This window comes from Choloepus didactylus, chromosome 8 (genome assembly GCF_015220235.1).
Source record: "Choloepus didactylus isolate mChoDid1 chromosome 8, mChoDid1.pri, whole genome shotgun sequence".
In the NCBI taxonomy this organism is placed as follows: Eukaryota; Metazoa; Chordata; class Mammalia; order Pilosa; family Megalonychidae; genus Choloepus; species Choloepus didactylus.
This window is the reverse complement of record NC_051314.1, coordinates 74,206,399-74,278,487: the sequence shown is the minus strand read 5'-3', so window position 1 is coordinate 74,278,487 and position 72,089 is coordinate 74,206,399. Positions and strand designations below refer to the sequence as shown.

The 72,089-nt window shown below is 38.9% G+C and overlaps 1 protein-coding gene, 1 long non-coding RNA gene and 1 pseudogene across 3 annotated transcripts; 1 reads left to right on the top strand and 2 right to left on the bottom strand.

The window, feature by feature from the left end:
- Positions 1 to 15,339: 15,339 nt before the first annotated feature.
- Positions 15,340 to 21,036, bottom strand: LOC119543256. The gene is made up of 3 exons (XR_005218550.1): positions 20,770 to 21,036; positions 20,088 to 20,224; positions 15,340 to 15,537 (listed from the first exon to the last, which is right to left on the bottom strand). It is a non-coding gene; the product is annotated as an uncharacterized LOC119543256 (long non-coding RNA).
- Positions 21,037 to 22,526: 1,490 nt separating this feature from the next.
- ATP23 (ATP23 metallopeptidase and ATP synthase assembly factor homolog) lies at positions 22,527 to 48,069 on the top strand. 2 transcript variants are annotated; one of them, XM_037846412.1, is made up of 6 exons: positions 22,527 to 22,844; positions 24,905 to 24,950; positions 25,641 to 25,722; positions 29,505 to 29,642; positions 42,476 to 42,559; positions 47,623 to 48,069. In XM_037846412.1, exons 1-6 carry the CDS (start codon positions 22,658 to 22,660, stop codon positions 47,824 to 47,826), a joined length of 741 nt encoding a protein of 246 aa, XP_037702340.1. In that variant the 5' UTR covers positions 22,527 to 22,657; the 3' UTR covers positions 47,827 to 48,069. The 2 variants fall into 2 exon arrangements, with proteins under 2 accessions (XP_037702340.1, XP_037702341.1); XM_037846413.1 differs by lacking the exons at positions 22,527 to 22,844; positions 25,641 to 25,722.
- Positions 48,070 to 57,940: 9,871 nt separating this feature from the next.
- LOC119543139 lies at positions 57,941 to 58,407 on the bottom strand (annotated as a pseudogene).
- Positions 58,408 to 72,089: the final 13,682 nt, after the last annotated feature.

The following is a 72,089-nucleotide window of genomic DNA, read 5'->3' as shown; positions in this document are numbered from 1 at the left end:
ATAGGATCAGATTTATGTTTTAAAAATTATTTTGGTAGTGAGAGGGAGGAAGAAAATAATTAGGAGACTACTATAATAATTCAGTGAGCCATAATGAGCGCCCAAAGCAGTGGAAATAGGAACGTTGAGGTAGGAATGGATTTGGGGGCTCTTTAGAATACAGAATTGGTAGAGGAAATGAGAGGTAAGAGTCTTGCATGATTGCCACTCAGGGTTTTGGTCTGCGGTCTGGGTGGATCAGGTTTTGAGAGGAAGATGAAGAATATAGTGGTGTCTCTGGGACTTCCAGTCGGTTGGCAAACAGGCATCTGGATAGGTGGGTCTGGGTTGAGGACCATGAGATGGAATAAAAGAGAGAGTATGGAGGAGTGTGCAGCAGGAGGAAAGAGTTGAGGAAGAACTCTGGTGAGCAAAGGATTAGTAGGGAAGGGGCAGGACAAGCAGAAGGGAAACTAGCAAAGGGAGATGTCATGGAGAATGAGGAAAGAGGCCTGAAAATTTGGGCTAGCATCAGCCAAGGTGCAAGCCTGGGTGGATGAACAAGTGTTTTTGTTTTTAATGATTCTTGTGTTTTCCTGTGCGCATGTATTTATTTATTCAATGCTTGTTTTAGTATTTAGTGAAAGATTTTCCTTCCAAGAGCTAACCCCATGGAATTCCTTTTCCGAAAGCTGTGGTTGGCTGCAGTCACGGAAGTAGCCTGCGGAAGAGGCTGCTTTCAGGCCTCTCCTACTTCCAGGCCTTTCCTTTCCAATCCCTCTCACCACTAAGTCACAGGGTTCTGATCACACATCCCCCCTTTCTACCACAATCGTTCCTTCTCCTGTTCCTCATCTCCAACCCCCTCCCCTCAATAATACTATCTACGTAGTAAATTCTCTAGCCTGGCATTCAAGGCCCCTAAGATCTGATCCCAACTGTTCTTTCCAGCTTTATCTCTCAGAATTCCTCTGCTCACACCAAGCCAGGCCCTTAGACACATTCCCCCTTCAGGAATGCCCTTTCTCTACAGTCATAAAAATTCTTTTCATCCTATAAAGGTCAGGTTCAAACTGTCCTTCCTTCATTCAACCTTCCCCAACTCTTTGTGCCCAAACTAATTTTTTTTTTTTGGTTTTCTGAACTTCTACAGCCCATCACATTCTCTATCCCTTTGTAATAATTTTGAATTTGTTTCCTTTAAACTTGTTAAAGTAGAAGGGTCTTGTCTTGTTTTCCTTGTTTCCACCCAAGAGTCTAACAGAATGTCCTGTATCTTTATGGGTGCTCATGAAAAATAAGGATTAATTGATTATGGAGAAACTCTTAGAAAGTAGCTTAAATGGGGAAAGCAGCAGTCTATATGCTTTTTTTCCCCCCAAGCTAGAAAGAGAGGGCCAGAGCAGAAGTGCTGTATAAATAGGTGCTGGGAGGAATTTGGGAGGGAATAGCAGTCCTCTGAGCTAGAGTTTGGGATGATCCTGCAGAAAAAGACAAAGAGGTAGACCTTGGGACTAACAGTTGAGGCACACAGGATTGGGCTTGAAGATAGTTAAGCTGAGGGTCAAACCAAAAGCAACACTCTGTTAAGAGCTTGCTAATGTATAAGTCATGACAAGCAAGTTTAAGGACTCATCTATCAGTCAGGCTTCTATCAGAGAAACAGAATCAGCAGGAGTTATTTCAGGGAATTGGCTCATGTGATCATGGGGGCTGGCAAGTCTGAAGTTTGTAGGGCAGGCTGGCAGGCTGGAAACACTTGGCAGGACCTGATGCTGCAGTCCGAGGCAGAATTTCTCCTGCTGGGGTTTTTGGCTGATGGATGAGACCCCCTAACATTTTCAAGGATGGTCTCCCTTACTTAAGTCACCTGATTGCAGATGTTAGCCACATCTATGAAATACCTTTACAATAGCACCTAGATTAGTGTTTAATTGAGTAACCAGGTATTATGGCCTGGCCAAGTTAACATCATCACAAAGTCTAAAACTATTCATGGAATTTATCTGGTTTGAGTGTAGTTTGTGCTCCTTTGTACACCACAAGTAGTTGAAAGTTCTAGGTAATGTGAATTCTTTGCCTGTGTGCTAAACTGGGTGATAAATACCTTACACCTATTATTTCTGATCCTCAAAAGCAACCTTTCAAGGTACGTATTATTATTGCCAACTTTTAAAGGCGAGAAATCTGAAACTCAATGAGCTTAGATATCTCACTCTGGGCCACAGAGCTAGTAAGTGATAGAAACAGTATTTAAACTCACTCCTCACCCTCACAGTTTCCACAGTGGAGGGGGGTCGGGGTGGAGGGAGGTCGGGGTGGAGTGGGGGCTGGGAGTGAGGAAGGACTGGGGTGAGAGCTGGAGATGGGATGGACAACAAGCAGGGACAGATCCAGGCGTCGTGAGACTGAAGCTTTTACAATTTGGGTGTATTTATGTGCTCCTTTATAAAAACATGTAAAATTAGGTACAAAAGTGAATATTTATTTGGGATGAGTAAATACATCAAAACAACTTAGTGAAACTTTGGCGATTCAGCATCCTTTCTTCTGATAATTCTTTAGGCAATTTTCTAGAATTACTTATGAGAGAACTGCTTTCTGATTGCAACCTGGCTTCCCTTCCCTGCCCCTCCATGACTCCCAGTAACTCCCAACACTCCTGTGGGCCTTGCAAGTGAGGGCCCCTGAAGCTGAAGCTTGGTTAGATTCACTGTGACTCCACCTTTATGTATAAGGGGTGAGCGATGGAGTGTGGGTTGAGGGAGGGAGTAGAGGTCATTGACAGGATATAAGGACTGGCAGGAGAATGTGTATTGTGTACATCATTTGGTGATTTGAGGCTGGGAGAGAGAGAGAGAGGAGACAGGGAGGGAGGGGGAGAGAGAGAAAGAGAGAGAGAGAGAGAGAGAGAGAGAGGGAGAGAGAGAGAGAGGGAGAGAGAGAGAGAGAGGTCATGTTTTGTTTTTCAGACCTTGTCAAAAAATGTGCCCATATCTAAAGAACCATTTGAAAATGTCATGTCTGCCTTTGTACCATAGTGAGCTCTAGGAGATGAGCAGGAGTTACACTTAGAGGCCTGCCGTTTGTCTACAGTGTCAGGGAGATGGTTTAATGAAGGGGACACTTGGAACCTTTGAGTTTTGAAAATGAAACACTTTGTCAGCAACAAAACAGAGTTTTATTTTTAACCTTCTTTATTGCAACCATGCACAGGAGAATTAGTTGTGTGTTTGTGTGTGTGACAGAGCGAGAAAGGAGAGTGAGAAGGAGAGAGAGAGAGAGCAAGAGGGCAAGCGCAAGAAAGAACATTTGTAAGCATGCCAGGATTCAATCTCTGAATGACTTTTTTTCTGAGGAACTTTTTAGATGGGCTGCTAAGTCTTGTTTTAAACAAAAAGTACAAAGATCATCCATACTGATGAAGAACAATAGTTTCCAACACCTTTTTATGTTTGATTATTTCTCTAAAAAACAAGGATGCTATGAGAAAATATCTAGGGGATATTTCCTTTATAAAGGAGAAAGTTAAAGAAAGTCTAGGCCAGGAAATCCGGGCTTTTTCCTTTGTAACACAACCTCCTTCCTTGGTCGTCTGTAAATTTAATGGACAGGCAGACCCATGATGTTCTCTTGGAGAGCTGTGTGCTGAGGTGGGATCTAGAGGCCTGGCACAAAAAATGAGTTTCCTAGAAGGGAGAGGGATGAATTATAGTCCTCAAGAAAAAACCAAGTAAATGGGATTGAATACTGCTGAAAGAAGAGAAAGAAAGAGGATGTAGGTGAGTAGAAGTATTTAATAAGCATGGGTCATAACTTAATTGCAATCCACAGAAGTCCAGAGACACATTTTCTATGAGATTTTATAAATTTTGTAAACCTTTTTTGCTCTGAGATTGTTAAGAAGGAGTTGCTGTTTATCAATCTTTAACAACATAAAGTGAATTATTTTATTAGATCCTTCTTCAGCAACTGAGAAATTCATTTATTTTTTAAGAGGAGGGAAGGTAGAGAGGTGGAGATCACAGCCTGGCCTGAGCAGCGGGAGGAGTGGGGTACTACTGGGGCCTGAGCACTTTGAGTCTTGAGGTGCGGCTTGGGTGGCACCGCAGTGACTGGGCAGTAATTAAAAGAACACTGAGAAAGCTGTTGAGAACACCTCTGCCTCACACACTTTTTGATGAGGGATGCCCTGCGTAGGGGCTAGCCACCAGCCTCACCTTCTCTCTGCTTGGAATGGAGCAAGTAGCATGGTCATGGGTGGAAAAATGTGGTAGGCAGAATAATGTCCCCCCTCCCCCAAGATGTCCACCCCTAGTCCTTAGAATCTGTGAATATGCTAAGTTATGTAGCGAAAGAGAAAGGGGTGTCCGGCGCTGCCCCGCTCGGTCCCCGGTTCCCGGCCGGCGAGGGGAAACAGGGAAGGAGAGAGAGAGATGCAGACTGCGCGAACTAACCTGGTCATGAATCACGACTCGAACCACACGGCAGTTGTGAAAGCAAGCCCTTTACTACAGCTAGATGAACATTCTGTGTTACTGGTTCCCACACGGGGCACGGCGCCTCGTGGGAGAGCAGCCTCGATGTGGCCGTCAGGCACGGCTCCTTGTGGGCTGTCTCACCCTACCCCGTCCGGGTAAGACCTTTTATACACAATTAACAACCAATAAGCTTCTAGGCTAGTATCGCGTATACAGGATTTCGATTGGTAGGAGCGGGTGGCGGATACATGCGTCACTATGCGGAAACAGGATGCAGGCGCCATCTTGGCTCACTCGATGGGCGGGGGTAACTCTAGAGCAGGCTGCAGCGCATACGCTAGGCCCGATTCGGGAGGCGGCTTTCCACAAAGGGGCTTTGCAGATGGAATTAAGTTTAGAATCTTAAAATAGGAAGATTATCCTGGATTATCTGGATTGGCCTAATATAATCATATGGATCTTCAAAAGAGGAAGAGAAAGGCAGAAGAATGAGTCAGAGAGTTGAGGCAGGAGAGATTCAAAGCATGAGGAGGACTGTACCCAAGCTTGCTGGTATTGAAGTTGGAGGTGGGGGCTACAAGCCAAGCTATGATGGCAGCTTCCAGAAGCTGAGAACTGTCTTCAGGTGACAGCCAACAATGAAATGGGGACCATATTCTCCAAGGAATTGAATTCTGACAATAACCTGAATGAGGAAGGAAACAGACCTACTCCTAGAGTCTTCAAAGAGGGATGCTGCCCTGCCAATACCTTGATTTTGGCCTGGTAAGACCTGCACTGAACTTCTAAGCTGTAGAACTGTAGCATAACACATTTGTATTATTTTAAGCCACTAAGGTTGTGGCACTTTATTACTGCAACAATAGAAAATTAATATGAAAGGTGGGACAGTACTTAATTCCAAAGGTCAATGGTCCTTTACTTTTTGAGACTTGTAGACCCCTTTGAGAACCTGATGAAAAAGCTATGGTTTTTTTACCTAGAATAATTCTTATAGATGCTTTGAATACAATTTCAAGAAGCATATCGCATGGACCCAAGTTAAAACCCTTTGTGGATGATAAAAAGGCAAAAAGAAATGTTCAGAGGAGACAGGCAGGGTAAAAGGAGGCCACGCTTCCTAGTGATAGTGCTGATATCTCCCACCGAAGGCTGTCCAGTACCTGGGAGAGCACTCAGCCGGGTTGCATTTAGTTTATTCAGTTTTAATGAAATGAATTTCCAGACACTGAAGCTGAAAGGTCACCATCCCATTCTGATCTTTTACTGACAATCTCCTTGGACTGAGGCCACGCAGTTGGGTATCACAGTCAATCTTCATCAGACAGCCACTGATATCTAGTGATTTGAGGATCACTCTAAAAACTTAAAATGTAAAAATCACTAAGAGTGGGTAATGATTTTATTCCCGAGAGTATGCACAGGAAAAAAATCACATAGATATGATTCCTTTAGTGTATTAAATCTACAAAACATTAGTGACAGTTTTGGAGATTACTAATGTTTATATGAACTTCCTATTTGTTTAGAGCACCACTGTCCAATAGAAATATAATACGAGCCACCTAGGTAATTCTAGTAGCCAAATGCAAAAGAAGTAAAAAGACATAAATGAAATTAATTTTAAAGATGGATTATTCAATCTAATATATCCAAGATATTACCATTTCAACATTTAATCAATACAAAAATATTAATGAGATCTTTTCCATTCTTTTTTTCAAACTAAGTCTTCAAAATCCAGTGTGTAGTTTACACTCATAGCTCATCTCAATTCTCAGTAGCCACATTTCAAGTGCTCAGCAGTCACCTGTGGCCAACAGTGACTGTGTGAGACAGCATGAGCTTAGAGAGCAACAAGGCATCAAAGTGAAAATTCTGGAGCTATAAACATTATTAAAAAACTATAACTATAAAACTGGAACTAAAAAAAACACAAACAACTATAATTATATATATGTATATATATTTGTGGATATGTGTGTATGCATATGTGTATATATGTATATGTACAAAAATAGCCCCAGAGGCCAAAGTACCCACTATGTAGATAAATAATTGTCATGTACTGTTCCCTTTGGCCATATACACAGTGATACTATAGAGTAATATGTGAAGAAAGCAAAAAATGCAAATCTAGATTATTTTCCAGCAGATATCAATTTATCAGATTGACCTGAAGAGATCCTATATCCTTCTCTGCACATAATAGTTTTTTAAAATGCATATGTAGATTTTATTTTTGTCATTAAATAGAAGTATTTTAATATTGGAAAAGGTCTTAAAAATCAATTTTTTTTTTCAAGTGAGGAGGTACAGATTAAAAGATGGAGAGAAAATAAAGTAGAAAGTTACTTTTTTGGCCTTTCTTCCATGGGGTTTTTATATAGGAGGTTGAACTTCTTTCTCTCTTACTTCCATTGCCACTTACCATGACCAGTTACTATTTATTGAGGTACTAACGTGTCAAACACTGAAATCATCATCACTGATCCTATAACAACTCTACAAGGTAGGTCTTATCGTTACTAAACAGAGGAGGAAACTGAGGCTTCGAAAGTTTCTATGATATGCCCAAGGTCGTACAGCTCATTAATGCAGAGCTAACAGTCAACCCTACCCTTTTCAGTCCAGTGCTGTTTCCACTGTGCCATATGGCCTCCATCAGGGTCGGGGAAGGAGAGGACTGAGATGGGCTTGAAGTGGACAACTGGTTGAAGTGGCCAAGGGAAGGAGAGGTGAAGAATAAGAGAAAACAAGTGGAAGAAAGTAGAGGCATGGCATAAGCAGGGAAAGGTGGTCAGATGCAGTGTTGGACATATATGAATTTACCCTTTGACCCAGCAATCTCACTTGTAGGAATTTATCCTGAAGAAAAACTTCCAAAATACAAAACTGTATATGCACAAGATTATATAGTGCAGTATTATTTGTAACTGCAAAATGTTGGAAATAATCTATATGTGCATATGTAGGATGCTGATTGAATAAATTATACTATACACACATAACATGGAGTGATTTTCAGGATTTACTGCTTAATGAAAAAAACTAAGTACAAAAGAGAATGATTTGGGTGAGAAATAAGGGGAAATAATACACATATATCTGCTTATTTTCACAAAAAGTAACATTGGAAGGATAAATCAAGAATTAATGAAATTTGTTATCTACAGGGAGAAAGTGGGAACAGAATGGAAGGGATATGGGAGAGAGTGACACTTCTCTAGGTTTACTTTTTTGTATAGTTTTGACTTTGGAACCATGTTAATGTTTTATATATTTATAAAATAAAAGTAAATCAACAAGGTTGAGGAAGAAACCCTAAAACCGAATACAAACATAAACAAAGAAACTAAACTGTACATCAAATGGATAATCACAAAGGAGAAAATAAAGAATTTATCCAGTGGCTGAACATGGTACCTTAACTATATATGTTCAGTCTTAAGACAAAAAGAACTGCAAAACAATCTTGAACTCTACATAACAGTTTTATTGTTAGTAGTGATATGGGTGTAGCAATTCTGAAGCTATTTTGTGTATAATATGGTGTTGAGCAAATGAGTAACTATCATTGATATTGTTGGGAGAAAGAGTTCTCATTGTTGGAGAAGGGAGATACAAATATGAAATGGGGGGAATCCAAGGAAGAACTGATTTTTAAAACTGCTTTGTGTTTAAGAGAACGGCATTGTTCTTAGTAGATATTAGTAGAGGCTGAGGTCAAAAAAGTTACTGCAACTAAGTCTCAACTGGGTCAACAAAAATAAAATTAAAACCTATAAATTTCTGCATGTACTATATAATATCTGCCTAAAAATATAGGGTACACTATAGGAATTTCTATGGAGTTTTTAGGCCCATTTCTACATTTCCCCATCAAGTGGAGTTTCTTTAGCACCTTCTTTTAATTTGGTTCATTTTAGGGGTAACTAGAAAGGTAAATATAGTATAATTTTTTTTACGCTTTTAGGCTAAAGGTGACGAGGTCCATCCCTTTCATTAAGGAAGTGAGATATTTTCCAAGGTCCTAACTTTCCCAAATTGCTGCAGGCTTGGTTATGGGGAATAGAGAGTCACTCGAGTTAGTTCAAACCAAAGGTGATTATTGCAAAAACGGGGATGAAATTTCGTGGCATGCCACAAATAGGAGACATACTGGGATTAAGCTGCCCTGAGACTGGAGGTGGAGAGTGGTTTGGGATTGAAGCAGAAATGTGTGTGCGTTAGCTCTTGCTCCATGCTCTGGCATGGATGTGACTGAGGTACACCTGGCACTTTTCTGTTTCCAACTGGTCAGCCTAGGGATTGGCTACCCTTGAGTCAGGAATCTGCCTTTATCCACTGTGACACTCTTGGCTAAAGTAATAGAAAACCCAGTTCAAAGTAGTTTAAACATTTATCATCTTATATAATGATAGTCTGAAGATAGGGCATGTCCTCCTCAGTGACCTCATTAAGGACTCGGGCTCCTTTTCTTTTTCTGCTCTGCTATGCTCAGCATGTTGGCTTTTTCTTCTTAGATTGGCTTCTTTCATGATTCCACAATTGGCTGCCACAGCTTCAGACAGAAAGGACAGGGGACAGAAAATGCTCTCTTCAGGACCTTCCAGGCTAAAGCTGACAGTTTAGTATCAGTGGTCTTGCAAAACAGACAATTTATTTCAGACAAAATATTCTGACTGCCTGAAAACAATGTTGCTTTTATTTTAATAAGTGTAGCACAATTATAGATAACCTAAATATTTTAAAGGACCTAGTTAAGATGTTTCATGGTATCAGTCAGGCTCAAATGTTTCAATGGACAAACCTGTTTCTTGACCTACGTGTTGGTTTAATGGAATATGAAGACGAACTAGTACACTTTAAATTTACGTCTTTAATTGTGATGATCAGTCTATGTGTTTTTATTTCTATGCTATACATAATTATTTCATAATTATAAATTATGTTTCATAATTTTGTTCAAATTTCTTGTTACCATAAAGACAGATGGTTGCTCTTGAAATAGCTAACCAGAGAGAGAGAGAGAGAGAGAGATGAACTTTCTCTAGTGGACCAAGACTAAAAACAAAAATAGACACCCTGACTCAGAAAAAGGGCCATACCCGTGATCCACTCAACTAAGTAAGTAACCTCATGCTAACGGTCTTAAATATAATTAAACAGCCACGCAACACACCTCACTGCAATAAAAAAGAAAAAAACGTGAAAAATAAACAACAAAACCCCCCACAAAATTGCTTCCTGAGCCCACTGTCACTGCCCGACAAAAAAGGAAATCAATGATGGTGACCAGAGTGTTTTGGTCAAATTCCCAATGAGATCATTGGAAAAATGATCCAAAGGGGGAAACTGTTATTAAAATAAAACAGCCACCTGCATTGCGAGCTGCCAGAAGCGTTCCTTTGAGCCATGGCAGGGACAGATGAAAACTGACCAAGGACGGGACTTTTTCAGAGAGTGGAGCAGTCCCAATAAAGTTGCAATTTTTGCAACATTTAGTGATTAGCTGGTCTCAATCCAGTAGAGATAGCCTGTTAAAAATGGACAAGTATGCGATACTAATCAATGTATATCTGCTCCCCACTCTATAAGACACCTCCCATGTAAATTAAAACTTAATGTCAGTCAGTCAAAACATTTCCTCACTTGCTTCTGCATCTGCTCCCCCTTTTTACCTCCTCAGGGGAGCTTCCTTCTACTTTCAGGATGGGATGCTGCCCGATTCATAACTTGCTCAGTAAAGCTGTGAGGTCCTAAAAAACAAAACAAATCAAAACCAAAAAACTCAGGAGCTAATCTAAAGAGACTTCTACTGACTAAAGACAGGACAACCTGAGTATCAAGAGAATGATAATTGAAATGGATTAATCGCACCAAATATTTTTAAGTTCATGAGTTTGTAATGATTCTCAAAACAAAACAAAGACCTCATTGGTCACCTTTTTTTGTTTGTTTCACTTTCTTTCAGCATTTTACTTTAAGATAATGTAAAACTTACAGCAAAGTGGCAAACATAGTACAATAACTTCTCATATCCTCCCTTCCAGAATCTCCAAAGGTTAGTATTTCACACACTTCCTATCATTCATTCTTTCTATGCATGAACATGCACACTCAAGTACCCATATACACACAAAGATACAAATTTGAGAATAAGTTGCAGAGATGATGTCTTTTACCTCAGTACTAAAAACAAGGGCTTTCTTTTATATAACAACAGTAAGATATCTGAAATCAGGAAATTATTATTGAAACAATACTATTATCTAATCTAGAGACCACATTTACATTTTTTCAATTGTCCTGTGCCATGTCCTTTTACTGAGTCACATGTACATTTATTTCATTTTTTTTTATGATATCAGCTGTAGGTTTACTGAAAATTATTGGTCACCTTTGATGAATATGAGTGAATCAATTCATTATTTTGAAAATTGGTAAAGGGAAAGAATTAAGCAATTTTCCTGCCTCTCCTCTATGAACTGTATTTCAGGGAAACCAAATAGTTGATGAAGGGACGTTTCACTTATAGAAGTTGTCTTAGTTTCCCAGGGCTGCTATGACACATACCACACACTAGTTGGTTTAGCAACAGGAATTTACTGTCTCCGGGTTTTGAAGGCTGGAAGTCCAACATCAAGGTGTCAGGAAGCCAAGCTTTCTCCAGGAGTCGGTAGCATTCTGGAGTTGGCAACCTTCCATTACATGGCGATCTCTCTCTTTCCTCTCTAGCTTCTTCTGACTTCTTCCTATGTCTTTCTCTGACTGATTGTGTCCAAATTTCTCTCTTTATAAAGATTTCAGTCATGTGGATTAAGATCCATCCTGATTCAATTTGGCCACATCTTAATAACAATAACATCCTGAAAAGGTCCTATTTGCAAATGGGTTTATGCTTGCAGGAACGTGGATTAAGACTTGAACATGTCTTTTGTGGGGGTCATGATTTAATCCTCAACAGGGCATTTCAGAAAATAAGTCACTGGGCAGAAATATCATCATTTAAACCCTAATAAATTAACGTGTCTAAGTAATGATATCAGTGGCTGTTAACTGCAAAAAAAGAGACAACAGAACACAAAAAGACTGTCAACACTAACTGTTGGTGAGGATGTGGAGCAACTGGGCTTCTCATTCATTGCTTCTGGGAATGTAAAATAGTACAACCACTTTGAAGAGCTGCTTGACAGTGCTTAATTTTCATTCACTTTCACTCCTACATATTCACTCCTAAACCTTTGTTCAGTGTACTTACCATCTCCCAAAATTGTTCAGATGTGCTACCATCTCCCAAAATTGTGTTCCAAACCACACACTCCTGTCTTCTATCACCCTGTAGTGCTCCCTTTAGTATTTCCTGTAGGGCAGGTGTCTTGTTCACAAAGTCTCTCATTGTCTGTTTGTCAGAAAATATTTTGAGCTCTCCCTCATATTTGAAGGACAGCTTTGCTGGATACAGGATTCTTGGTTGGCGGTTTTTTCTCTTTCAGTATCTTAAATATATCACACCACTTCCTTCTTGCCTCCATGGTTTCTGCTGAGAGATCCGCACATAGTCTTATTAAGCTTCCTTTGTATGTAATGGATCGCTTTTCTCTTGCTGCTTTCAGGATTCTTTCTTTGTCTTTGACATTTGATAATCTGATTATTAAGTGTCTTGGCGTAGGCCTATTCATATCTCTTCTGTTTGGAGTACGCTGCGCTTCTTGGATCTGTAATTTTATGTCTTTCATAAGAGATGGGAAATTTTCATTAATTATTTCCTCTATTATTGCTTCTGCCCCCTTTCCCTTCTCTTCTCCTTCTGGGACACCAATGATACGTACATTATTGTACTTTGTTTCATCCTTGAGTTCCCGGAGACGTTGCTCATATTTTTTCATTCTTTTCTCCATCTGCTCCTTTGCGTGTAGGCTTTCAGGTGTTTTGTTCTCCAGTTCCTGAGTGTTTTCTTCTGCCTCTTGAGATCTGCTGTTGTATGTTTCCATTGTGTCTTTCATCTCTTGTGTTGTGCCTTTCATTTCCATAGATTCTACTAGTAGGTTTTTTGAACTTTTGATTTCTGCCGTATACATGTCCAGTGCTTCCTTTACAGCCTCTATCTCTTTTGCAATATCTTCTCTAAACTTTTTGAATTGATTTAGCATTAGTTGTTTAAATTCCTGTATCTCAGTTGAAGTGTACCTTTGTTCCTTTGACTGGGCCATAACTTTGTTTTTCTTAGTGTAGGTTTTAATTTTCTGTTGTCTAGGCATGGTTTCCTTGGTTATCCAAATCAGGTTTTCCCAGACCAGAACAGGCTCAGGTCCCAGAGGGAAGAAATATTCAGTATCTGGTTTCCCTGTGGGTGTGTCTTAGAAAATTGCTCCACCCTTTGATGCCTCGGGTCACTGTGCTTTTCTGCCCAGCAGGTGACGCCTGTTAGCCTATAATTCTTGACTGGTGTGAGAAGGTATGGCCGTGTTCCCCCAGCTCTGGGGTTTGGTTCTGAATGGAAAGGGCCCCATCCCTTTCCTCCTAGAGAAGACAGACCCCTCAGGTGGAGGTCATTAGCATTTCAATGGTCTCGCTCTCTGCTTGTGGTGTCTCCACCCTTCCCAGAGTCACAACCCTGGAAACTGAAAATGACTGGGGCTTTCTCCACTGAGCCAAAAAAGAAACAGATAGTCCCCTTAAGACCCAGTCCAAGGCAACCCTCCGGCTCTCTCAGGTCAGTCGTCACCCAAAGCCTCTGTCTGTTTTTTGGGGCTGCGTACCTGTAGTGAGCAGTTCACACTCGCTACTTAAAACCCCAGTTGGAGCTCAGCTGAGCTGTATTCGCTTGCTGGGAGAGAGCTTCTCTGTGGCACCACGCGGCTCTGCAGCTCGGGCTATGGGGGAGGGGGTCTCCCGACCTGGTTCCGCAGGTTTTACTCACAGATTTTATGCTGTGTTCTCGGGCATTCCTCCCAATTCAGGTTGGTGTATGATGGATGGATGGTCTCGTTTGTCCCCCCGCAGTTATTCTGGATTATTTACTAGTTGTTTCTGGTTTTTTGTAGTTGTTCCAGGGGGACTACTTAGCTTCCACTCCTCTATGCCGCCATCTTGCCCGAGTCCCAGACCTAATCTTAAATTTAAATTCCTAAAGTTTAGGACAAACAACCCAGTTTCTTCCCCAAATAAATAGCAAGCAAAAAAAAAGAGGAGGGAGAACTTTCAGATAAAAAAAGATATGAATCAATTATAATTGACTTCAATATAACTGTGAAACAATTTATAAGACAATAAGGAAAATTTGAACGGCTGACCAGATATAACTAATTTTATTAAGGAATTGTTAAGAAATTTTTAGGTATGATAATGGCATTGAGATTTTTTTAAAAAAGGTCCTTATCTTTTAGAGATAAATATTAAACTATTTTATAGATAAAATGTCTGGGATTTGCTTTAGAATCCTGGGGTGGGAAAGGCAATGGGTAGGAGTATACATGAAACAAGATTGGGCATGAGTTGAAGCAGAGTGGGGGTACACTGGAGTTCATTTTATTCTCTCACTTTTGTGTAAGCCTGAAATTCACTTGAAATTCCATCAGAGATATCCACTATTAACATTTTGATAATACTAATTCTATGCATAATTACTCATAATTTACATAAGAGGATTACATTGAGCATGACATTTTGTAGCAAGCTTTTTTCACTCAAGAGCACATTTAGTCACTGCTGGGAATTGAATTATGAACCCTACAAAAGGCAAGTTCAGGTTCCCAACCCCTGGTCCTCTGGGTGTGAACTCATTTGTATATAGGACCTTTGAAAATGTTATTAAAATGTGCCTACATTGAGTGAGGGTAGGCCTTAATTCAATATGGCCAAAGTCTTTATAAGTAGCTTTCTTAATGTTTTGATATCTGATAGTATAATTCCCCTTTATGAATCTTCCCCCTATTTTCTTGGTATTTTTGTGTTTACCTTCTGTATCAGTTTGAATGTATTATGTCCCCCCAAACACCATTATCTTTGATGCAATCTGTGTGGGTAGACATATCAGCATTGATTAGATTGTAATTCTTTGACTGTTTCCATGGAGATGCAACCCACCCAATTGTCAGTGATAACTCTGGATAATGTCCATGGAAGTGTGGCCCTGCCCATTCAGTGTGGGCCTTGATTAGTTTACTAGAGCACTATATAAGCTCAGACAGAAGGAGCCAGCTTGCTACAGCCAAGAGGGACACCTTAAAGAACGCACAGGAGCTGAGAGAGGAGCTGCAGCTTACAGAGATGTTTTGGAGACGGCTTTTGAAAGTAGACTTTTGCTCCGGAGAAGCTAAGAAAGGATAAATGCCCCAAAAACAACTAAGAGTGACATTTTTGAGGAGCTGCAGCCTGGAGAGGAATGTCCTGAGAGGAAGTCATTTTGAAACCAGAACTCTGGAGCAGATGCCAGCCACATGCCTTCACAGCTAACAGAGGGTTTCCGGATGCCATTTGACATCCTTCAGTGAAGGTACTCTCTTACCTTGGACAGTTTATGGACTTAAGACTGTAACTTTGTAACCAAATAACCCCCCTTCACGAAAGCTAATCCATTTCTGGTATTCTGCTTAACAGCAGCATTAGCAAACTGGAACACCTTCTCAACAAATTTTAGAGTAATTTTGCTAAATTCCAAAACAAGTAATCAAACAACAAAATCTCTCAAAATACTACTGGAATTGGGATTGTAATAAATTCAGGAATTAATTTAGTGAGAACTGTAGATTACATTATAAATAGAGCAACAAATTCAAAAGAAGGCAAAGAAGAAAAAGGTTGATTTAATGACATATACCTATGTTAGGACATTTTGACTAGTAAATTACAAAAATCCAGATCAAACCCAAGCTTAAACATGAGGAGAGTTTATTGGCTCATTTCAGTGAAAAGTACAATGGTAAAGCTAGCCTTTGGCATGTCTGGATTCCTGGGTTCAAACAACGTCATCAGGTCTTTGTCTCTGTCTTCCAGTTTGGCGTCTTTAGCTTCAATTTTAGACAAACCACCATGTGGCAGCAAAGGTGGCCACTGTCTGCTCCACAGGCACCTGTAACATCAGAGAGAAAGAGGCTTTTTCCTTAAGTGCTGCAAAAGTACCACTGACAGCTCTCATTGGCAGGTATGGATCAAGTGTAGGAGTGGGAGCAGGGTGGGTGGGGGTTGGGGAATTAGTCCCCCTGGAATCAGAGGGGCTACAGCTGGGGAGGAGTGGCTTCCTGAGAGGAAACAAGGAGTAACCACAACTGTGGGAGTTGTGTACTATAATACCTTTCTACTTATAAAAAGGGGATGACAAAGAATCCGTATAAATATAACTAAGTTGAAGTTCTAATTACTTTTACAGCATATCAAAAGTTATACTGGTCTATAAAGGTGAAAAGAAACTAGGTTACTGAGTAGGAATATATGTTGGGAGAGATCATTTGTTATAATTATGTAGATCCTTGACAAATTAATGTACTTTAAAATAATGACTCTTCTCTCATTTCTTGATTCCACTACTGTTTAGATCCTCCAAAATCCTGCTTCATAAATTTATTTTTTGCAAATTAATCCTTTTCTATTTTTTCCCTGCTTCTAAGGAACTCCATTCCATACCACTAAACAACTCAACAAGCTTCTCAATTTTACTACTTTTTAAAGCTCCTCATATTCATTGCTCAACTATAAAGAGTTGTCATGATTTCCTTAACCACCAAACCAACGGCCTTTATGCAATCCTCCTCCTGCTTGATGGCTTGCTGTCTCTGCAGTATTTGACAATGCAGACTGACCTTTCCTTCTTGAGACCCTGACTTAGTTCCTATGAAACTGAGGCTACTCTTAGTTTTATTTTTTTCTCTTAGCTTTCTGATGACTCCTTCCCTGCTTACTTTGCCAGCTCAAGGCTCTTACTTCCCTACTTTCAAAGGAAGGGTATGTACCTGTGTTTAACTGCTTCTGATTAGTTCCTCTCCCAATATCTGCATGATCCAATACTAATATATACTATCAAGGTCAACTTCCAGCTCAACTTCCCCTTCTGAAAAAAAATCTTTTTCTCTTCTGAACCCCCACTCTCCCTTTTAAAATGGTATTTACTACTTTCAAACTTGTACTAGTTAGTTATTTACAAGTCTTGCCTTACTTTCTGGCCTATTAACTTTCTGAGGACAGGTTTTCTAATTTAACCCTGCATGTGTCAATATTGTGAGGCACAGTGTATTGTATTTATTCATTTCTTTATTCAACATACATTAAACATCTATTATATTCTGTTCTAGGCCCTGGGTAAGTGGTTAAAAAATGTGGTTTCTGCTCTCATAGGGTTTAGAGTCTTGTGAAATACAATCATCCAAAGTGTGTAATCAGTTGTTCACAGTACCATCATATAGTTGTGCATTCATCACCCCAATCTATTTTTTGAACATTTTTCTTGTACCAGAAAAAGTGAAGAATAAAAAATAAAAGTAAAGAAGAACACCCAAATAACCCCCCCAACCCTATATTTTATTTAGTTTTTTGTCCCCATTTTTCTACTCATCCATCCATACACTGGATAAAGGGAGTGTGATCCATAAGGCTTTCACAATCACACTGTCACCTTTTGTAAGCTACATTGCTATACAATCGTCTTCAAGAGTCAAGGCTACTGGGTTGCAGTTTGATAGCTTCAGGTATTTACTTCTAGCTACTCCAATGCATTAAAACCTAAAAAGGGTTATCTATAGAGAGCATGAGAATGCCCACCAGAGTGACCTCTTGACTCCATCTGGAATCTCTCAGCCACTGAAACTTTATTTTGTTTCATTTCGCATCCCCCTTTTGGGCAAGAAGATGTTCTCAATCCCACGATGTCAGGTCCAGATTGATCCCCGGGAGTCATATCCCGCGTTGCCAGGGAGATTTACACTCCTGGGAGTTAGATCCCAGGTAGGGAGGAGGGCAGTGAGTTCACCTGCCAAGTTGGCTTAGCTAGAGAGAGAGAGGGCCACATCTGAGCAACAAAGAGGTATTCAGGGGGAGACCCTTAGGCACAATTAGAAGCAGGTTTAGCCTCTCCCTGCAGTAGTGAGCTTCATAAGGGCAAGTCCTGAGATAGAGGGCTCATTACATCAAACCACCAGTCCTCAATGTCTGTGAGAACATCAGCAACAACCCAGCTGAGGAAGCCCAACACCTCTGCATTTCCCCCCCAGCTCCTCATGGGGTTCCTGCATATATATTTTTATTCTCCACCCAAATTACTTTGGGATGTGTTGCTATTTCACACTAAACTATGTAAAGTTACCAGGTCTCACTTCCTATTAAAAGTTCTATGTAATTATTCTACCACTCATTTTTAATTAACAAATATAAGAGTATAATCTTTCTGAGGTGTTCCTATATTCTACACCAATAGAATAAGTACAATAGTAACAGCTGAATCTCCTGTTACTCCCTTGTAAGAAATTTCTTTCAGGCCTCTATCCCAAAACTGTGCTTCTCTTAAGCAACTTAGAAAAAGTTATGGACCATGTGAAACTTATAACTGTATGTCCCATTTGCTTTAGTTACTAGGAACCTCACAGCCCAATTTGTGGCACCTCTCTGGCAATTACACAGGAAATTTAGGCATGTATTCTTTTGGATATTAACATATCCCTGGCTTTATTTTGTTTTCTAATTAATCGTTGTCTTGGTTTTCTCATCTAATCATTTTCTCCTAGTATATACCTTTTTCTAAGCACCCTCAATCTTTGGTGGAAAAGGTGGGTTATTGATAAATAATAGGTATCCATAAAAAACATTTCAAAAAATAGTCCTTAAAGGTTGTTAATTTTCCTTATTTCCTTTGATCTCCCACCTCACAGAGAGCCTATCATATACTTCAAGGCCATCATTATAAGCTTAACTGCTTCTTTAAAAGAACATATCATTTGTCCTTAAAAATATAGTTATTTTGTGGAATACAGATAAGCAAAAGCAGAAGAGCTAAACAAACAAAAACACCCTGTGATAAGAACCACTCTACATATTGCTTCCATAACTCCCATTGCTCTCTTAATGTATTTAAATATATTTTCTTCTTATTAAATAATCTTCTACAACATAATTTTTAATGGTTCATAGCATTCCACTGATTGTGTACCAGGGCAGTCAATCAGATTCCATCTCCACATTACCTTCCTGGAAAGCCTGACCATGCTTTCCACTAAGAGCTTGTTCAAAGGGTTTTTTCTGAGTGGCCAGTCCCACACAGCTAATGGAGCCAGGAGTAGGGAATTTAATCAAGCTGAGTAAATCAGATTCCATCCCCTGGACTTTTGGAATAGGGCTCAGAGACACTAGTACTTGCTTTGGGAAGCCATGAAGTGTTGATGATAACTTCTGTGGGCAGAGTATCAAAGAAAGCCAAGCTTTTTTTTTTTTCCCCCACATCTTTCCTTTAGGGCACAAAGAAACAGGAATATACTAGCAGAAAACATAGACAGTATAAAACTAAAAATGCCACTGGCTTCTTTAATTATTTAAGTGCACAAAATTAAACAGGCAGGAGGTCTGTTTTAAACAAATTAAAAAACTGTTTTTTTTTTAAGTCTCCCCAAGTTGAATATATACACACCCACAAAAACGGTGTGTGAAGCAGTTTGTCATACACAAGAAGTTGTATTCTGAATTCCTAAGGGGAATAGCTGTTGAAACAGGAATACAATAAAGCCAGCAACAGGTTTAACAATTTTAAAAACTTAAACCTTTTCTCTTTTGCTAAGAGAAAAAGGTAACAAAACCAGCAAAGAAGCAGAGACACAGCCTATGTGGCTCCAGGGAGAGAAGAGTAGCTGCCCTATTTTTGGATGCTTTGATTCCCATTTCCAGATCCTTAATGAGCTAGGTTTTAATGAACTTCCTGCTCCTGATTCTGACATAACCCTGTAAGTGATCCAACTAAAATTTACTTAGAGATGAGTGAATTTCTCTTATTTACAACCATGTTATCCATGTCTAAGAAGCATGGTTGGAATATATTTCAAACTATCCTTTGCTAGTAGGTGATGCTGAAATGAATTCCATCCAACTCTAATACATGTGCAGTTTTTATCGTTTCTTTTTGAGAACTTCCTAAAAGTGTACTTGTTTAGTCAAGGTATGTTATACATTGTAAGGATTTTGATACATAGTTCTAAAATGCCTTCCAGAAATATACCAATTTTCTCTCCCACATTCAATGCCTATTTCACTGAATCCTTGCCCAACATGTATATTATTTTCTTAGTAATATGTAGTTTTAACTCATTACTAATGAGGCTGAAGATATTGATTTATTGACCATTTATATAAAGATATTTTGTTACTCTTTTGTCAATTTGTAAGAGTTCTTTAAATAATATCTATACCCACACCTTGACATCTTCTAATCTAAGTTAATTTATGTACCTGATCTATGGCTCCTATCTCTTCCTATTTTTTTAGGGATATCACTCAATCAGTTATACTCTTTCTTGGTTGTGTTTTAACCTCTTCCTGACTACTGTTTCTTTTTTCTTGTAAATGAGGAATTCTCTCCTTAACAAAAAACAAAAAAAACCCCACAGTTTTGTCTTTCATTTTTTCACATTTTTTCACTTTCACTCTGACCTTTCTGAATCTCTTTTCCTTTACAGCCAAACTTCTTGAAAGAATTGTCTTCACATGCTGTGTCCACTTCATTTCTCTCACTCTTCAACTCACTGCAAACAGGTTTTCATTTAAGGTCTCCAATGCCTTCTTTGTTGCTGAAGATTTTAATGACAGAATTACATATATACATTTAATATTATATGTAAAATATATAAAATATATTTAAGTGAAAAAGCAAAACGGTTTGCCTTAAATCAACTCAACATATCAAAGAAATTATGCAAAGAAAAAAAGTGATAGGAAATACATGAAAATTTTAAATTGCTTCTGGGTAGCTGGATGACTGGTGAGTTTTATTTTCTTCTTTTTTCTTTTTAAAATTGTTTTAGTTTCCTTGATTTCAGCTTCTGGCTGCTCCCTCTGTGGCTTTTTCTCTCTCATATCCTCATTCATTCTGCTTATAAAGGACTCCAGCAATAGGGTTAAAACTCATCCTGATTTGGCTGGGCCACACAAACCTTAACTGAAGTAGCCTCATCAAAAGGTCTTACCTACTATGGATTAAATTTAAGAACATGTTTTTCTGGGGGGTACATTCAGCTTCGAACCACTACAAAAATTTTTCACTATTTTAAAAATGAAAATAATTTACTTTCACCTCAGGACATATTACAATGTAAATCAGAAATTCTCAACTTACATTTTCTAAAAGGAGGCAGAACACTGGAAAAGGACACGGGGAATCAACAGTGAGGAGCCCCTGGGCCACTCTTCATTTTGCCGGAAGACTCAAGGCACGACAAGGGGCGCGACAGGACAATCTCCTTCTCTTAGGAGGACTCCGATGCCCCTTTCTCTCATCCCAAACAAAGTCTGAGCATCTCAACCTCTCCCGCTAACGGCTCCAAAGCACGGATAACCGTCCATCGCTTTCAGTTGCCCTGGTAACAGCCAGGGACTACCCCGCCCCAACACCGCCTCCGCGACTCTTCCCAGAATGCCGCGCGCCTTCCCCTTTTCGCTTCCCGCCTGGAGCGCCTGTCTGTGGGTACTGCTCGCGGGCGATTATTAGGTGGAATGCGGAATCTTCCTGGGGAGACTGTATTATTCTTTTCAACGTTTATACTGGCTGGAAAGCTAAGGAAAGGCTATAATCTTGCTGAAGTTTTACTGTTCCTCAATAAGTGGATTAAATGTAATTTATTAAAAAGCTGAAAGCTGATAACACTTTAAAATTATATACTGGTTCATTTGTTACTGAGATATATTACAAAAACACAAACAAACAAAAATCCCAGATCCCATCTCCCCAGAGTGAACACTTTGCGCAGTCTTCCAGACGCTTTATTATGCATATAATAATTTCCAAATGGAATCACACCGTATGTTATTTTGTAATGCAGAAACTGTTTAAATGTCCAACAAGGAGTACAGTAGAATACCATGCAACTAGGTTGAGGTGTCTTTTTAAAGATGAAATGTTCATAAAAGTTTTTTAAGTTACAAACAGCACTTACGATGTGATAACATTGTATTTTTAAAAAATTTAAATAAACGAATAATCAGCATCTCACGGACTTGTTTATTGAGCACCTATGACACACACGCACTGTTCATAATCCTCAAGGCCTCAGGAGCCTATATTAGATATGTTTTGTACACTATACGCTCTTCAACCTCAGCAATTCTTTTTCATCTTTGTTTCCTCTACCACCATGTCTGGCCTATAATAGTAGGTGCTGAATAAATGTATGAACTGAGTAATTTAGTGATAAAAAGATAAAAATAAGTTAGTTAATGAAAGCAAGTTAGTTAAAACTTGGCAGGCTGTGATGTTTCAAAACCTGCTTAAAAACACTGCTTTCCAATGACCTGGGGCGTCCTCTACCAGTGGATCAAAGGGATGGCAGGAATCGGCAGATAGGCGGAGACCCTCAGCGCGAAACGGAGACTTAGTGGCCAGTGTTGGTCAGCAGATGAGGAAGAAGTGTCCAAGGAAGCGGGACATCTTTAACTGCTCAGAAGGCAGTAGAAGGCTGCCGACGGAGGTTTCTGGGGACCCCGCCACCCAGGTCTAGGAGCTGCAGAAAGGTCCCCAACAGCTAAAGCCCCGCAGACCAGGCCAGCCACTCACTCCAGCTATTCCTGCCCGTCCTGCGTCCAACGCCCCTGTCCAGCCTTGCGCCACCCGTGCGGCGCGGAACTTCCGCCCGGCTCCGCCCACTGCCCGACTCAGCGTCTCTCACCTCGCACAGCAACCGGTCCTGCCAGCGTCCATCGTCCCGCCTACGGCCCCGCCCCCGCCTAGCAGTTCTGGGCGGCCCCGTGTTCCCAGCCCTGCTCAGAGCGTTCGTCCCACCCGGTCCCTTTCCCCGCCCAGCGTCCCCGCCCCTTTCCCCGCCCAGCGTCCCCAGTCTCTCTCACGGTCTGTAGTTCCGCTCAGCGCTCCGCGGTGGGGATCCTGTGCGCTGCGGAAGCCTCGGAGCTGGGGCCGGGGCGGGCCGGTTGGCGGGAGGGAGGTAACCTTTCCCAGTGTCTCCCGCGGCTGTCCGAGGCGGGAAGACTCTGTGGAGTGGTCGGCGGGCGGCATGATGGGAGCGCCGGAGCAGCACGGGTCGGGCCCGGCGGCGGGGGAGCAGCTGCAGCAGCAACACGACATGTGCCAGGTTTTCTCCGAGCGGGTGGCTCAGGGGAAGCTCCAGCAAGGGTTCTTCTCCAGCTTCTTCACCAACCACCAGAGGTGCCAGCTCATGCTCCTGAAGACGCTGGAGACAAGTAGGAGCCGCGATCTAGATGAAGGCAGGGGGTCAGCCGGGCGGTGTCTGAAACCTAGACGGCGGGGATAGAAGCTGGGCCGCACCCGGCTAAGAGGCTCGGGATTCTGCCCCAAGTGCGAGATGGGCCCGGTTCAAGCACCTAAGCTCAGAATCGAGGCAGATTCGTCCTCACCGAGGCGGTGGTGGGGTCTTGGATCTCACTGTCCCCGTCTGAGAAGGCTCTTAGGGGAGGAATTGGTGCCAGGATCTTGTGTGCCCTTTACAGTTACACTCACTGGTCTGACAGATCTTCTGATTTCTAACGTAAGTTGCTCAATAACCATGAGCCACCTAAGGATAAGAACCACTGCTGTGGGTTAAATAGGGAAACGACTACCCCTTGACCAATTTCTCCCAGATCCCAGACCATTGCAATAGAGATTTCTTAACTCTTTTACACTGACGCAGACTTCCTTAAGCAAAGTTAGTATTTCATAGATGACCAGTCACAGTTCAACCACCCAAAGATTTTCCAGCCTTTTTTGGGATTATCTGCCAATTGTGTATAAGGAATCACAATTGTGGGAGAGGTGGGAGGAGGAGGGGGAGTGGGGGGCAAAGGGAAGGGATCACAATTGTGGGAGAGGTGGGAGGAGGAGGGGGAGTGGGGGGCAAAGGGAAGGGAATAATGACATTGTATTTACTCTACAAATACAGATTGAACATCTCTTAGGTTCCAATGGGGGGAAAATACAAAGACAAGTAAGGACCTTGCATTCAAAGTGTTTCAAAGTGGAATACTGAGGAAAGAACATGGGCTGCCAAATTAGACATGGATTAAAATTCTGCTCCCTCTCCTTAACAGGTGTGGGAGAGTGACTTAACTTCTCTAATCCCCTTTTTCCTTATCTGCAAAATAAAGGGGGCAGAGGATAAAATACCTGTCTTGTAGGGTTGTGTGAGAAAGAGGTTTTATGGATGTCAGGTGCCAGCATAGCAGAAGCTGAATAAAGGTTAGCCGTACAGTGCTAGAGCCAAACAGTGGGGGAAGGGTTAAGATGTGAGCAGGGTGGGAGTACTGAACCTGAACCCGGGTAGGAGTCAGCAGGAGTCAGCCAGCTTCTGCCTTTCGAGGGAGGGCTGCTGGGAGGACCTCGTGGTGGTATTACAGAGTCAACTTGCAGCTTTAAAATCCTATCCGTGAGGCAGGGGGTGATGGGAGAAACCAGGCCTCATGGGAAACCTTTTTATTGAAAGCAAATCCATTTAAAATACAGCTGCAAGGCCTTTTTGAAGTACCAAACCACTGTGCTCCCTGCCTTTTTTTTTTTTTTAATTTAAAAAAAATTTTTTTAGTAAGGATGTCCCCCTTCCCTTTTTTTTTTTTTTTTTTTTTTGAGGTTACCTGTCTATTGCTTCAATAGCTATAATTATAGGAAAAATCCTTCCTTACACTGAGTTGAAATCTGCCACATCTAACTTCCACTCTTTGGTCCTTGTTCTGTCCCATGTAGAAACCTATTCCCACATTGCACCCCTTCAAATACTCAAAGCTATTGCGGTTCTTTTCCAAATTCTTTTCCAAATCCACAAATCCTCTCTTGTTTCTTCCTGAACATAGTCCCTGTGGAAGAGTGTCAGTTGGCAGATCTCATATGGAGTGAGATCTCACTGAGTAGCATGGTCTGCCCAAGACAGAGAACAGTGGGGTGACTACCTCCTCAAACCTGGATACTACGCTGTTCATTTCTGTGGATGCGTCCCCAAATTCCCTTACTCTTTTTGGTATATACCTTAACATGATGTGTTTGATCATATAACTACAAATGAGTTATTAAAAGCATATTTGATATTATCTAAGATGCTTGTGGTACCTAACTTGATATTTGTGTTAGCATTTTTACCGACTTGATTTTATGTTAATTTTAAGCTCATCTTTTCATATCCACTTTTACCAGTTCTTAGATAGTATTACTTAATTAGAGATGTGTGAGATACTTTTCGTAATTGCTATTTGGATAATTTAATTGGTGGTATTCTTCCCAAATAGCATACTTATTTGAATCAATATCTTTTTAGATCCATATGTCAAGCTTCTACTTGATGCCATGAAGCACTCAGGTTGGTAAGTAAATCTTTTTAAGTGCTGGTCTACATTCTGGCTGCTAAAAAACAAAACCCAAAAAACAGGAACTGTTTAAGATTTCTCACTTCAGGCCACAATACCTCTTCCACAAAGTGGATGGTGGTTGGCCGCATTCTCTCCAGACACGCCTTCTCTTCGGCCATCTGCCCTAACTCTAAATCTCTGGCTCTACCCTTCATCTTGGGTATTTAATAAAAACAATACTCAAGTTCTTTCTTATAAGTGATTGCTAAACCTGACCTTTCTACTATACCAGCCTAGGCATTTGTCCTCACTGGAGAAGAAATCTTAGCTTGTTATACAGGAGGCTTTCGCATGTTGTTTCAATTTGAGGGGATTAGAGGAAGTGACTTCTAGGTCCATTTCTTAACATTCTGGCCCAAGGGCAGGAACTCCAGCAAACCTCCAGTATGGACTTAGTCAGTTGACCAAAGGCTTCATGGAATCATAACACAGAATTTGAATTAGGGTAGATGTTTCAGAGACGATCTCCTTATTTTACAGATGAGAAAACTGAGTCCTGAAGATGTTATATTGTTTTCCCAAGGTTACATATTTGTTAGTGGCAGAAGATATTTACAATTTGAGTCTGGTTCCAGGGCTGGTTCTTCTGTAGCACATGCATACTGCTTTTGGACATTGTCTCTTTAATTCATTCTTGCCTTTTAGTGCTGTTAACAGAGAAAGACACTTTTCTTGTGAAGATTGTAATGGAAATGTCAGTGGAGGTTTTGATTCTTCAACATGTCAGGTAGGCATTTTGCCAAGTTGTTTTCTTCCCTCCAGTCCTCTTTTGCGGTATTTACTGGACATCTTTCACATGTTGGGCATTTTGTTTGGTAGACTTTGTGTAGGATTCAAAAAATGAATTAGTCATTATACTTGCTCATAGAGAGCTTACATCCGTAGGGGTGATAAAACATGGACATAGACAATTATAAAATCTGAGGCAGCTTAAACTGTTTTAGATGGATGTGGTTGCCACAATAGAACAGTTATGGAAAATTGACCAAAAGATGCCAATAAATACAGCTAGGGGATGTAAAGCTCTTTGGGCAAAGAAGACATAGACTGTTGCTGAAAGCACGGGTAGCATGAACAAAGATGGGGTACTGCGAAAGCCCAAGGCATATTTGGAGAATGATGTTTAATCTAGTTTAGCTGGAGGGCAGAAACGTGTGGAATAAGAGGAAATATTACTGGAAAGAAAGGTAAGACATATGGTGGAAGTCTTTCAATGCTAAACTAAAGGGTTTCATATTTACATGGTTAGAAGTGATGCACCTTTGAACCTTTTTAATTAGGGGAGTGAGTTTTCTCATCTGTATAATACGGGTAATTATTGTTTCTATCTTATAAAATGGTTATGAGTGTTAAAGGAGATTTCTTTTGTAAAAGAGCTTATAGTGCCTGTGTCATAGTAAACATACAATGAATGTTATTAGTTTTAAGGCACTGGAGGTTTATGACAGTGTCTCTGAGGTGGTAAGTGGATGATTTCACGTGATGAGGGTAGTTGAAGGTGTTATACGTCATTATTTCCATCTTAAATGTACAACCTACATTTAACTACATTTAACTGTTTCCTGCTGGAGAATTTTTTATATATTTTGTTTTTTTACAGCTGTGTCACAGTGATCTTGGGAAAGCAATATGGCTCAGGTGTTAGAGGTCTGGATTTTGGAGTCTGTTAGACTTAGGTTCAAATCCCAGTTTCTTTGCTTTTTAGTTATAGGCCTTGGGCAAGTTATTTGTCTCTTTCTCAGTTTCCTCATTTGTAACTTGGTAATCACGATACCTATAGCTCTCACCAAAATGGCTCTTGCTAAGTTCTTGATTAAATACAGCAGACATTTTCAACCTTCATCTTACTTCTCAGCAGTGTTGAATACAGTTGGGCCGTCTCTCCTTTTATTTTTTAAAATTAAATTTTCATTGTGACATATCACACTCATATGGAATAGTGTAAAAAACCTATATGTACGCTATATGTAATGATAATATTAAAGTGAACCTGTGTAACTGCCACCCAGGTTTGAGAAATAGAATGTTGCTAGGACTTCAGAAGCCCATGTGCCCATCTTCAATCATCTCTCTCTCCCTTTGTTATCTTGACTTTTGTGATAATCATTCCCTGCTTTTCTGAATGGTTTTACCATCTATACTTAAATCTCCAATAATGTATTATTTAGTTTTTTTCTGTCTTTGGGCTATATAAATGGAATACTTTGAGTTTTGTGAACCGTAATCATATAGTATATGGTGTTCGGTAACTTAATTCGTTTGTTCAAAATTGTTTGTGAGATTCTTCCATGTTGTGTGTAGCACTGGTTTATTTATTTTCCCTGTTGTACAGTATTCCATTATATGTCTATAGTGCAGTTTGTTTCCAGTTTTGTTTTCATGGACAATGCTTTATGAATATTCTTGTCCTTCTCTCCTGGTGTATGTGTGTAAGAGTTTCTCCAAGTTCTATGCCTAGGAGACTTGCTGGGTCATATAGTTTGCATATGCTTGACTTTAGAAGGCAATGCAAAACACTTATTTTCCTTGGTATCTGGTACACAGCCCTCTTCTGTTTGCTCCTTTGCTAGCTTACCTTCTTTCACCAGCATCTAAATGTCGAAGTCCCTTAATGCTTGGGGTTAAATCCCCTGGTTTTCTTACTCTGTTATCTCCCAAGGGGATCTCATGTATTTTCCTAGGTCAGAACTCTCCTTTGAACTTCACATCCATATATCCCACTGCCCACTTAACACCTGTATATGGATATCTCAAAGGCACCTCAGACCTAACATGTCCAAGACAAAATGCATGATTTTGACCCCACGCAACCTGGTCTTCTTTTAGTTTTGCATATCTCAGTGAACGGTACCACCATTGATGCTATTACTCAAGTCAGAAATTTGGGAATCATCCTCGATGCATCTAATCTCCTCCCATATTCTCTCCATTACCAAATTTTGTCCAATCTATCTCCTTTTCTGCTCCCACCATCCTAGCTCAAGTACCCTTGTCTCTTGCCTAGAATACTTCAATAGACTTCAACTAGTCTCTCTATACTCAGTCCTGGTCATCTGTGTATTTTTCCCACTACAGTCAAAAGGATAAAAAAGATAAAAACAAAGCAAAACAAAAACACTCTCCTGTTTCAGCACTCCCCTTCAGTGGTTTTCTATTACTCTCAGAGTAAAGACAAGACATTCAGTGATTTGGCCCCTGCCTACTATACTGGCCTTATCTGCTGCTTGCTTTCAGGCATTCTCATCGGATGTGCTCATGACACCCTGGGTTTCTCTTCATGCTAACTGTTATTACATGTTGTATTAGTTAGGGTTCTCTAGGGAAACAGAATCAACAAGAGATATCTGTAATTATAAGATTTTATAAAAGTGTCTCACGCAACTGTGGGGATGCACAAGTCCAAATTCTGTAAGGCAGGCAACGAACTGGCAACTCCAATGAAGGTGTCTCATGAACTCCTCAGGAAATGCTTTGCTGGCTAGCCAAAGAAGTGAAGGTCCTTTCTCTCTCTTCCCTAAAAGTCTTCAACTGATTGGATTAAATCCAGCTGATTGAATTCTCTCCTTGCGGAAGACACACCCTTTGTTGATGTGATCAGTCACAGCTGCAGCCAGTTGACTGATGATTTAATAAACCAGCCTTCTGATTTATTAACCAGCCACAAATGTCCTTGCAGTAATGGTTAGGACAGTGCTTGCTTGACAGATACCTGGACACCATCACCTGACCAAGTTGACATGTAAACCTAACCAGCACACCTATTTAAACATTTTGGTAAATATTTTGATTAATTTCTTTCTCCACCAGTAGATTATAAATTCCTCAAGGGTTGGAACAAATTGAATCAATGTATGTAAAACATCTGACACTTATCTTAGTGTCTGGTATATACTAAGTACCCCATGACTGGTAGCCATTATTATTAGGATACCTCAAGTCTTTATTATTCTTATATGGTTCTGCTCAGTGTGCCCTTGGCTTTTTGCACTTCTTTCTGAAGATCTTTTGGAGAATTTTTCCTGGTAAGTCTAATAAAATGAGGACCCTGGTGCTCATTTATTATTCATTTCTCATTCATTGCTTATTCAGAAACTTGATAAGGAGCATTTTACATATATTCTCATTTAATTCTCACAATTCTATGCGGTAGGTACTCATTACCTCATTACTCATTACCTCCTTTTTGTAGTTGAGGAAACTGAAGTATAATGATGTTAAGAAACTTGCCCAAGGTCACCAAATTTGTAAGGGGCAGGCTGGAATTTGAACCTGTCTGCTTCACTCCTTAATCTAAGTGCTATTGTAGGCCAGAGAGAGGAGAAGGCAGAGGTTAGTGGTTGGGGAAGTCTTAAAGGCCCATGTACAGGTAGGACTGTGGGGTGGCTGTGGGGTAGATGGAGAAGAGTGGGTGGAGGCATTCCAATCAGGTGTGGGATAGGAGATAGAATCTACGAAATGAAAGTAGATTTTTAGAAATAACCTAATGTCTCTTGTTTTTGTGCCTCCTAGATTGTTTTGTGCCAGAATAATATCGGTAATCAGGCCCATATGAACAGAGTGGTCACCCATGAACTTATTCATGCATTTGATCATTGTCGTGCTCATGTTGACTGGTTCACCAATGTCAGACATTTGGCCTGTTCAGAGGTGAGTTTTATTTTAGCAGACAATTTTTTTCCCCCAGGTTTCATTGTTCAAACATTTTTTTCAAGTATAATTTATTTAAACTTATTCCTTTTCTTATTGTCATGAGAATAACGTTTCACCTTATTCTTGAATTTCTGTTTATAGCTATTATCAAATATGATTTCTGAGATAAAGCTAGAGGAATTTTAATTATATTTTTAGAATTGTCTTAAATATAACCTCTAAGTCCTGATAGTTGTGATGAGTGACTTTAATTATAATAATATGCTATTAATTTTTCCTATAGAGAAACTAGTTAGTATAAAAAATAATAATAGTTAACATTTATTAAGAACTATTTGCTAAACTTTTCTAACTTTGGATTCTCATATAACATTCAAACAAGCCATTGAGGTTGATATTATTATGCCCGTTTTATATCTGTGCAAAGTAAGGTGGTTGCTGAGTATCTTGACTGAGATCCTATAGCTATTAAGTGGAAGAGGCAGGATTTGAACTCAAGCCAGGCAGGATTACAACCAGGGATGCATAACTCATTTGTTGTGTATCTTCTGTAGTTACCTTCTTGCTTGCCCTAGAATAAAACATTTAGTGCAATCATCTTAAATGGGTCTTAAAAATACAAAATAAAAATATATTTATTATTAAACACTTGGAATTGCTCTCAGAAGTACACATATATATGCTCCTAGAGAGACATATGTATTTCATACTTGCATTTCATTAATTGAAGAGTACAATGTGATGAGAAGTTATAAAACCAATATAAATCTGAAGCTTATATTTTATAACCTAGATTATTTTCTCTTTCCCTTGAAATTAATAAGCAGCCTCACTGCATCTAATTATAATTCATATTATTTGGAAAGAAGAATGAAACCAGAGTTTTAAAATAGTTCTCTGTCTTGGGTGTTATGAGAATTAATGCCTGTTAGCTAAAGTATGTTAAGTGCCTTAAGCTACTCAGAGGAATTAGGCCAAGTTAATGTAGAAGTAACAAGTGGGCCATTTTATTTGCAATGAACTAGCAAAAATGTGGTCAGGTTGGCTGTAAAATCTATGTGGGTAGTTGCAAGACTTTCATCTATTAAAGTTGCTTTTTACCTTGCAAATATAGCAAATTAAGAAATATATCTGAACTTCAGGCTGTCATGCTCATAGTATAACCAGTTTGGAATATTTTCGATTCTTTGTGTTGGATGGAAAACTGATTTGTACTGCTTACTTTTTCATAGAACAGTGAAGGCCCTGGAAGAAAGTCATAAATTTGTGAGAGTTTGAGGGAAGGTCCAAGAGAGTTTTAGTGATTTGAGCTAGGGCTGGGAAACTCATATGCTCAAAGTGTCTTAGACTCAGGTATATTTAAACAGTTTTTAAGGATACATTGAAACTCAGTTTTTAGAGTTTTGGAAGAATGTTTCTTATAGCCTTTTCATAATTTTTTTTAAAATTCAATTTTATTGAGATATATTCACATACCATACAATCATCCACAGTGTACAATCAGTTGTTCACAGTACAATTATATAGTTGTGCATTTATCACCACAGTCAATTTTTGAACATTTTCATTACCATACACAAAAAAAGAATAAGAATGAAAGTTGTAGTAAAAAAGAGCACCCAAAACATCCCATACCCCACATCCTGCCCTATTATTCATTTACTTTTTTGTCCTCATTTATCTATTCATCTGTCCATACACTGTATAAAGGGAGTGGGAGCCACAAAGTTTTCAGAATCACATGGTCATACAGTATAAGCTGTATAATTATACAGTCATCTTCAGAATAAAGGCTATTGGGTTGCAGTTCAGCAGTTTCAGGTATTTCCTTCTAACGATTTCCAATACACTAAAAACTGAAAAGGGGTATCTATATAATGCATAAGAATAACCTCCAGAATGACCTCTCGACTCTATTTGAGATCTCTTAGCCACTGAAACTTTATTTTGTTTCCTTTCTCTTCTCCCTTTTGGTCCAAGAAGGCTTTCTCAATCCCAGAATGCCAGGTCCACGTTCATCCCCGGGAGTCATGTCCCACGTTGCCAGGGACATTTACATCCCTGGGAGTCACATCCCATGTAGGGGGGAGGGAAGTGAGTTTACCTGCAGAGTTGGCTTCAAGAGAGAGGCTACATCTGAGCCACAAAAGAGGTTCTCTGGCATGACTCTTAGGCACAATTTTAAGTACACTTAGCCACTCCTTTTCAGTAACAAGCTTCATAAGGGCAAGCTCCAAGATTGAAGGCTCAGCCTTCCAAACTGGTAGTCCCTGGTGCTTGTGAGAATATTAATTTTCCAGGTGGGGTAATTTAATATTTCCACATTTCTCCCAGTCCCTCAAGGGCAAATACATTTTTAATTTCTGCTCATATTACTCTGGGATGTATTGGGGCTTCACACTAACCTGTATAATCCAACCGGATTTCATCCCAATGCAATGTTCCGTGTAATTATGTTGTTTGAATAAACTGACCATACAAGTTAAATTACATAGTGTGTTACAAACAATATAGATTTTGCACCTGATAAACATTTCTTCCTTTGGTCTCATACAGAAGTTGAAGTTTTAAAAACACTGTTACTATCATCCTTTACCCTTTAGCCTGATTTACCTTAGTCCTAACCAAGCCCATTTTGTTCATATCTCTAATTGAAGTCTGATCTCTTCTTTTAAGACTCCTTAAAGTTTGCTGTGTGGTGTAATGCTGATATTCATAGCTGCCAGACTCTGGCTCTGAGTCTCAGGTGTCACACAGATCCCCAAAGTTCCAGGGACCAACCAGGTTATACACAAAGAGCTCAGCATCTCGGAATTTAGAAATAACCATTATAACTCAGAAATAGATGTAACTGCTGTAAGAGCTTACAATCTAGGAACCTTTACAGTAAGCCTTCCTCTGACAACCTGTGCTTTCAGACTCAATTCTGAATGTTTGTACATTATAGTTAGTCCATATTAGTGAGGCATTATAATGCTTTTCTTTCCATTTCTGGTTTATTTCACTCAACATATTGTCCTCAATGTCCATTCACCGCACAATTTATCTCCTTGTTGTAGCAGCTCAATATTTCATTGTATGCATGCACCACAGTTCATCATTCTCCCGTTCATCAGTTGATGTACCCTTAGGACACCTCCATCCACTGCAAATCGTGAATACTGACACCATAAACCCCACTGTGCAAATGTCCATTCATGTCCCTCTTTTCAGTTCTTCCAAGTGTATACCCAATAACCAAGTTGCAGGACCATATGGCAACCACCACAATGCCCTCCAGATGGGCTGCACCATTCTACTTCCCCATCAACGATGATTAGGTACATCTGTTTCTCCACATCCCTCTGTTTATTTTTTAGATGGTTTTATTCATACACCGTACATTCCATCTTGAGTAAACAATCAATGCTTCCCTGTATAATCACATAGTTATGCATTCACCACTGCTATCTATATAAGGACATTTGATTTCTTCCACAAAGAAAGAGGAAGAGGTGAAAAAAGAAAAAAGAAAAAGAAAGTAAAAAAATGACAACTAAAAAGAAACAAAAGAAAAAATAAAATAAAAATAAAATACAATAAAAAAGTCAGACACCACCACCGACACCAAGAATCCTATACCCTTCCCTTACTCCCCCCTCTCATAGACATTTAGCTTTGGTATATTGTCTTTGTTACAATTAATGGAAGCATATTACTATGTTACTGTTAATTATAGATTCTAGTTTGCATTGACTGTATTTTTTCCCCAATACCACCCATTTTTAACACCTTGCAAAGTTGACATTCATTTGTTCTCCCTCATGAAAAAACATATTTGTACCTTTAATCACAATCATTGACCACACTAGGTTTCACTAAGTTATACAATACCAATCTTTATCTTCTATCTTTCCTTCTGGTGTCCTATATGCCCCTAACCTTCCTCTTTCAACCATACTCACAGTCATCTTTGTTCAGTGTACTTACATTACTGTGATATCATCATCTAATATTGTGCTCCAAACGTCTCTCTCCTGTCTTTTCCTGTCTGCCTGTAGTGCTCCCTTTAGTATTTCCTGAAGAACTGGTATCTTGTTCACAAACTCTCTTTAGTGTCTGTTTGTCTGAGAATATTTCAAACTCTCCCTTATTTTTGAAGGACAGTTTTGCTGGATATAGAATTCTTGGGTGGCAGTTTTTTCCTCTTTCTGTATCTTAAATATATCATACCACTGCCTTCTTGCTTCCTTGGTTTCTGCTGAGAAATCTGTGCATAGTCTTATCAAGCTTCTCTTGTAGCTGATGAATTGCTTTTCTCTTGCTGCTTTCAGAATTCTCTCTTTGTCTTTGACATTTGATAATCTGATTATTAAGTGTCTTGGCGAAGGTCTGTTTGGGTCTATTCTGTTTGGGGTATGCTGTGCTTCTTGGATCTGTAATTTTATGTCTTTCATAAGAAATGGGAAATTTTCAGTGATTATTTCCTCCATTATTCTTTCTGCCCCTTTTCCCTTCTCTTCTTCTTCTGGGACACCAAAGACATGTATGTTGCTGCATTTCATTTTGTCCTTAAGTTCCTGGAGATGTTGCTCATATTTTTCCATTCTTTTCCCTATCTTTTATTTAATGTGTAGGATTTCAGATGTCCTGTCCTCCAGTTCATGAATCTTTTCTTCTGCCTCTTCAAATCTGCTGTTGTATGTCTCCATTGTGTTTTTCATCTTTTGTATTATGCCTTTCATTCCTGTAAGTTCTGGCAATTATTTTTTCACACTTTCAAGTTCTTCCTTATATTCTCTCAATAACTTCTTTATATCCTTCATCTCTTTTTGCCATATCTTTCCTCAAGTCATTGATTTGATTTTTGAATTGATTTAGAAGATTTATTTGATTAATAATTAGTTGTTTCAATTCTTATATTTCACTTGAAGTGTAGGTTTGTTCCTTTGGGCCATATCTTTATTTTTCCTAGTGTGATTCATAATTTTTTGTTGTCTAGGCATCTGGTTTCCTTGATTACCCCAATCAGATTTTCCCAGACCAGATGGGTCCAGGTATCAGGAGGAGGCTGTATTCAGTATCAAGTTTCCCTGAGGGTGAGTCCCAGAAGATTGTCAGACTTCCCTGTGAAGCCTCTAGATTCTGTGCTTTTCCTATCCTGCCCAGCAGGTGGCTCTTGTCAGCCTGCCGTTCCCCACTGGTGTAAAGAGGTACAGTCCCTTTATTTATTTTATTTTTTTAAATCATCATTTTATTGAGATATATTCACATACCACGTAGTCATACAAAACAAATCGTACTTTCGATTGTTTACAGTACCATTACATAGTTGTACATTCATCACCTAAATCAATCCCTGACACCTTCATTAGCACACACACAGAAATAACAAGAATAATAATTAGAGTGAAAAAGAGCAATTGAAGTAAAAAAGAACACTGGGTACCTTTGTCTGTTTCTTTCCTTCCCCTATTTTTCTACTCATCCATCCATAAACTAGACAAAGTGGAGTGTGGTCCTTATGGCTTTCCCAATCCCATTGTCACCCCTCATAAGCTACATTTTTATACAACTGTCTTCGAGATTCATGGGTTCTGGGTTGTAGTTTGATAGTTTCAGGTATCCACCACCAGCTACCCCAATTCTTTAGAACCTAAAAAGGGTTGTCTAAAGTGTGCGTAAGAGTGCCCTCCAGAGTGACCTCTCGGCTCGTTTTGGAATCTCTCTGCCACTGAAGCTTATTTCATTTCCTTTCACATCCCCCTTTTGGTCAAGAAGATGTTCTCCGTCCCACGATGCCGGGTCTACATTCCTCCCCGGGAGTCATATTCTACGTTGCCAGGGAGATTCACTCCCCTGGGTGTCTGATCCCACGTAGGGGGGAGGGCAGTGATTTCACCTTTCAAGTTGGCTTAGCCAGAGAGAGAGGGCCACATCTGAGCAACAAAGAGGCATTCAGGAGGAGACTCTTAGGCACAAATATAGGGAGGCCTAGCCTCTCCTTTGCAGCAACCATCTTCCCAAGGGTAAAACTTATGGTAGAGGGCTCAACCCATCAAACCACCAGTCCCCTATGTCTAGTACAGTCCCTTTAATCTCAGCAGAGCCTGTCCTGGCCAGGGGCTGAGGGTGTCAGAAGCAAAGCTTAAGTTATCCCCCCCCCACCCCAGGTCCTGCGGTCTGAATTCTCTGAGGGAAGGCAGCCACTTGAGCTGCCCCCCCCCTTTTCTTAGGGAAGATACAGCCTTTAGGGCATTATCTTCTACATTTGAATTCCTCTTTTGTCTCTCTGACTCTGTTACCTCCACTCTTGCCTGGGTCAGTGCTGACAAATGAAAATGCCTGAAGCTTTCTCTAATTAGCTACTTGGAATGGGAGGGAAAAAAAAGGAAAAAGAGAGAGAGCCCCTTTTCAGAGCCAGTTCCCAGCCTCCCAGTTTTGCTGGTCACCCAGTGTTAGTACCTGGTTCTCTGTGCCCCTTTTCTTGGGACACAGTTGTTTTCCAGTATTCTGAGCTCAGCTGTCTCCAAAAGCCTCTATTTTTTTTTATTTATGTATTTTTTTCCCCTGTCAACCCTGTCTCCTTTGTTGGGAGGAACCTCAATTTCCTTTCCTGCTTTCTCTGCATTTGTCTGTGTTTGTAGCTTGTATTCAGTAGTCCAAATCTGTTAATTAAAACCACAGTTGGAATTTGGTTGAGTTACTTTCCCTCACTCCAGGTAACCTGCTTCTTTTTTCCAAAGAAGTGTTACAGCTCAGCCTGCCATGCCGGTGTGGGAGGGGCACCAGCTCCGCAGTTTGGGGAGCTTTACCTACAGTTTTGTGCTGTGATTTCAGCTGTCCCACCCATTCCAGGCTGGTGTACAATGTGTGTCCAGTCACGGATGTCCCCCAACAGTTGTTCCAGACTATTTACTACTTGTTCCTATCTATTTACTGGTTTCTGTAGAGGACTAACTAAATTCCACACCTCTCTATGCCACCATCTTGCCCTGCCTCCCAGTCATTTGGTAATTTTTACAAGTATTTTTTTTATCTTGTAGAGAGAGTAGGCTTTAACTCTGAAGTCCAACACTCGGACTTTGGTTTCAAAAGAAATTAATTCTGTGAGTAAGGCTACCATGTAAAGTTTAGAAAATCCTCTTTGGTAGGATTGAACTTTTCCCTGCCATACAGTGTGTTTGGCATTGTCTGGCATATACTTCATTGATATTTGCTCTTTTTCTTAATTTCCAGACTTAGTGAGTCAATTGACTTTTTTTTTTTTTTTTTTTTTTTTTTTTTGCTTTATGTTTTTATTCTTATGGAACTTTGTGCCTTCACATGTAACAGGTATTCTGGAAATTAGTGTCCATATATACTCAAAAAATTTAGGTTATGGGATTCTATTGTCATTACAGGTGTCATTCAACATAGAGATTAGAGCTTCCAAACAAATTTCCTATAAAATTAAATCTTACATATATAATCCTATTCCTATTCATTAATTATGAAAATCAAGAAGTGTTCTTCCAAATAAATTGTTGTCCAAAGGCATAGCAAAATCATACATAAATAGAGCAAACTCCTTTCTAAGTCAGAAAGAAATACAGTAATTTCCTGGAAAATGCTGAATATTTAAAATAAATATAACTAAAAACTGAAAATACCAGTAACAGTGGTGTGCTGGTTTGGATGTGTTATGTCCCCCTGAAAAGCCATATTCTTTAATGCAGTCTTGTGGGGGAAGACTGATTAGTCTGTTGATTAGAGTGGAACCTCTGATTGAATTATTTCCATGGAGATGTGGACCCTGCCCATTCAGGGTGGGTCTTGATTGGTTCACTGGATTACTTAAGAGAACTCAAGAGCCGACACAGATGCTTGCTGATGCTTGGAGACATTTGGGAATGCAGACAAAAGGACGTATGGAGATGCTAAACTAAGAGATGAAGCCCCGAGTTTGCCCCAGAGAAGCTAAGAGAGGACCCCCAGATGCTTAGATAGAAATGTCCTGGGAAAAAGAAGCAAGGACATAGAGGAGAAGAGAGAGGGGATCTGAGACAAATGCCCAGAGACTTTTTGGAGAAAGCCATTTTGAAACACAACCTGGGAGCAAAGGACCGGCAGATGCCAGACACGTGCCTTCCCAGCCGACAGAGGTGTTCCAGATGCTATTGGCCTTTCCTCAATGAAGGTATCCCCTTGCTGATACCTTAGTTTGGACACTTTTATGGCCTTAGGACTATAAATTTATAACTTAATAAATCCCTTTATAAAAGCCCATCCATTTCTGGTATTTTGCATAATAGCAGCATTAGGAAACTGGAACAAGTGGCAATAGGGTTATTGCTTTATCCTGTCCATTGTCATCGTGCAGCTTCAGGCCCTGCCACTAGTAGAGAATCATGCAGGGAATTTCTGTTTGGAGGTGGTTTGGTTTCTTACTAAGAATAGTTGCTATCTCTTTTCTCTCATCAGAATTCTTCCACTGTTTATATAGTTTTAAAATAACCCTGATTATTTCCAAAATCTTCTCCATATACACAGAAAGCTCAGCAAACCACTGTCTGGCATCTTTCAGCTGTTCAACACAGGCTCCATGTAGGCAAGCTAAAACTAACATAAGAAGAGATACAGCAGGCAAAGATCTGCTCTGTAGGTATCAGTCACTGTCCTCCACACAAGGAGAAGCAACATGTCTTCTTGGCCCATGTCCTGCACATACTAGAGTAGAGGTCTATAAGGATGATACACTATCAAGCAACAATCCATTAGTTCTAAAAGATAGAAATTCACATTGTAATATTTGGTTCATCCTATAAGGAAATTCCTTTGGAAAGGCATGTGAAAATCTAGTTTTTAATACAGAAATAGCAGCAGAATCAATCTTGTATTTGAGACTATTCCAAATTCCTCTACTTTGGATACCAAAAACACACATGTAGGAGCCATTAATACAGGATCTATACTTTTCAAAGAATACCTGGTATAGAATGTCTTGAAATAGACTAGTAATGGCAATAACTTGTCTTAATTTGAGATGTTTCACCTGATGCTTGGATAATATTTGTAAAAAATATTTGTAATTTCCAATAGTCTTCTTCTGAGAGAAACTTTAAGTTCTTTTGGTCTCCTTCAGCAGATCTTGTTTATCCAAAATCCATTGCAAACAGTGGGAGCTCTGCCAAAAGTTCCCAGCCAGAGAACGCAGCTTGCGCAATAAAAACACACCAGCCAGTGGAGCTTCTGGCAGAGCAACTGTAGACCCAGCCCACTGGGTAACTGAGCTCCTCTGTCTCTCAATCGACTTTTTTTATGGCTTATTTTTTTTTCCGTTTTATTAATTTTTTGAGATTGTTCACATACCATACAATTATCCAAAGATCCAAAGTGTACACACTTGCCCATGGTACCGTCATACAGCTTTGCATCCATCACCACAATTAATTTTTTTTTCAATTTTTAGAACATTTTCTTTCCTCCAGAAAAGAAATAAAGACACACACACAAAGGAAACTCAAATCCTCCCATACCCCTAACCAACACCACTCTATTATTGATTCATAGTATTGGTGTAGTATATTTGTTACTGTTGATGAAAGAATGTTAAAATACTACTAACTGTATTATATAGCTTGCAATAGGTATATATTTTTTCCTATATGCCCCTCTATTATTAACTTCTAGTTATAGTGTTATACTTTTGTTCTAATTCATGAGAGAGATTTCTAATATTTGTACAGTTAATCACGGACATTGTCCACCACAAGATTCACTGTTTTATACATTCCCATCTTTTAACCTCCAACTTTCCTTCTGGTGACATATGTGACTCTGAGCTTACCCTTTCCACCACATTCACGCACCATTCAGCACTGTTAGTTATTCTCACAATGTGCTACCATCACTTCTGTCCATTTCCAAACGTTTAAGTTCACCCTAGTTGAACATTCTGCTCATAATAAGCAACCACTCCCCATTCTTTAGCCTCGTTCTATATCCGGATATCTTAGATTTCATGTTTATGAGTTTACATATTATGATTAGTTCATATCAGCGAGACCCTGCAATATTTGTCTTTATGTGTCTGACTTACTTCACTCAATATAGTGCCCTCAAGGTTTCTTCATCAACCTATTTTTTTTTAAGATGATTTTGTTCACACACCATACATTCCATCCTAAGTAAACAATCGATGGTTCCCCGTATAGTCACGTATTTATGTATTCACTGCCATTGCCACTGTCTGTATAAGGACATCACCATTTCTTCCACAAAGGAGGAGGAAGAGTCAAAGAAGGTAGGGAGACAGGAGAAAAAGAAAAAAAGAGAGGTAAAAAGAAAAAACAACAAAACATGACAGCTAGGAAGCAACAAAAGGAAAGATAGCATTAAACTAAAGTAGAATAAAGAGTCAGACAACATCACCAATGCCAAGAGTCCCATACTCTTCCCCTATGTCCACCCCCCCCATTTAGCTTTGGTATATTGTCTATGTTACATTAACGGAAGCATAATACAATGTTTCTGTTAACTGTAGTCTCTAGTTTGCATTGATTTTATTTTCCTCCCAATCCCACCCCATTTTTAACACCTTGTAGTGTTGACATTCATTTGTTCTACCTCATGTAAAAACATATTTGTACCTTTTATTACAATCGTTGAGCATCCTTGGTTTCACTGAGTTATACAGTCCCAGAATTTACCTTTCCTCTTTCCTTCTGGTGTCCCATATGCTCCTAACCTTCCTCTTTCAACCATACAGTCATCTTTGTTCAGTGTACTTACATTGCTGTGCTACTATCTCCCAAAATTGTGTTCCAAACCTCTCACTCCTGTGTTTTCATTTCTGTCTGCAGTACTCCCTTTAGTGTTTCTGGTAGAGGAGGTATCTTGTTCAGAAACTCTGTCATTGTCTGTTTGTCAGAGAATATTTTAAGCTCTCTCTCATATTTGAAGGACAGTTTTGATGGATAAAGGATTCTTGGTTGGTGGTTTTTCTCTTTCAGTATTTTAAATATATCACCCCACTTCTTTCTTGCCTCCATGGTTTCTATTGAGAAATCTACACATAGTCTTATCAAGCTTTCTTTGTATGTGATGGATCGGTTTTCTTTTGCTGCTTTCAGGATTCTCTTTTTATTTTTGACATTTGATAATCTGATTATTAAGTGTCTTGGCATAGGCCTATTCGGATCTATTCTGTTTGGGGTACGCTGTGCTTCTTGGATCCATAATTTTATGTCTTTCATAAGAGATGAGAAATTTTCATTGATTATTTCCTCTATTATTGCTTTTGCCCCTTTTCCCTTCTCTTCTCCTTCTGGGACACCAATGACATTTACATTCCTGATTTTTGTTTTGTCCTTAAGTTCCTGGGGACATTGCTCATATTTTTCCATTCTTTTCTCTATCTGTTCTTTGTGTGTAGGCTTTCAGGTGCCTTGTTCTCCAGTTCCTGAATGTTTTCTTCTGCCTCTTGAGATCTGCTGTTGTATGTCTCCATTGTGTCCTTCATGTTGTGTGTTGTGCCTTTCATTTCCAAAGATCCTGTCAGTTTTCATTCGAACTTTTGATTTCTGCCTTATGTATGCCCAGTGTTTTCATTATATGCTTCGTCTCTTTTGCCATATCTTCCCTAAACTTTCTGAATTGATCCATCACTAATTGTTTAAATTCCTGTATCTCAGTTGAAGTGTAAATTTGTTCCTTTGGCTGGGCCATAACTTCACCCCTCCTAGTGTAGGCTGTAGTTTTCTGTTGTCTAGGTGTCTGGCCTTCTTGGCTACCCCAATCAGGTTTTCCCAGACCAGAATGAGCTCAGGTCTTAGAAGGAGACAATAGTTTCAGGTGTCCCTGAGGGTGTCTTAGAAGATTGATGCACCCTGTGAGGCCTCGAGTCACTGTGCTTTTCCTTTCAGCAGGTGGTGCCTGTCAGCCTGTAGCTCCAAACTGGTGTAAGGAGGTGTGGCACGTGGCTGTTTTCCCCCAGGCTCTAGGGTCTGGTTCTGAATGGAAGGCGGGTAGTAGAGCTCGGCACCACCTTTTTTCACTTAGGGAAAATACACCCCCTGGGGAGAGGTCATTTGCATTTGAATAGTCTCTGGCTCTGCTTTCTCCGCCCTTGTCTGGGTCTGAATGCTGGGAATTGAAAATGGCTGAGGCTTTCTGCACTGAGCTGAAAAAGGGACAGAAATCCCCCCTTCAGGGTCAGTCTGCAGCCACCCTCAGTTTCACCTGTTGGCCAGAGACAGCACCTGGTACTCCTGGCTCCCCCTCTCTTCCAGAGAGGTCCTTCAGCTCTCCAAGTTCAGTCATCACAAAAGCCTCTGTCTGCTTGTTGGGGATTCATAGCTTGTATTGAGCAGTCCACATGTGCTAATTAAAACTCCAGTTGGAGCTCAGCTGAGCTATATTCACTTGCTGGGAGAAAGCTGCTCTCGAGCACCACGAGGCTTTGCAGTTCAGGCTGTGGGGATGGGGGTTCCTGGCTCGGGTTCACAGTTTTTACTTACAGATTTTATGCTGCGATCTCGGGCATTCCTCCCAATTCAGGTCGGTGTATGATGAGTGGACAGTTGTGTTTGTCTCCCTGCAGTTATTCTAGATTATTTTCTAGCTGTTCCTGGCTGTTTATTAGTTGTTCCAGGGGGACTAACTAACTTCCACTCCTCTCTATGCTGCCATCTTCTTTCTCCTCTTAGTTGATTTTTAACAGTTCTTTTTAAAAAATCTTACGTATACTCTGTTCTCAGAAAAACATATTAATTTTGTGTTCTAATTAAAATATTTTAATTGGTTGCTGTCATAAAGATAAAGAGCATACACATTTATTTTCTTTTCATTTGCCTTGTGTTTTGTGATAGATTCGAGCTGCAAACCTCAGTGGAGACTGCTCACTTATAAATGAAATCTTCAGGCTACATTTTGGATTAAAAAGACACCATCAGGTAAAAATTGACCTTTGAAACCACCTACCCTCAAGAGTGTTATGAGTGGAAATAAAGAGTGTCATGAGTGGAAATAATGAAAAAAGAGAACTACATTTAGTATTTGAAATTTGAAAGAACTACCTATATGAAACATATTAAAAATGTGTACCAAATAAACCAAATAGATGGAATTTAATTTTACTTTGTAATTATGTGGTAAGCTATGTGACTGAGAGATTTTAATATGAAAAGAGCTGTAATCTTATTCCTGGGAGAATTTTGGATGGGGTAGATAAGGAATGGAAATGAGATCACAGGCTATTTTGTTTCTCTCTGAACAGTTCTGGACCTATATTTCTAAACTATCATAGTATTCCAGGGAAACAAAATAATCTTTTTTAGAACAACAGATTGATACTGCATTGTAGCACAGGTTATGGCTGTATATCAATGCACCTTAAAGGTGATAGAAAAAGCTTTGGATTCGCAAAGACTTGATTATGATGAGCTGTGCTGAGAGGGATTTTGTAAACAAAATAAAACAAAAACCAAAAAGACAACCAAAAAAGAAAATCATATGACAAAATTATCTTTATAGACAACTTTAAGATCCACGATATCCCAAATGGCCACAGTATGCCAAGCCCTAACCAACAGTAGTCCCGAAACACCTAGGTCCCTATCTGAGACTCTATAAAAGTATCATTCACTTAGTTTATTTTTCAGAAACTTAAATTCTCCAGAGTGTTCCTATGCCAGATAAGTCCCTGTTCTAGTTTGCTAATGCTGCAGAATGCAAAACACCAGAGATGGGTAGGCTTTTATAAAATGGGGGTTTATTTCACTACACAGTTAGTCTTAAGGCCATAAAATGTCCAAGGTAACATATCAGCAATCGGGTACCTTCACTGGAGGATGGCCAATGGCGTCCAGAAAACCTCTGTTGGCTGGGAAGGCATGTGGCTGGTGTCTGCTCCAAAGTTCTGGTTTCAAAATGGCTTTCTCCCAGGACGTTCCTCTCTAGCAAGCTTGCTCCTCTTCAAAATGTCGCTCACAGCTGCACTCCGTTCAGTCTCTTTGAGTCAGCATGTTTTATATGGCTCCACTGATCAAGGCCCACCCTGAATGGGTGGGGTCACACCTCCATGGGAGTATCCCACCAAAGTCACCACCCACAGCTGGGTGGGGCACATTCCAAGCAAATCTAACCAGCACCAAAACGTCTGTCCCACAGGACCACAAAGATAATGGCATTTGGGGGACACAATACATTCAAACCAGCACATTCCACCCCCTGGACCCCCAAAATGACATTATCTTTCCAAATACAAAATACATTCATTTCATCACAATATCACAAAAACTTAAACCATTTCAGTAACAAAAGTTAAGTACAAAATCCCATCAAAATCAAATATAGGCGTGGTCAGTCCTAAGGTATACTTTTCCTTTAGCTTGGATCTGTGGACTTAGAACAAGTTATATGCTTCCAAAATACAAAGGAAGGACATTCATAGGATAAACATTCCCATTGCCATAAGGAGAAAGAGTAAGGAAAACAGGGTTAACAGGACCAAAGCAGTTCCTAAAACCTGCAGGACAAACTCCATTAGATTTCAAAGTCTGAGAGTCATTTACAGAACAACGTTGCATCCTTGGGGCTTGAGAGAGCGGGAGCCTAACCCTTCCTAAGGGCCTTTTCGGCAGCCCTTTCCTCTCCAAACGCTTGGGTGAGTGCTCCAACATACCCACACATTGGGGAGACCACCTTCTTGGCCCCACCCTCCTCAAACATCGGGGCAGCTCCCGGATTCCCTTCCATCTCCGGGGCACATGCTCAACCCCTTCAGAACAGTGTGGTGGCATCCAGGCTCTCCCCAATTCCCTGGGAATGTGCTCCACCCTCTTTGGGGCCTGGGTGGCAAAACTCTTCCAGAGCATCGAGGTGGAAGGCCCACCCTCGACCTCCAGGGCAAACTCACCCTTTCCATGTGTGGGCTGCTCCGCTCTCCCAGCCCTAGACCTCCTGACTCCAGACCTCAACCTCCATCCCACCAAAGTCACCACCCACAGCTGGGTGGGGCACATTCCAAGCAAATCTAACCAGCACCAAAACGTCTGTCCCACAAGACCGCAAAGATAATGGCATTTGGGGGACACAATACATTCAAACCAGCACAGTCCCAAAACCCAGAGGCAACAACCTCTTCAAGAACATCAACCAGATGCAGCCCTCTTTCCCATAATGTTGGCACTCCTTTTCAATATGAACAAGTTAAGATGGTCACTTCCTAGATATCCCTGAAGATCAAGAAAGTGATTAAACGAGAGGAAGGGGTAGCAACAGATGGGATAGGATTTAACAAAGGATTACAAATAGTGAATCTGTATATTCATATGTTCTTTAGATGCTAGGGTATTAGAATAGCTAGAAGGAAATAACAGAAATGGTGGAACTGTAACCTATAACATTCTTTGAAATTTGCTCTACAGCTACTCATTAAATTGTACTTTGAAAGTTATCACCTTTCTGTGTATATGTTATATTTCACAATAAGGAATAACTGAAAACTATGGAACTATAACTCACAACATTCTTTGAAATTTGCTCTTTAACTAGTTGTTAGATAGTGCTTTGAAAGTTATCACTGTTCTGTATATATGTTATATTTCACAATAAAAAATGTTAAAAAAAAGAAGATCCATGAAAGTTCGACATGGGGAAAGGAAGTATGGAACTGAAGAATTGATAATGAATGTGAGCAGTTCTGCTCACAGCAACGAAGAGGCTCTGTGTCCATACTTTAGGAGAAAGGCTGCCAGGGATTTCCTGTGAGAAAGTTTATTGGGCCAATTTATGAGGTACATGGGCATCAGAATAGTATGTTCAATCAGGTGCAAAAAGGATAGGCTTGAAACAACATGAAGGCTTTTGTTTCTCCAAAGAAGGGAATATCTCAACTCTGGGAGGAGGGTGGAAAGTCACAGTGAACTCATAAGAGAAATTGTGAACTTAGTGATTGGGAGCTGGAAGACAAGCCTGATGCTCTTAGAAAGGATGATAACTCTGATGGGACTGTTAATGCTTTCAGCCTGTGCCAAGTTAACTTAGTGAAGTGCCACCCAACTTGTCTTGTGCTGCACATGTCCTCTGTGCCCTTGAATCCCTGCTTTGGTAAATTCAGCTCCAGCTGGATTTCAGTGGGCTGAGTGTTCTGGCACTCAATGGAGAGGGCAAAGGAGGTTACACACTGGCACATCCCTGGAGAAAGTGGTTCAAGTATGTGACCCAGGGCCCACAACCTTTGAAAGAGAAGACTCTCTTCATCTTTGGGTAGTTGCTGCCGCCGCCACCACAGCAGCAGCAAAAGAATGGAACTAGCAACAGGATGGAAAATATATTTTGGTGGTGGGAGTCTGGTTGAAGGAGAAGTCTTAGAAAATGGAGTCCCTGCTTTTTTACTGCAAATACCCAAGAAACAAAAACAAGTACAGTACCTGGTTGTAAATTTGCACATCACATTTTAATTTAACAAAAATTTGTTACAGAGATAAATCTGAATTGTGGTTTATACCTGTGCCTCCTAACCTTGTGGCTCCAGGGGACAAATTTTTGCTGTGTTTTTCTCCCTGGAAGGAAGGCAATCACTATTGTGGCTCTATACTGTTCTTCCTTTCCTTCTTACTCCTATATGCCTGGGATTAATTTTTTAAATCAGTGTTTGGTATAAATTAGGTTAGAAGCATTGGTTTATGTTAGTCATGGATCTGTGTAAATTCTAGTATCAGTGAGCATCTCCAGCTTGGGTACCATGACCAGGCCGAAGTAAAACTCGAAGTAAAGCTGGGAACACACAGCAAAAGGGTAGAGGCCTAGTATATTGATGATTGTCAGGACACACAGGAAAAGGTCAAATGTCATTCTTTTGAGGTTTAGTTTGGGTCTTGGGAGAAATGAATGGATTAAAAACTCTCTAAGAATTGGAAGGGCAGGGCCTTATGCTTTTTTTTTTTAATTGTGAACTTTAACATATATACATAACAGTGATGACTTTCAAAGTACAATTCCACAAGTAATTAGCAAAATTCAAGGAATGTCATGGATCATAACGTGTTCCACAACTTCAGCCATTTCCATTATTGTAAAATGTAACACACATATGGGAAGGTGTCATCTCTCAATGTACAGCTCAACAAGCAGTCATAGAGGTAATTAAAAAATTTTTTATGGATTATAGTTCTACAGTTTAAGTTCTTTCCTTATTATGCAATACAAGGTTTATACAGAATGGTGAAGACCATCAAGGCACAATTCAACAAGCAGCTATAGAGCAAAAGGATACTATAGGCTATAGTTCCACCATGTCATTTACCTCCTTCCACTTACGCTTCTTAAAAGATTAAAATTAGAGTATTGAGAGATTCTAGTCTGTTACTTTATAACATTAGGCAAATTATTTTCTTAGGAACAGAACGTTAATATCTATACAAAGGACACTTAGGAGAAAAAATTGGAACATTCAGGAAAAAAAAATGACTTGATTTTCTTTTCCCCCCTAAAAAATTAAGATACTTTCCAACTTTGGTTGTATATGTGTGTAGTTTTCTTTGCTCCAGGGAACAGAGTGTCTTTCTTGCAGGAAAAGTTATCTAGCATTGGTCAGCTGAAAAGTTAAGGACGACAGATGGGGAAGTAAAGTATATCTAAATTTAATTAAAGTTAATGAAAAATTCAATCAGGAGCTTACTTGTAGATTTTTTGTGATTCTGCAAATTGGGATTATTGTTTAGCAGACACTGTCTAGAATTTCAGTGAATAACATCTGCTTATGTTGTTGGAAAAGATGAGAAAGTGAAGGAGGTCTTACTTATACCTAAATCATTTTAGATGGAGCTAAACATGTTCCATGACATAAGAGTTATGTTTCTTTGTTCATTTTGTTTTTCTCATTTGTTATTACAATAAATAATGTGAGAGGAAATTTTAGTTTAATTGTGGTTTAGACATTATATATAATGCTTATATTTCATAATTAAATTTTCATATAAAATTGAAGCCACATATTTTTCCTTCTCTTTAGACTTGTGTGAGAGATAGAGCCATTCTTTCTATCCTTGCTGTCAGGAATATCAGCAAAGAAGTAGCTCAAAAGGCTGTTGATGAAGTTTTTGAATCTTGTTTCAATGACCATGAACCTTTTGGAAGGATCCCACATAACAAAACATATGCAAGATATGCTCATAGAGACTTTCAAAACCGTGATCGATATTATTCAAATATATGAAGACAATGCCATTTTATATTAATGAGTATGAAGAAATTATGTTTCTCAAATGGACAGACCTATAATGTAAGTGATCAATTAAATACAGATAATACAAAGAAGTTGCTGGTTCTAGTGTATGATCAGAAAAAGAACTGTGACAAAAATGAAACTGCCTTAAACTCCAAGGCAAAAACTGTATCTTTATAGTTAACAATTTGGTAAATAAGGTAAATAAATTACATTTTTGTATTTTCTACAGTGTACTTATGCTTTTTTATAATCAATAATAATACTTAACATCTATTGTATACAGCATGCCATGCAGTATGTAAATACTTTACATATTTACCTTATTTATTCCTGAAAACAACCCTAATAAATGGTCCTTATTATTCCCACCTTACAGATGAAGAATTTATATATATATATGATTGAGATTGTTCACATACCATACAACTATCCAAAGATCCAAAGTTTACAATCATTTGCCCACAGTACCATCGTACAGATGTGCATACATCACCACAATTAATTTTTTTTTCATTTTTTAGAACATTTTCATTACTCCAGAAAAGAAATAAAGACAAAAAAAGAAAATTCAAATCCTCCCATACCCCTAACCACCCTCCCCCCTCCATTATTGATTCGTAGTTTTGTTATAGTACATTTGTTACTGTTGATGAAAGAATGTTAAAATCCTACTAACTGTAATATGTAGTTTGCAATAGGTATATTTTTTCCCTATATGCCTCTCTATTATTAACTTCTAGTTATAGTGTCATATATCTGTTCTAGTTCGTGAGAGAGATTTCTAATATTTGTATAGTTAATCACGGACATTGTCCACCACAAGATTCACTGTTTTGCACATTTCCATCTTTTAACCTCCAACTTTCCTTCTGGTGACATAGGTGACTCTGAGCTTACCCTTTCCACCACATTCACATACCTTTCAGCACTGTTAGTTATTTTCACAACATGCTACCATCACCCCCTGTCCATTTTCAAACGTTTTAAATTCACTGTAGTTGAACATTCTGCTAATAATAAGCAACTGTTCCCCATTCTTTAGCCTCATTCTATATCCTGGTAACTTATATTTCATGTTTATGAGTTTACATATTATAATTAGTTCATATCAGTGAGACCCTGCAATATTTGCCTTTATGTGTCTGCCTTATTTCACTCAATATAGTGCCCTCAAGTTTTCTTTTAAGATGGTTTTGTTCACACACCCTACATTCTGTCCTAAGTAAACAGTCGGTTCCCTATATAGTCATTGTACTTATGTATTCAGCCCCATTGCCACTATCTATGGAAGGACATCTCCACTTCTTCCACAAAGAAGGAGGAAGAGTCAAAGAAGGCAGAGAGACAAAAGAAAAAGAAAAGAGAAAGAGAGAGAGAAGAACAACAACAAAAAATGACAGCTAGAAAGCAACAAAAGGAAAGATACCATTAAACTAAAGTAGAAAAAGAGTCAGACAACATCACTAATGCCAGGAGTCCTGTATCCTTCCCCTATTCCCCCCAACTCCATATGCATTTAGCTTTGATAGATTGCCTTTGTTATATTAAAGGAAGCATAATACAATGTTTCTGTTAATTATAGTCTCTAGTTTGCATTGATTGTATTTTTCCCCCAATCCCACCCTTTTTAACATCTTACAATGTTGACATTAATTTGTTCTACCTCATGTAAAAACATATTTATACCTTTTATTAAAATTGTTGAGCACCCTAGGTTTCCCTGAGTTACACAGTCCCAGTCTTTATTCTTCATCTTTTGTTCTGGTGTCCCACATGGTCCCAACCTTCCTCTTTCAACCATACTCAGTCATCTTTGTTCAGTGTACCTACACTGCTGCGCTACTGTCTCCCAAAATTGTTTTCCAAACTTCTCACTCCTATCTTTTCATTTCTGTCTGCAGTGCTTCCTTTAGTGTTTCCTGTAAAGCAAGTATCTTATTCACAAACTCTGTCATTGTCTGTTTGTCAGAGAATATTTTAAGCTCTCCCTCATATTTGAAGGATAGTTTTGCTGGATGTAGGATTCTTGGTTTGTGGTTTTCCTCTTTCAGTATCTTAAATGTATCACCGCACTTCCTTCTTGCCTCCATGGTTTCTATTGAGAAAGCCACACATAGTCTTATCAAGCTTCCACTGTATTTGATGATCACTTCTTTCTTGCTGCTTTCAATATTCTCTCTTTCTCTTTGACGTTTGATAATCTGATTATTAAGTGTCTTGGCATAGGCCTATTCAGATTTATTCTGTTTGTGGTATGCTGTGCTTCTTGGATCTGTAATTTTATGTCTTTCATAAGAGATGGGAAATTTTCATTGATTATTTCCTCTGTTATTGCTTCTGTCCCTTTTTCCCTTCTCTTCTCCTTCTGTGACACCAATGACACGAACCTTGCTGATTTTCATTTGTCCTTAAGTTCCTGAAGATGTTGCTCATATTTTTCCTTTCTTTTCTCTATCTGTTCTTCTGTGTGTAGGCTTTCAGGTGCCTTGTTCTCTAGTCCCTAAGTGTTTTCTTCTGCCTCTTGAGATCTGCTGTTGTATGTTTGCATTGTCATCTCTTGTGTTGTGCCTTTCATTTCCATAGATTCTGCCAGTTGGTTTTTTGAACTTTGAATTTCTACCTTATGTACTCCCAGTGTTTTCATTATACGGTTCATCTCTTTTGCCGTATCTTCCCTAAACTTTCTGAATTGATCCAGCACTAATTGTTTAAATTCCTGTATCTCAGCTGAAGTGTAAGTTTGTTCCTTTGACTGGGCCATAACTTCACTTTCTCTTAGTGTAGGTTGTAGTTTTCTTTTGTCTAGGCATGGTTTCCTTGGTTACCCCAATCAGGTTTTCCCAGACCAGAATGGGCTCAGGTCCCAGAAGGAAGAAATATTCAGTATCTGGTTTCCCTGAGGGTGTGTCTTAGAAAATTGGTACACCCTGTGAGGCCTCGGGTCACTGTGCTTTTCTGCCCAGCGGGTGGCGCCCATCAGCCTATAACTCCAGACTGGTATAAGGAGGTGTGTTGTGTGGCTGTTTTCCCCCAGGCTCTGGGGTCTGGTTCTGAATGGAAGGCGGGTAGTAGAGCTGGGCCCCACCTCTTTCCTCTTGGGAAAAATACACCCTCTAGGGAGAGTTCATTAGCATTTCAATGGTCTCTCTCTGCTTATGCTGTCTCCACCCTTGTCTGGGTCAGAGCACTGGGAACTGAAAATGGCTGAGGCTTTCTCCACTGAGCTGAAACAGGGACAGAAAGCCCCCTTCAGGGCCAGTCCACGGTCATCCTCCAGCTCTCCAAGGTCAGTCTTTGCCCAAAGCCTCTGTTTGCTTGTTAGGGTTTTGTATGGATCAGTCCATGCTTGTTAATTAAAACTGCAGTTGGGGCTCAGCTGAGCTATATTCACTTGCTCGGAGAGAGATGCTCTCTGGCTCTATGAGGCTTTGCAGCTCGGGCCGTGGCAGGAGGGGGCTCCTGGCTTGGATCCGTAGTTTTTACTTAACAGATTTTATGCTGCGATCTCAGGTATTCCTCCCAATTCAGGTTGGTGTATGATGAGTGGACAGTTATATTTGTCCCCCCACAGTTATTCTGGATTATTACTAGTTGTTCTTGGTTGCTTATTAGTTGTTCCAGGGGGACTCCACTCCTCTCTATGATGCCATCTTAGATCCTACTTATGCTTTCAAATTTGCATTTTGTTATTTTTTATTGTGTTTTTATTACATGTGATTATTTAAAAATTTAGTTATAAAACCTGTGAAGTGTGCCCTTGTCTCATGATGATAGGTGACCAGTGTTTTATTTAAATTCTAGCGATTAAATGTAAAGAAAATGTACCGAGTTCATTGTAGGACATTGATTGAAATGTTGTCATGATCAAAACATTCCAAGAATGAAAGTTGAGAACAATTTACCCAATGATCAGTGACTCTACCTCTCTTTGTTCTTCTCTCAACATACATTTGGGGACTGTATGACCTAGTTTTCTGGGGGCAGTCCTGATTAGATTTTTTTTGTATGTAAAGGCAGTACATTACATTTATAATGCAATATGATATAATTTTTATATATTTATAAGTTTTTTTTTGTGTAACGCATTCTTAAATCTTTCATCAGGGCCTGTTTCTGAATTTTGGTCATCTTCTCTATACCCCTTAATGGGTAGCTACATCTTCTGCCTGTACCTGCATCTTCCTTCTTTGTCTAGGTACCAACTGAAATACAGTGATGCCTGTGTGTAGATGTGGCTGATGAGAGGCTTGAAAACAATGAAGCTGATAGGATTCTTTCTTTTGAGTTAAAATTTGATCAAGTATAAGTTATAAAGTGTTCTAGTTTGCTAATGCTGCTGGAATGCAAAACACCAGAAATGGACTGGCTTTTATAAGAAAGGGGATTTATTTGGCTACACAGTTACAGTCTTAAGTCCATAAAGTATCCAAGGTAACACATCAGTAATCGGGTACGTTCACTGGAGGGTGGCCAATGGCATCTGGAAAACCTCTGTTAGCTGGGAAGGCATGTGGCTGGCGTCTGCTCCAAAGTTCTGGTTTCAAAATGGCTTTCTCCCAGGACGTTCCTATCCAAATGCTTGCTCCTCTTCAAAACATCACTCACAGCTGCACTGAGTTCCTTCTCTTTGAGTCAGCTCATTTATATGGCTCCACTGAACAAGGCCCACCCTGAATGGGTGGGGCCATGCCTCCATGGGAATATCTCATCAGAGTCATCACCCACAGCTGGGTGGGGCACATTCCAAGCAAATCCAATCAGCACCAAAACCTCTGCACCACAAAACTACATCAAAGATAATGGCGTTTGGGGGACACAATACATCCAAACTGGCACATAAAGTGATACATCAAGTCTAATAGCTAATTAAATAATCAAAACAGGTTTGGAAGATGGCTGATTAGGGAGTGGCTGGGCTTATTTCTCTCCCAGATAAACAACTAGGGGTCAGGCAGAAACTGTCCACAACCATGGTTCTGGGGCTCTGGATATTGGGGGAGTGCACTACGATACCCAGGAAAGTGTGAGATGAAGAGATGGAAAGGCTGCAGTGAGAGACTGTGAGTAACCCCCCTCAGTCCCAGCTCCTGGCACCCATCACCTACTTGGGACAGTAAGTATCCAGTTCTCCAGTCTCTGGTGGGTGGGCAGCTCCAGACTGAAAGGGCACCTGAGGTCTACTCTCCGAAGAACAGGTCAGCACATGGTGTAGCACTGTCAGTTTTTGGCTGGAGAATTTAGACTGCTGGAACCATGGATATTTTCAACCTGCCCCACCCAGTGCAGCTACATCATTGTCAGCAGAGAGATACCAAGAGCCTGTCTTCTGATGGTTGAGGGGAATAGGTTGCTGAAGAGTGCCATCTGCTGGCATACAGTAGAATTTGAAAACATGCAAAGAATAATAACAGATCTTATGGGAATGAAAGGCACAATAGATGAAATTAGAAATACACTAGAATCACAGCAGATTTGAAAAGGCAGAAGAAAGGATCAGCAAGCTAGAAGACACAGCATCTGAATTCAAATAGACAAAAGAACATATAGAGAAAAGAATGGGAAAATTGAGCAGGGTCTTGGAATTGACTGACAACATGAAGTGCACAACATTTGTGTCATGGGTGTCCCAGAAGGAGAAGAGAAGGGAAAGGGGGCAGAAGAAACATTTGAGGAAATACTGGCTGAGAACTTCTCAACTCTTATGAAAGGCATTGATATCTAGGTCCAAGAATTGCAACATAGGTGACATCCCCAGCAGTGGTTGACAAATATTTGTTAAATGAACAAAACACTAAGAATCAGTATTAAAAACTTTTCTTCTCTTCATCAGACCATGATTACTGGTCTTGTATTCTAGCCTGAGGCTGGATGCATAATTGACACTCAACATGTGGTGATAAATATTTAAGGGATGAAGGTCAGTGAGTTGATAACTTAGTTGATAACTGGGAATTTGGTGTGAGTATATTATGAATTGGGGCAATTTCCAGGTAGAGCTATTTGAAAATCTAGCTAAAAGGTAAGTGAAAGAAGACAAGGGATATAATTTGCCCTGTGGAATAACAGCATTCTAGTTTTAGAATTTTAAAGTAAATTGTTATTTATTCCTTAAGTAAAAATTAGAAAATTTCCAGAAACGCAGAGGCCATGGGTTCTGGTCCAAGTCCACAAACTTCCTTGGATGAGAACATATGATTACACTCTTCCCCTGGAGTGCTTTAACAAATAAGCACCTAGAACAGTGCTTACACCAAATAGATTCTCAATGAATGCTTGTTGATTTTCAGAGATGATATGAATATCTGGGAAGACATGGTGGAATGCAGACACCCTGGAAGTTAAGGGAGTCTGGCCAATGATTCTTCTCCTTACAGGTGGCTGGAAGTGGTGGTTTGCAAAGAGATGTGATAAAATTGAAGGGGAGCTTTCTGAGCCCTTGTCTTTTCTCTGACTACTACAAGGAATAGCCAAAGAAGTAAGGTCTACTTAGGAAGGTGCTTCTGAGCGATTAACTTGGGCTCTGTGGTAGTTCCTTTCTGATTCCTCCCCACCTTGTTAGCATGGAGAACTGGGGTTGGGTTTCTCAGGGCATGGGGCTGAGAGTCAGAGGAGAAAGCTAAATTCTCATTTTTCAGGGAAAGCCAAAATTCAAGTACCACACAGATCCAAAAAGTCAGAAGCAGGATTAAAGTTAGGACTTGGATCTAAGAGTTCAGAGTTGGATGGAGAGAAGGTTGGAGCCAGAGTTGGTCAGGAAACAAGTGAAGGTCCAAAATGTCTAAATTAGTCTTGGGGTCAGAGGATCCTTTACATAGTTGTTTTGGGCTGACTTAAAGGGCCAAAGGTAGAGAAAGCATTTCTCACAAAGGTGGATCATCTTGGGAAACTGAGGTGAGTGGACAGTAACTGAATGGTTATGATATGCCAAGCATTTTTGTGCATTATCTTATTTAATCCTCACCATTAGGCTTGTGACAAAAGACCTATTATTACACCTTTTTATAAATGAAGAAACAGACTTACTGAATTTCAATAACTTAGCCATCTTGGAGAAGGTTCCATATCTGGATACAGATCTCATAAATCTTCTGCTTGAGTTGTCCATTTGTATCTTCTCTTCTATTCATGTCATTTGCTCATTTCTCTGTCAAGTTGTTTTTTTAATAAAGATATAAAACATTAATTTGTAGTCATCATTTTATTATGAATAAATCATGTTCATGATAAATTGTTTGAAAATTTGTTTTTAGCTCTTTTTAAAAAGATTTTTAAAATTTAATTAAGTATATCAAGATTTTCTTTTGTGGTTTCTTGATTTGGTCTTACTTTAGGCTTTCCCCACTCTAACATTATTAACAAACAAACAAACAAACAAACAAACAAACCTGTGTTTTGTTCTGGTATTTTTATGGCTTTTCCCCTCTTTTAACATCCTTGCTATCTCTGGAATTTGTTTTGGTATCAGAATAGGTTAGGGATTTAACTTGATTTTTTCCCCAGTTGTCTCCCAGTTTTCTCCAAACCATTTTTATTGTGAACTTTAACATATGTACCTAACAGTGATGACTTTCAAAGTTTGATTTAACAAGTAGTTAGCAAATTTCAAAGAATATTATGGATTACAGTTCCACAATTTCAGTTATTTCCTTATTGTAAAATATAGCATATATACTGAAAGGTGATAATTTTCAAAGTACAATTTAACAAGTAGCTATAGAACAAATTTCAAAGAATTTTAGGGATTACATTTCCACAGTTTCAGTTCTTTCCTTATTGTGAAATATAAGATACATGCAGAAAGGTGGGTAACTTTCAAGTAGCTATACAGCAAATTTCAAAGAACGTTATGGGTTACAGTCCCATGTTTTCAGTTATTTTCTTCTAGCTATTCTAATACCCTAGCATCTAAAAAAATTTACATAAAGATTTAGTTTTCATAATCCTTTGTTAAACCCTATCTTGTTTGTTGCTACCCCTTCCTCCCATTTAATCACTTTCTTGATCTTCAGGGTTATCTAGGGAGAGACCACCCACCCTAACTTGTTCATATTGAAAGGGGGTGTCAACATTTTGGGGAAGGAAGCTGCATCTGAATGTTGTTCTTAAAGAGGCTGTTGCCTCTGGGTTTTAGGTCTTGTCTGGCATAGGAATACTCTGGTGGATTTAAGTTTCTGAGTTTTGACAATTACCAACATTTGCCATTTTTTTTTAGTCTATACCTCTTCTGACTCTCCGCTCCCCAACATGATTATTTTTTTAAGGTAAAATTTACATATATTAAAATGCCCAAATATAAACTGTACAGTTTTGACAATGGATACAGCCATGTAACCCACATCACAATGAAGATAGAGAACATTTCCATCACCCCAGAAATTTCCTCCCTCTCTTTCTAGTCAATTTTTCTTTCTTACCCACTCCCATGCAACAATTGTTCAAATTTTTTTAACCATGGATTGGTTTTGCCTGTCCTAGAATTTTCATACACATGGAATCACATATGTACTCTTTTGTGTTAGGCCTCTTTTACTCATCATAATATCTGTGAGCTTCATTTGTCTTGTTGCACATATCATTCCTTTTTACTGCTGAGAAGTGTTCCACAGTTTGAATATATCACTATTCGTTTATTCATTCTCCTGTTGATGGACATTTGGCTGTTTCTAGTTCTTAGCTATTATAAACAAGGTTATTATGAAGATCCTTGTACAAACCTTTCTGTGGTTATAATTTCATTTCTCTTAGGTAAAATACTAAGCAGAGTCAAAGGGTAAGAGTATACTTAACTTTATATGAAAGCACCAAATCTTTTTCTACCGTGGTTGCACCATTTTACCTACCTACCAGTAGTGTATGAGAGTTCTATTTGCTTCACATCCTAACCAATACTATCTCAGGCTTTTAAATATCAGCCATTCTAATGGATGTATAGTTGTCTCTCATTGTGGTATTAATTTTCAATTCTTGGATGACTAATGACATTGAATATTTTTCATGTGTTTATTGGTCATTTATATACCTTCCTTTGCAACATGTTCAAGTATTTTGCCTATTTTTCTTGGGTTATTTGTCTTTTTATTACAGAGTTGTAGAAGTTCCTTGTATTTTTGCATAGAAGTTCTTTGTTACATAAAAGCCTATTCATTTATTTTCTTAATGTTTTTTGATGCACAGAAGTCTTTAAATTTGATGAAGTTTAATTTGTCAATTAAAAACATTTTATGGTTATGCTTGTGTCCTAATATTTTTTGCCTAACTCTCAGTTGTCAAATTCTCCTACATTTTCTCCTAAGAGCTTTATAGTTTTAGCTTTTATGTGTAAGTGTATGATATATATCAAATTCATTTTTTGTATATGGTGTAAAGTAGAGTTGAGTTTCACTTTTTTCTTTATGATTATCCAGATGTTCCAGTACCATTTGTTGGAAAAAACCTTCCTTTCTCCATTGAATTGTTTTGATGTTTGTTGAAAATCAATGAACCATATATGTGTGGGCCTATTTCTAGATTTTAATTTCGTTCCATTGATCTTTTTGTCTATTCCTTAGCCAATAACACATCTTCTTGGTTACTATAGCTTTATAGTAAGTCTTAAATTCAGGAGTGTAAGTCCTCCAGCTTTGTTCTTCGTTTATGAGGTTGTTCTAGGTCTTTTGCATTTCCATATACATTTTAGAATCAGTTTGTCAATTTTATAAAAAAGCCTGCTGGGATGAATTGCATTTAATCTTTTTTTTTTATTGTTTAAATTCTTTATTTCATACATTCATTTCAGCAATATAAAAATGTAGATTTATCCTACATGCAATCACTCTTTATAAAATATGAAATCAGTGAAAGTTACAAATTACGCTATAATCAAAATTTATAACAAAGTACTTTATGAATAAGACAAAAGACAAGAATTATTATGCTAAATTTCCAGCGCAAATATAAAACAAGAATAAAGGATATTGTTGATGCTAATATTCAGAATAGGTTCTCCCATTTCTTAATTTCTCTCCTTCTCCCCTTTCTACAACCTAAGAAAGTATTCATTATAAATTGGAAACACAGAATTCTTAACAAAAACCAATTCGATATTGAGTTGTATGATTCTCCTTTACAAGTACAATTTATTCTTCAGCAACCTGTAAGCCATTGAAAAAGTAACTCCATATCCAACAAAAGAAAGCCAAACCTCGATTTGGCTGGGGAAGGGGTGTCAAATATGCAATTGAATGGAAGATCCATGCTCCAACAAAGAGTCTGAAGTGCAGGAGAGCTGTAGAGAGATCTCGTTCACTCAGGGAATACAGAAGGCCAATACCAAGAAATGGCACAATATTTTCAAGGTCATTCAGGTGGGCTCTTCATACACATTCCACACTGTCATCTGTCCTTAGAAACTTCTTGGCATTTTCTTCTTTGCCAAAGGATGTGTAGTCTTCTGGGTGGCAAAAACCTTTCTTGACACTCTGTTGAATGCAGTTATAATACTCATTAACATCATTTTTGAAAGAATATTATTGTATAGGAGGCAAAGGCCATGAATACTTCATTCTCCTTTAGCTGGGTGAGGTCAACCATTTTTTTTTTTTTTTCAATTTTGGTCTGGAATCTTGGAATCTGAGGAGAAGGAAGACAGCAAACCTGTCTGCATTGAATCTTTAGATCAATTTGGGGGTGAACTGCTGTCTTAACAATATCAAATCGTCTAATTCATGAACACGAATTGGAATATCTCTTCAGTTATTCTTCCCTTACTCCATCCCATACATCTTGAACAATTTTATATGAGTTGTCTTTTTAACAAACCACCTTGCTTACAAACTTGCCTGGCCAGGGTAGGTGATAGCCTCAATGTAGTGCTGAGGGAAGAGGCAGGGTGACTGAGATTACCAGTTAGGTGTGATGATAGTGCATTGTTCCGGTTTGCTAGTGCTGCCATTATGCAAAACACCAGAAATGGATTGGCTTTTATAAAGGGGGTTTATTTGGCTACAAATTTACAGTTCTATGGCCATAAAAGTATCCAAACTAAGGCATCAACAAGAGGATACCTTCACTGAAGAAAGGCTGATGGCATCCAGAACACTTCTGTCAGCTGGGAAGGCATGTGGCTGGCATCTGCTGGTCTTGGGTAGTGTTTCAGCTCTTCTCTCAACTCCTATGTGTCCTTAGCTGAGCATCTCCAAACATCCTTCTGTCTGCCACTCCAAGCATCTCTGAACATCTCTGTCAGCAACCAAGCATGTCTCGAAAAGTCTCTCTCAGCTGCTCTCCAAAATGTCCCTCTCAGCTGCTCTTGGGCATTTTATCCTCTATTATCTTCTCTGGAGCAAATTCTGGGCTAGCATCTCAAAGCTTCAGCAAGCTTCTGGGCCTGGAGCTCTCTTAAGTAGTCCAGCGAACAAATCAAAACCTACCCTGAATGGGTGGGGTCAAATCTCCATGGAAACATTCAATCAAGAGTTATCACCCACATTTGGGTGAGTCACATCTCCATGGAAACAACCTAATCCAAATATCCCACAAGATAGGATTAAAACATGGTTTTTTGGGGGGTACATAATATATCCAAACTGGCAAATGCATTAACGGAGATGAGGAGTACAGGAGGGATTGTTCAGGTGTGAGGGAGGTGGGAGATAAAGGTGAAAGGTGGAAAATAACCAGGTAGGCAGCTGGAAACATGAAACTTTAAATACCTTCAAGGCAGTTTATCATGGTGGTTAAAAGCATGGCTTCTGGGCAATGCTTATCTTTTTTTTTTTTTCTAATTTGATTGTATTTTTTTTTTATTAGCAAAGTTGTGGGTTTACAAAACAATCATGCACAAAATATAGGATTTCTATATACCACCTGTGATGGTTAGGTTCATGTGTCATCTTGGCCAGGTGATGGTGTCCAGGTGTCTGGTCAAGCAAGCACTGGCCTAAACTGTTACTACAAAGACATTTGTGGCTGGTTTATTAAATATCAGTCAGTTGGCTGCAGCTGTGACTGATTACATCAACGAAGGCATGTCTTCCATAATGAGAGAATTCAATCAGCTGGATTTAATCAAATCAGTTGAAGACTTAAGCGAGAAAGATAGAGGAACTTCACTTTTTTTTGGCTGGCCAGTGAAGCGTGTCCTGAGGAGTCATCGAACACCTTCTTTGGAGTTGCCAATTTGTGGCCTGAGGAGTTCATTGAACATCTTCATTGGAGTTGCCAGTTTGCTGCCTGCCCTATGGAATTTGACTCATGCATCCCCACAGTTGTGTGAGACACTTCTATAAACTTTATATTTATAGATATCTCTTGTTGATTCTGTTTCCCTAGAGAACACTAACTAATACACCACCCTATTAACAGCCTGCATTGGTGTGGAACACTTGTTACAATTGATGAAAGCACACTTTTTTTTTTAAAGCAGTTTTATTGAGATAAATACACATACCATACCATCCATCTAAAGTGTACAATCAGTGTTTTCTAGTATATTCACAAAGTTGTGCATTCATCACCACAATCAATTCTATAACATTTTCACCCTGAAGAGGGTTCACTATGTTATACAGTCCCATGTTTCATCCTCTGGCTTTCCTCGTAGTGACATACATGACCCTAAACCTTCCCTTTCAACCACAATTGCACCCACATATCATTGCTGTTAATTACGTTCTATAATGTGCTTCATGCATTTCCAAACATTTACAATCAACCTTATTACACATTCTGCAAAAATTAAACATCAGCTCCCCCTTCTTTGCCCTCATTCTATCTTCTGGTCACCTATGTTCTAGATATTAAAATCATGAGCTTGCTAGTTATATTTAGTTCATATTAGTGAGGTTATACACTATTTGTCCTTTTGTGTCTGACTTATTTCACTCAACATAATGTCCTCAAGGTTCATCCATGTAGTCCTATGTGTCATGACTTCATTTCTTCTTGCAGCTGCATAATATCCCATCACATGTATATATCACATTTTGTTTATCCATTTATTGGTTGATGGACACCTGTGTTGTTTCCATCTTATGGCAATTGTAAATAATGCTGCTATGAATATCAGTGGGAAAATTGTCTGTTTGCGTCCCTGCTCTCAGTTCTTCTGAGTGTATATCTAGTAGTGAGAATGCCAGATCATACCTATATGATAGTTCTATACCTAGCTCCTTGAGGAACTGCCAAACTGTATTCTACAGTAGCTGCACCATTCTACATTATCACCAAGAGTGAATAAGTGTTCTGATTTTTCCACATCCTCTCCAAAACTGTAGCTTTCTGTTTTTTTCAATAGTGGCCACTCTAATAGGTATGCAATTATTATCTTGTAGTTTGAATTTGCATTTCTCAAATAGCTAGTGATGTTGAACATCTCGTGAATGAAAGCACTTTTTTATAATTGTACTATTAACCATAGTCCATGATTTAACTTAGGGTTAACTATTTGTGTAGCATAATTCCACGGATTTTCAAAAAAATTTTATTCTATTACCATATATACAATCTAACATTTCCCCCTCTAGTCACATTCAGACATATTTCAGTGCTGTTAATCATGTTCACAATGCTGTGCCACCACCACCACCATCCATCACCAAAACACCTCCATAATTCTGAAGAGGAACCCTGTATATTTCAAGCCCCAACCTCCCACTCCTCTTCCCCACCCCATCCCCCAGTAACCTCTACTCCAAACCCTGCCTCTTTGAGGTTGTTTATTCCAACCATTTCAAATCAGTGATATCATACAGTATTTGTCTCTTTGTGTCTCGCTTATTCACTCAACATGGTGTCTTCAAGGTTCATCCACGTTGTTGCATGTATCAGGACTTCATTTCTTCTTACAGCTGCATAAGATTCCATTCTATGTTGTGCCAGTTTGATGTATTATGTCCCCTAAAATGCCATTATCTTTGATGCAATCTTGTGTGGGCAGACATATTAATGTTGATTGGATTTTGGAATCCTTTGGATGTTTCCATGGAGAAGTGATTCAATCAACTGTGGACAAGACCTTTGGTTGGATAATTTCCATGGAGGTGTTGCCCCACCCATTCAGGGTGGGTCTGAATTAAATTACTGGGGCAAGATATAAGCTCAGACAGAAGGAGTCAGCTTGCTACAGCCAAGATGCACAGGAGCTGCGAGAGGAACTGCAGTTTACAAAGGTATTTTGGAGATGGCCTTTGAAAGCAGACTTTTGCTCTAGAGTAGCATCTCATTATGGTTTTGATTTGCCTTTTTCTGTTAGCTCATGATATTGAGCATCTTTTCATGTACTTTTTGACCATTTGTATCTCTTTTTTTGAGAGATGCCTATTCAAGTCTTTTGCCCATTTTTAAATTGGGTTGTTTGTCTTTGTTGTTAAGTTCAAAAGTTTCTTTATATATTCTGGACATTAAAACTTTATCAAATATGTGGTTTCTGAATATTTTCTATGATTGTGTAGGTTGTTGTTTTACTCTCATGATAAAGACCTTTGAGGCACAAAGTTTTTAATTTTGTTGAGTTCCCATTTATCTATTTTTTCTTTTGTTGCTTGCACTTTGCATATATGGTCTAAGAAACCGTTGCTTAACACAAGGTCCTGACGATGTTTTCTCCTAGGAGTTTGATAGTTCTACCTCTTATATTTAGGTCTTTGATCCATTTGGAGTTGATTGTTGCACAAGGTGTGAGGTAGGGGTCCTGCTTCTTTTTTTTGCAAATGGAGATCCAGTTTTCCAAGCACCATTTGTTGAAGAGACTATTCTTTCCCAATTGATTGGTCTTTGCCCTCTTGTCAAAAGTTGATTGGCCATAAATGTAAGAGTTGATTTCTGAGCTCTCAAATCTATTCCATTGATTTATATGTCTTTCCTTGTGCCAGTACCATGCTGTTTTGATTCACCATGGCTTTGTAATAAGTTTTAAGATTGGGAAGTGTGAATCCTCCAACTTCATTCTTTGTTTTCAAGATGGCTTTAGCTCTTTGGGGTCCCTTCCACATAAATTTAATGGTTGACTTTTCTATTTTTACAAAGAGGATTGTTGGAATTTTGATAGGGGTTGCATTGAATACATAAATTGCTTTGGGTAGGATTGACACCTTAACAATATTTAGTCTTCTAATATGGAATGTCCTTGCATTTATTCATGTCTTCTTTGTTTTCTTTTAGCAGTGTTTTGTAGTTTTCTGTGTATATGTCCTTTACATCCTTGGTAGATTTATTCCTAGATATTTGATTTCTTTTAGTTGTTATTGTGAATGGAATATTTTTCTTGATTTCATCTTCTGATTGTTCATTGCTTATGTATAGAAATATTACTGATACTTGGGTGTTGATTTTGTAACTCGCCATTTTGCTGAATTCATTTATTTGTTCTAGGAGCTTTGTTGTGGTTCTTTCTGTATATAAGATCATGTCATCTGAAAATAGGGAAAGTTTTACTTCTTTCTTTCCATCTTGGATGCCTTTAATTTCTTCTTCTTGCCCAACTGCTCTGGCAAGTACAATGTTGAATAATAGTGGTGACAATGTGCATCCTTATCTTGTTCCTGATCTTAGACAGAATACTTTCAGTCTTTCACCATTAAGTAGGATGTTAGTTGTGGGCTTTTCATATATGCCCTTTATCATGTTGAGGAAGTTTCCTTCTATTCTGAGTGTTCCAAGTGTTTTTATCAAGAAAAGGTGCTGTATTTTGTCAAATGCTTTTTCTGCATTAAGATGATCCTGAGGTTTTTCTCCTTCATTCTGTTACTGTGGTGTATTGCATTAAGTGATTTTCTTATGTGGACAAACCTGCACATTGGGGATAAATCCCACTTGATCATGGTGGTATAATTCTTTTAATATGGTGCTGAATTCAGTTTGCTAGAATTTTTTTTTCCAGGATTTTTGCATCTATATTCATAAGAGATATTGGCTTGCAGTTTTCTTGTAGTATCTTTATCTGGTTTTGGCATGAGGGTGATGTTGGCCTCATAGAATGAATCAGGGAGTGTTCCTTCCTCTTTGATTTTTTGGAAGAGTTTGAGCAGAATTGGAGTTAAGACTTCTTAGAATGTTTGGTAGAATCCCACTGCATAGTCATCTGGTCTGGGCTTTTCTTTTTTGGGAGATTTTTGATTACTGATTCAATGTGTTTCCTAGTAATTTTTTTTTTTTTAATTTTACATCTTCCTTTGTCTATGGATTTTTTTCCTGAAAATCCCTCTTTGTATATATTTTGTATAACTTTACATGTTGTTCTAAGGATTACCATTGCACATATAGCTCTCGCTGTGTTAACATTCTACAAGCATAGTGTGTTAAGACAAAAAAATTATCTCACTGTTTCCAGGCACAATGTGCCTGCATTTTCTGCTCATAACCACAGAAGGCTAAAATCAAGATGTCTTCAGGGTTCTCTTTCCTGCTGGAAACTTTGCCAAAGATTCTGCTTCCAATTTCATTCAAGTGTTTGGAAGAAGCTGTTACTGGACAAAGGTGGTGGATTCTTTGCTCAATGCACTAAAATAACCAATTCTGAGACACTAAGTTTTTCAAAGAGAGAAAGAGTTTATTGTTACGCATAAAGCAGAAGACCAGATGGCCTATCAGCCCAAAAATCTGTCTCCCTGAACTGCAGTAATTCTGATAGCTTTATAGTATTAAAAGATGGGCAGGTTTTAGGATAATGAGCACAATGGCCCCAGATGATGTAATTAGAAGTGATCTACTTATTGAGCATGTGCAAATTGATTACATACTTAGTCACAGAACATATGTAAGAAAATAGCAGCCTTAATATGATGATGGGCATGACCTTTAGTATTATAATGAGGTATAGGTGACTTATAGGTTAAAGTCTAAGCTACTGTGCATGTCAGGCATGCCCATTTTGGTTAGGTCAAGGTTTGGTTATCAAGATAACTTTGGACTTGGGGTGGCTTAGTTCTGGACTGACCTAAGGTCCTTCATTAATAAATATTAGGGGCTGTCTTTAGTAATCACAAGACTCCAAAGTAAAAAAAGAAAATGATAAAATGGGTACAAGTGAGGGGTCAATCACGAGGTTTCTACAATCACAAGAGCAGAAGATAGAGGATATGCAATCCTTAGCAGAGATCACAGCAGTTGGATTACAGTTCAGAGATTTCAGGTATTTCCTTCTGTCTATGCTAATATACTAGAAAGTAAAAAGGAATATCTATATAATGATTCCATAAAAAAATCATCCCTTAAATCCTAACTTCTTGGTTACAACTCCTCCATCTCTTTGTTTTAAAATTCAGTTTTATTGAGATATATTCACATACCATACAGTCATCCATGGTGTACAATCAACTGTTCACAGTACCATAATATATTTATGCCTTCATCATCCCAATCTATTTTTGAACATTTTCCTTACACCAGAAAGAATCAGAATAAGCATAAAAAATAAAAGTAAAAAGAACACCCAAATCATCCTCCCCATCCCATCCTATTTTTCATTCAGTTTTTGTCCCCATTTATCTACTCATCCATCCATACACTGGATAAAGGGAGTGCGATCCACAAGGTTTTCACAATCACACTGTCACCCCTTGTAAGCTACATTGTTATACAATCATCTTTAAGCGTAAAGACTACTTCGTTGGAGTTTGATATTTTCAGGTATTTACTTCTAGCTATTCCAATACATTAAAACCTGAAAACTGTTATCTATATAGGGCATAAGAATGTCCACCAGAGTGACGTCTTGACTCCATTTGAAATCTATCAGCCACTGAGGCTTTATTTCATTTCATTTCACATACCCCCTTTGGTCAAGAAGATGTTCTCAATCCTATGATGCTGGGTCCAGATTAATCCCTGGGAGTTAGATCCTGTATTGCCAGGGAGATTTGCACTCCTGGGAGTCAGGTCCCATGTAGGCAAGAAGGCAGTGAGATCACCTGCTGAGGTAGCTTAGTTAGAGAGAGAGGGCCACATCTGAGCAACAAAGAGGCACTCAGGGGGAGACTCTTAGGCACAATTATAAGCAGGTTTAGCCTTTCCTTTGCAGTAACAAGCTTCATAGGGGCAAGCCCCAAGACAGAGGGCTCAGCACATCAATCTGTCAGTCCCCAATGTTTGAGAGAACATCAGCAACAATCCAGGTGAGGAAGCCCAACACCTTCGTATCCTCCCACAGCTCCTCAGGGGGGCCCTGCATATATATTTTTATTCTCTATCCAAATTACTTTGGGATGTGTTGCTATTTCACTCTAACCTTTGCAGACCTACCATATCTCACTTCCTATTCAAAGTCCCATGTAATGGTGTTTGAATAAACTGACTGTAGAAGTTATATTTTTTAGAAAATATAGAACCTACACCAAATAAACATCTCTTCCCTTGGTCTCACATGTAAGTTGAAGTTTTAACATAACTTCACAGTCTGTTTAAACCTTTATCCTTTGGCCCAATTTGCCCTAATCTTAACCAGATCTGCTTCATTCATATCTCTAATTGAAGTCTGGGCTCTTTTTCATTCCTTTTTTTTTTTTTTAACATTTGCTGTATGCGATAATACTGACATTTGTATCTGCCAAGCTCTAGCTGAGTTTCAGGTGTCACACAGATACCCAATGTTCCAGAGACCAATCAGGTTATACACCAAAGGGATCAACATCTCAGAGTTTGGAGATAGCCATTACAATTCAGGAATAGATTTGACTGATGTAAGAGCTTATAATCTAGGGACCATTACAATAATCATTTCCCTGTTAAGCTGCGCGCTAAGATTCAATTCTGAGTTTACACATTGTAGTTCATCCATATCAGTGAGGCATTATAGTGTTTGCCTTTGTTTCTGGTGTACTTCACTCAAAATGCTGCCTACAGGATCCATTCACCTTGTTGCCTGCCTCACAACTTCACTCCTTCTCATAGTTGCTCAACATTCCATTGTGTGCATACACCACAGTTCACCATTCTGTCAGTCAGTACAACCTCAGGCCACCTCCACCCACTACAAATCATGAATACTGTCTCCATAAACACCAATGTGCAAATGTCCATTCATGTCTCTGTTCTCAGATCTTCCAAGTATGTACCCGATAATGATGTTGCAGGACCTTATGGCCCCCACATACTTAGCTTCTTGTGGGACTACCACACTGACCTCCAGAAAGGCTACACCATTCTGCCTCCTAATCAACAGTAAATAGGTACATCCCTCTCTCCATGTTTTCTCCAGCACTTTTATCCTTATTTATGTTTTTTCCTACAATTTTATAGAGATATATTCACATACCATACAATTACCCACAGTGTACAATCAATTGTTCATGGTATCATCATATAGTTGTACATTTATCACCACAGTCAGCACTTGAACATATTGATTACTATGAAAAAAAATTTTTTTTTTGGTGAATAATAAAAAAGATAATAAAAAGAAAAATAAAATGTCATACAATACAATATAATAGTAAGGACAGAAAACAACACCACTACCAAGAATCCCAGATCCCTCCCTTATATCCCCCTCTCATACACATTTAACTTAGTATATTGCTTTTGTTACATTACATATAATATGTAATACAGCATATTACAATGTGACTGTTGACCATAGACTCTGGTTTGCTTTGATTATGTTTTTTCCAAATACTGTCCCTTTTTCAACACTCTGCATGGTTGACATTCATTTGTTCTCCCACATGTAAGAACATTTTTATATTTGCACATTTAGTAACAGTCATTGGCCACCTCAGTTTTTGCCAAGTTATACAGTCCCAGTCTTCATCATCTATCTTTACCTCTGGTGTCATCCATTCCCCTATCCCACCTCTTTCAGCTGTACTCACAGACATCTTTGTTTGGTGTACTTACAATATTGTGCTACCATCACACAGTATTATGCTATTTCTGGCTCTATACAGTCAATCCTGCTGAACATTCTGTAGTCCTTCAGCATCAAATGCCTGATCTCTACCCTCTTTCTATCTCCTGGTAGCCTGTGTTATCAACTTTTAACTCTCAAATTTTGCTCATTAATTTTAGTTCATATTAGTGAGACCATACAGTATTTGTCCTTTTGTTTCTGGTTAAATTCACTCAACATAATGTCCTCAAGGTTCATCCACATTATTGTATGTTCCATGTATTTGTTCTGTCTTACAGCTGCATAATATTCCATTATGTGTAATATAGCACAGTTTGTTTATACAGTCATCCATTGATGGACATTTGGGCTGTTTCCATCTCTTGGCAATCATGAATAATGCTTCAATAAACATTGGTTTACAAATGTCCATTTGTGTCTTAGCTTTCAGTTCCTTTGAGTATATACCTAGCAATTGAATAGCTGGGTCATATGGCAAATCTATACTTAGCTTCCTGAGGAACTGCCACACTATCTTCCAGAATAGTTACACCATTCTACATTCCCACCAGCAATGAATAAGTGTGCCTCTTTCTCCACATCCTCTCCAGCACTTGTAATTTTCTGTTTTTTGTATAATGGTCATTCTGGTAGGCATGAATGTTATCTCGCTGTGGTTTTGATTGCATTCCCTAATAGCCAGTGAAGATGAGCATTTTTTCATATGTTTTTGAGCCATTTGTATTTCCTCTTCAGAAAAGTGTCTGCCCACGTCTTTTGCCCATTTTTTAATTGGGTTGGTTGTATTCCTGTTGTTGAGTTGTAGGAGCGCTTTATATATTTGGGGTATTAAACTCTCATCTAATATATGGTTTCCAAATATTGTTTCCCATTGTGTAGGCTGCCTTTTTACTTTTTCTAACAAAGTCCTTTGATGTACAAAAGTGTTTGATTTTGAGAGATCCCATTGTCTATGTGTTCTTTGGTTGCTCGCACTTTGGATGTAATGTCTAGGAAACCACCTCCTATTATAAGATATTTAAGATATTTTCCTAAGAGTCTTATCATCTTAGTGCTTATGTTTAAGTCTTTGACCTATTTTAAGTTAAGCTTTGTATAAGGTGTGAGAAAGGGGTCCTATTTCATTCTTTTGGAAATGGATATCCAGATCTCCAAATACCATTTATTTGAGAGGCTGCTCTATCCCAGTTGCTTTGGCTTGACAGCCTTATAAGATCAATTGTCTGTAGATGTGAGGGTCTATTTCTGAACACTCAATTCAATTCCATTGGTCAGTATCTCTGTCCTCATGCCAGTACCATGCTGTTTTGAGAACTGTAGCTTTGTAATGTGCTTCAAAGTCAGGTAGTGTGAGACCTTCCACTTCACTCCTCTTTCTCAAGATATTTTTGGCTATTCGGGGTACCTTGCATTTCCAAGTAAATTTGGTTATTGGTTTTTCTATTTCTGCAAAGTAAGTTGTTGGGATTTTGATTGGCATTGCATTGAATCTATAAATCAGTTTAGGTAGAGTTGACATCTTAATTATATTTCGTCTTCCAATCCATGAACATGGTATGTTTTTCCATTCTTTAGGTCCTATTCAATTTCCTTTAGCAGTTTCTTGTAGTTTTCTTTGTATAGGTCTTTTGTGGCCTTTGTTAAGTTTATTCCTAAATACTTGATTCTTTGGGTTGCTATTGTAAATGGGATTTTTCTTCCTCTTGTTGCACATTACTTGTGTATAAGAACACTACATACTTTTGCATGTTGATCTTGTAGCCTGCAACTTTGCTATATTCATTGATTAGCTCTAATAGCTTTGCTGTAGATTTTTCTGGATTTTCTACATATAGAATCATGTCATCTGCAAAGAGTGAAGGTTTTGCTTCTACCTCTCCAATTTGGATGCCTTTTATTTCTTTTTCTTGCCTAATTGATCTAGTTATTCACATAACAATGGTGACAGTGGGCACCCCTATCTTATTCCTGATCTTAGAGGGAAAGCTTTCATCTCTCCTCATTTAGTTTGATGTTAGCTGTGGGTTTTTCATATATTGCTTTTATTATATTGAGAAAATTCCCTTCTATTCCTATCCTTTGAAGTGTTTTCATCAAGAAAGGATGTTGAATTTTGTCAAATGCCTTTTCTGCACTGATTGAGATGATCATGTGTTTCTTCTGCTTTGATTTATTGATGTGATGTATTACAGTAATTGATTTTCTTGTGTTGAACCAGACTTGCATACCTGGAATAAACCCCAGCTGGTCATGGTGTATAATTCTTTCAGTGTGCTGCTGGATTCAATTTGCAAGTATTTTGTTGAGGATTTTTGCATCTATATTCATTAAAGAGATTGGTCTATAATTTTCTTTTTTTGTAGTATCTTTGTCTGATTTTGGTATTAGGATGATGTTGGCTTCATAGAATGAGTTTGGTAGGTTTCCCCCCTCTTCAATTTTTTTGAAGAGTTTGAGCAGGATTGGTACTAATTCTTTTTTGAATGCTTGGTAGAATTCATGTGTGAAGCCATCTGGTCCTGGGCTTTTCTATTTTGGGAGCTTTTTGATGACTGACTCAATCTCTTTACTTGTGATTGGTTTGTTGAGGTCATCTATTTCTTCTTGGGTCAGTGTTGGTTGTTTATGCTTTTCTAGGAAGTTGTCCATTTCATGTAAGTTGTCTAGTTTTTTAGCATACAGTTGCTCATAGTATCTTCTCATTATCTCCTTTATTTCTGCAGGGTCAATAGTTATGTATCCTTTCCCTTTTCTGATTGCATTTATTTGCACCCATTCTCTCTCTCTCTCTCTCTCTCTCTCTCTCTCTCTGTCTGTCTCTCTCTCTCTCTCTCTCTCTCTCTCTCTCTCTCTCTCTTTTTGTTAGCCTAGTTAGGGGTCCATCAATTTTGTTGATTTTCCTGAAGAACTAGCTTCTGGGTTTGTTGATTCTCTCTATTGTTTTCCTGTTCTCAGTTTCATTTATTTCTGCTCTCATCTTTGTTATTTCTTTCCTTCTGTTTGCTTTGGGGTTAGTTTGCTGTTCTTTCACTAGTTCCTCCTGGTGGACAGTTAATTCCTCAATTTTTGCTCTCTCTTCTCTTTTAGTATAGGTGTTTATGGCAATAAATTTCCTTCCTAGCACTGCCTTTGCTGCATCCCATAAGTTTTGATATGTTGTGTTTTCATTGTCATTTGCCTTGAGGTATTTACTAATTTCTCTTGCAGTTTCTTCCTTTACCCACTGGTTTCCTAAGAGTGTGTTGTTTAGTCTCCATGTATTTGTGAATTTTACAATCTTCTGCCTGTTATTTATTTCCAACTTCATTCCATTATGATCTGAGAAAGTGTTTTTTATAATAACAGTATTTATCAATTTCTTGAGATTTGCTTTGTGACTCAACATGTGGTCTATCCTAGAGAATGTTCCATGAGCACTTGAGAAAAATGTGTATCCTGCTGTTGTGGGGTGTAGTGTTCTACAAGTGTCTGTCAAGTCTAGTTCATTTATCATAAAATTCAACACCTGTTTCCTTATTGATCCTCTGTCTAGATGTTCTATCCATTGATGAAAGTGGTGTATTGACATCTCCAACTATTATTGTGGAGTTGTCTACTTCTCCTTTCAGTGTTCTCAGTGTTTGCCTCATGAATTTTGGGGCATTCTGGCTTGGTGCATAAATATTTATGATTGTTATGTTTTCTTGATGAATTGACCCTTTTATTATTATATAGTGTCCTTCTCTGTCTCTTTAATTGTTTTACTTTTGAAGTCTACTTTGATATTAATATAGTTACTTCCACTTTTATTCTCATTGCTGTTTGCATGAAATATCTTTTTCCAACCTTTTACTTTCAGCCTATTTTTGTCCTTGTGTCTAAAGTGAGTTTCTTGTAGACAGCATATTGATCGATCCTGTTTCTTAATCTATTTTGCCAGTCTGTGTCTTTTTATTGGGGAATTTAATCCATTAACATTTAGTGTTATTACTGTAAGGTCAGTTCTTTCTTCTACCATTTTGTCTTTTGGATTTTATATATCATGTCTTATTTTTTCCTCCCTCTCTTTTTATCATTCCCTTTAGTATTTATAGCTCCCTTTAGTATTTCTTGTAGTGCCTATCTCTTATTCACAAACTCTCTCAGTGTCTGTCTGAAAATATTTTAATCTCTCCCTCAGTTTTGAAGGATAGTTTTGCTGGATATAGAATTCTTGGTTGACAATTCTTCTTTTTCAGAATCTTAAATGTATCATACCACTGTCTTCTCGCCTCCAGGATTTCTGCATAGAAGTCTGTGCATAGTCTTATCAAGCTTCCCTTGTATGTGATGGATTGCTTTTCTCTTGCTGCTTTCAGATTTCTCTCTTTGCCTTTGACATTAGACAATCTGATCAGTAAGCATCTTGGAGTAGGTCTATTGGGGTCTGTTCTGTTTGGGATGCACTGTA

Excerpts from the sequence above, each read along its gene's own strand:
- ATP23 (XM_037846412.1), top strand. The coding sequence starts at position 22,658 with ATGATGGGAGCGCCGGAGCAGCACGGGTCGGGCCCGGCGGCGGGGGAG. Across the intron at positions 22,845-24,904 it reads CCTGAAGACGCTGGAGACAA|ATCCATATGTCAAGCTTCTA; the intron begins GTAGGAGCCGCG and ends ATATCTTTTTAG. Across the intron at positions 42,560-47,622 it reads GATTAAAAAGACACCATCAG|ACTTGTGTGAGAGATAGAGC; the intron begins GTAAAAATTGAC and ends CCTTCTCTTTAG.